The sequence below is a fragment of the Vitis vinifera genome, chromosome 18, assembly GCF_030704535.1.
Source record: "Vitis vinifera cultivar Pinot Noir 40024 chromosome 18, ASM3070453v1".
Classification (NCBI taxonomy): domain Eukaryota; kingdom Viridiplantae; phylum Streptophyta; class Magnoliopsida; order Vitales; family Vitaceae; genus Vitis; species Vitis vinifera.
Window position 1 is genome coordinate 31,327,742 of NC_081822.1, and position 63,366 is coordinate 31,391,107.

The 63,366-nt window shown below is 33.0% G+C and overlaps 2 protein-coding genes and 2 long non-coding RNA genes across 10 annotated transcripts; all 4 read right to left on the reverse strand.

The window, feature by feature from the left end:
* Positions 1 to 17,079: 17,079 nt before the first annotated feature.
* LOC132253190 (uncharacterized) lies at positions 17,080 to 17,590 on the reverse strand. Its single transcript, XR_009464963.1, has 2 exons — positions 17,450 to 17,590; positions 17,080 to 17,334 (listed from the first exon to the last, which is right to left on the reverse strand). It is a non-coding gene; the product is annotated as an uncharacterized LOC132253190 (long non-coding RNA).
* A 1,597-nt stretch (positions 17,591 to 19,187) lies between these two features.
* On the reverse strand, positions 19,188 to 24,249 carry LOC104882750 (disease resistance protein RUN1). Of its 5 annotated transcripts, none has more exons than XR_002028914.2 (6): positions 23,940 to 24,249; positions 22,946 to 23,489; positions 21,567 to 22,641; positions 21,078 to 21,410; positions 20,226 to 20,987; positions 19,188 to 19,901 (listed from the first exon to the last, which is right to left on the reverse strand). It is a non-coding gene; the product is annotated as a disease resistance protein RUN1 (long non-coding RNA). The 5 variants fall into 5 exon arrangements; XR_002028912.2 differs by having other exon boundaries at positions 22,946 to 23,799; XR_002028913.2 differs by having other exon boundaries at positions 22,946 to 23,799; positions 23,877 to 24,249.
* A 10,356-nt stretch (positions 24,250 to 34,605) lies between these two features.
* LOC109121637 (uncharacterized) lies at positions 34,606 to 35,277 on the reverse strand. Its single transcript, XM_019216373.1, has one exon. It carries the CDS (start codon positions 35,275 to 35,277, stop codon positions 34,606 to 34,608), a length of 672 nt encoding a protein of 223 aa, XP_019071918.1.
* A 19,414-nt stretch (positions 35,278 to 54,691) lies between these two features.
* LOC100255177 (disease resistance protein RPV1) lies at positions 54,692 to 60,024 on the reverse strand. Of its 3 annotated transcripts, none has more exons than XR_002028915.2 (6): positions 58,782 to 60,024; positions 57,400 to 58,477; positions 56,913 to 57,245; positions 56,043 to 56,822; positions 54,926 to 55,722; positions 54,692 to 54,808 (listed from the first exon to the last, which is right to left on the reverse strand). XR_002028915.2 is itself a non-coding variant. In XM_059734682.1 (6 exons), exons 2-6 carry the CDS (start codon positions 59,264 to 59,266, stop codon positions 54,988 to 54,990), a joined length of 3,411 nt encoding a protein of 1,136 aa, XP_059590665.1. In that variant the 5' UTR covers positions 59,267 to 59,322; positions 59,587 to 60,024; the 3' UTR covers positions 54,706 to 54,987. The 3 variants fall into 3 exon arrangements, 2 of the variants coding, with proteins under 2 accessions (XP_059590665.1, XP_019072108.2); XM_059734682.1 differs by having other exon boundaries at positions 54,706 to 55,722; positions 58,782 to 59,322; positions 59,587 to 60,024; XM_019216563.2 differs by having other exon boundaries at positions 54,706 to 55,722.
* Positions 60,025 to 63,366: the final 3,342 nt, after the last annotated feature.

The window sequence follows — 63,366 nt, forward strand, 5'->3', positions numbered from 1 at the left end:
TTTTACAACTTGCTTTTTAATTTTTCCACATAGTTGCTGCCACATCATCACTTTTTCATAATAGAATTATAACCATAACTCACAATCCTCCACCTTGGTTTTGAATCTAGTTGTACTAAGATTGCTACACTCTATCTCCTTAAAGGGACCTCACAAGTTTTTTACTTGGACCAAATCCAAGCAATGCTTGAACTTGGCCACTATAACTGATTTAGTGAGCATATCAACTAGGTTATCTTCAATGTGAATTTTTACCACTTGAATCTCACCCTTTGTAAGAATGTTTTTCACAAAATTCATTCTCACATCAATGTGTTTAGTTTTTTCATGAAACATTTGATTTTTGGTCAAATGTATAGCACTTTTGTTGTCACAATGAACCGTTAGAACTTCTTGTCTCATCCCTAACTTATTTAGCATGCCTTCAATCCATAAAGTTTCCTTAACTACTTCAATCATAGCTATATACTCTACTTCCATTGAAGACGATGCAACTACATGTTGAAGATTGACTTTCCAACTCACTGCACTTCAAATAATTCAAATACATAACCAATCAAGGACTTAATACTATCTAAATATCTTGCATAATTAGATCTACATATCCAATGCTGATTCCACACTTTTTTTTTACTCTTTCCAAATAACAAATCAACTCTAGTAGGCCTCTTCAAGTACCTAATAACCCATTTGATAGCTTCTCAATGCCCTTTTCTTGGTTTAGACATAAACATGCTAATTACTCTAGCAACATATGCCAAATTTGGTATGTTGCAAACTATAGCATACATAATGCTATCCACTTCATTTGAACAAGGAACAAAATTCATTTTTTCAGTTTTTTCTTCTTTTTCTTCAGGCCTTATTATTATGAGCTTGAAGTGTTGATCTATAGGAGTAATTATAGGTTTTGCATTTGTTATTCCAAACCTATCAAGTTCCATTTTGATATATCCTTCTTGAGATAAAAATAAAGTTCCATCTTGTTTATTCTTGGATATTTCCATTTCGAGGATTTTCTTTGCAGGAACTAAATCTTCCATTTCAAACATGTTGTTGAACTAACTTTCACGTCTTTCAATTCCAACTTCATCCCTATTGACTAGTAACACATCATCCACATATAATAACAAGTAAATTTCCATCATTTTAGACTTCTTCTTCACATAAATATAACTGTCAAACTTGCTTTTGTCAAATCCATTTTGAGGTATGAAGTCATCAAAATGTTTATAACATTGTTTAGGAGATTGTTTCAAGCCATACAATGCCTTCTTCGAAAGACATACTTGATCTCTCTCCTACTATCCTCAAAGCCTTTAGGTTGCTTCATGTAGATGGTTTCTTCAATGGTTCCATGCAAGAAAACTATTTTTAAATCCATTTGATCCATTTCCATGTCAAATTCTACAACCATAACAAGTTGAATTATTATAGAAATGTGGTTCACTATGAGTGAGAAGATTTCATTATAATCTTCACTCACTTTCTGTGTGAAACTTTTTGTAATCAATTTGACTTTCTACCTTGCTTTCTTTATCCTTTGGAATTTTTTTTTTATGCTTATAGATCCATTTGCAATCAACAAGTATCTTACCTTTCGGTTCATCAACAATAACCTGATTATTATTCTTGTGCAATGAATCAATCTTCTCTTTCATAGAAACCTTCCATTTATCACTCTCATCACACATCACAACTTGAGAGTAAGCTTTAGGTTCATGATACATTGTATGACTAGTTGTTGCCAAGCCCAATGTTGTAATATTAGCATATTCATACTAGTTTGGTGGTCTTATAATTCTTTTAACTTGGTTTCTTGCCAATTGATAGTTACCATTGCTTCTTTGTTGATTTCCAGAATTAATGTCTTCCAAAGTTTGTTCAATTTGATTTCCAATAGTTTTCTTAGTCCCTAATTCAATTTCAATCATTTTTAGCTCATAAGGACTCCACCTCAAATTTCAAAATTGTCATTCCTTCTTGAATCGATTATCTTAGGTGCATTTTTACAAAACACCATATCCTTAGTAATTAAACAGTTTTTCTAACTAGGTTTTATGCACTGTAATTTGAACCCTTTCACCCTTTTTGGGTATCCAAGAAACAAGCATTTCCTTACTCAAGGCTCAAGCTTGTGTTGCCTTGCATGAGCTCATGTTGTACGACCAAATACCCTCAAATTAAAGTAATCAGACAATTCATTATACCATTTCTTGAGGAGTTTTTAGTCTAATTGCTATAGAAAGACACTTGTTTATGAAATAGCTAGTTGTCATAACAACTTTTGCCTAAAATTGTCTTAGTAGCCTAGCTATTACTAACATATACCTCACTCTTTTAAGAATGGTTCTACTCACTTGTTCTGCAAGACTATTCTATTATGGAGTGTGTTGGAATTGAGCCTTAAAAAACATGACATGATGTAATAGATAAAAATTCATTTATAAATTTATTTATTTATGTTTATTGGTTTTCCTATTTTATTCCATTTTGCATTAATTAGTTAGTTGAACATAAACGTCGCACATCACTTGCATTGTACATGATTTGGATGCATTAAGAGTTGTACAAAAGATCTAAGTTATGGATTCTTTGTAGAGTGATGAGTAGTTCATAGTCGATTCATGGATTTTGACAATCTGTCTGAGACTATAGTGCACTACCTCCTAATTGGGGGGATGTCTTGACTTGGCTATTGGGATGGTTTTCCTATGATGAGTGCATTAGTGCATGTGATGCAAACTAGATAGGACATAAGGTGAATCATGACGTAAGACAATCATTTGTTATGATCCACCAAGTTACTGTACTGCATGGACTCTCAACTTTAAAAGGATATTGAACTTGTGCCAAAGTTAATAAGAGACTTTGACCTATGGGTGAGACCATATATGGTCATATATCCTTATAGATTAGGTCATTATTGATGGAGACTAGTGACAATAAGGATTCTCAATAGAGACACAATAATATCTCATGGATTGAGACAGTGTGTCCCATTGGGTGATCCAAAAAATATGTGATAACAAAAATTATAGATATAATATTTCCTTTAGTGGAAATTTAACATATGTTCCTTAAAGTTAAAGTATGTTAAATAGTTATATAATAAGTAAGATATGTAATTCAATGATTGGAGAGGTAATTTTGATAAATGATAACATTATCTTGTTAGAGTACGAATACTAGTTCATGGAGAATTTACATGTAGTAGATTATAGGTTACAAACTCGAGCTTCGTCTCATTGTTATTTACATAGAATGCAATTAACTATCTTCAGTGGAATATTGAATCAACTTCATAACTGGATTTTGAGGGAGTCAATACTTCTATGGGTTCTAATGGTCCTTGCTCTGAACTTGTATTCCATGATGACAAGGTTTTTTTAAGGTTGAATTGGCTCTAGGTTCACTCTTATGTAAAGGTGTTTTGGAAATTATGTAAAGTTGCATAGGAAATAGTTAATAAAGTTTCTAGATTGAACTAATTGATTAATTAAATGACCATGTGTGGTTAATTAATCAATTAGGACCCATTTTAGGTTAAATTAAGTGACCTAAGCCTTGATGGACTTAAGTCACTTAAACCCAATAAAGGAACCCTATAAATACCTCCTTAGGGGTAAGGCGTTTCCAAGGCTTTTGGTAGTTGTCTTCCACCTTCAAAGAATTAGAGAGAGAGAGAGAGAGAGAGAGAGAGCTTAGGAATCCTCCTTTCTAAAGCCCACATATTGGAGTGCTAAGATCGTGGTTCAAGTGATTGAGTGGAAGATTTTGGATGTACAAGACCTTTAGACTCTTTAAGCTTCTTTTTCACCACAAAAAAACTGATATAGGAACATTTAGATCCGACTATTAATGTTTCTTCTCATGTTTTATTAATTTAAATGGTTTTTCAAAAACCATGTTTCTACTTAGATTAGTTTCTAGAGAAGCTTATGGTAGATTTGTATCTACCTATTTGATCTAGGGTATGAGAATAAAGCGATCCAAGGTTCCTAATGGAGTGTTCACATTAGTTTTGCGCCTTGCTAATCCTTCATTTCCACAACATTTCCCAAACATGTCAGAATAAAATTCAAGTCCATTATTAGTTCTAAACTTCTTAACCTTTTTGTTTCTTTGTTTGTTTTTCCACCATGGCTTTCTATAATTTGAATTAGTCAAAAACTTCATCTTTGATCTTTAATATGTATATCTAGAGTTTCCTAAAGAAATCATCCACTATAGACAAAAAAATACCTTTCCCTACCATGTGATGGAACTTTTGATGGCCCCATAGACTAACATGCACATAATCAAGGATTTCTTTAGTTGTATGAACTAATCTATTGAACTTAACCCTACAACTTTCCCCACACACGCATGATTGAAAAAGTATAGGTCACTGATCTTGTTCTTTACAAATAGTCCTTATTTATACAACACATTTAAACCCCCTTCACTAATATAACCTAGTCTCCTATGCCATAATTTTGTCTTATTACTTCTCTTTTCTGATACAACAACTATAAAATTCAATAATAGTTTCACCAATAACCGAATATAGTTTATTTGATCCCTTCATAATAATCGTTGCACCTTTAACTACTTTCAAAAAACCATTTTCAATCTTAACGATTAGTATATTGAATCTAGTCTTCCAAGTGAGATTAACTATCTTCTTAATAATGTACCTCACTTATTTCGGAAACCAATCACAACCATCAAACATTTTGATATTCATTGAGCCAATGCCCATAATCTTATAAGCCTTAATATTTCTAAGCAATACTATCCCTTCATCGATTTATTCAAATGTATGAAACCAATCTTAATTAGGACTCATATGAAAGGAGCAACCTGAGTCTAAAATCCATTCTTTTTTAGTTTCTATAATTGAATGCACCAAAACTTCAATTGATTCATACTAATAAGATGTAACAAAAACATCTCCATTTTTAGTCCTTTTTTTTCATTATGCTACTTCATTCTTTCAAGACATTCTTATCTAAAATACCCAAATTTCTTGCAATAATGACATCTCAACTTTGACTTATCAACTTTCTTTGACTTTGATTATGGTTTTCCTCTATTCTTATAGCTTTTTCCTTTTTTAGATTTGCCTTCAACATTTAGACCTTCATTACTACTTCTAGCAGTACTATTCTTCTTTTCAGCCCGTAGTTCCAAACTTTTGATCTAATCACCGGTTCCAATTTTTCCATGGTAAGTGAATCTTTACTACATTTGATAGTGTCTTTTATTTGACTATAGAATAACTACTTGGTTCACATCATCCACTTTTTTTTCCTATATTTTTCAAATCAATCACTATCTTATTGAACTCATCAAGATTCTTATCAAGACTCATTTCATCTTGCATCTTGAACCCAAAGAGTTTAATCTTATGAAAGATTCTATTCATTAAAGACTTTTTCATATAGAGACTTTCTTATCTTAACCAAATTCCAATTATTGTTGTTGCGTTATCTACTTGCCTCACTGCATTGTCGCTCAAGTATGAAATGATTGTACTATACGTCGTTTCTAGTAACTCTTTTTTCTCAACATCAAACATTATTATTAGGAGATTTTTCTTACTTTCAAGAGCCACTACCACCTTTTGTTGCACAAGGATAGCTTTCATTATCTTATGCCATATGCTAAAGTCACCTTTCTTGATGAACATCTTCATCTTAAACTTGGATACACTCATCTTGAAGACAATAACTCGGCTTTGATACTAATTATGAACAAAGAACAAAGATGAACAATTTTCATTGTATCATTAATACATTCATAGGCAAAATTTAACGTGGCTTGAGATCAATGATCCTACATCCATGGGAGTTCCACTAGCAATCTTGTTCCACTACCAAAAGGATTACAAGAATGAACACAACAATTTTTCCAAGAAATTTTTCCTAAACAAGTTAGATTTTCCCCAACTAGCACACTCAAATTTTCTCTCTTCAAATACTCAAAAAATTCTCTCGAGGTTTTTCAATATTCTATATCACTCTATAAAAAACCATCCAAAATGAGCTTATATGTTGCTCAATTACAAGTCTCTCAGATAAACCCCCAATAAACAAAAAATAATGAACTCTATTATAATAGAGTTCTACAACTTGCTTTCTAACTTCTCCACATAGCTACTGCCACATTATCAATTTTCCATAAAATAATTATAACCATAGCTCACACAAAGTTTGTCTATTCGCATATGAGTTAGAATAAAAAATATGAATCTTTTTTTGTCCACTTACTATGCTTACTAAATCACCTTAAGGTTATTTTAGTCAAGTCAAGTAGCTCGTCAAATATATAAACAATCATTCACTACTAAAAACGAGCATAGAAAATGTTCTTAGAGTATGCATAAGTTTTTATTTAGACAACATAGCTTGTCATGGTCAAAATGTTTGAGGTGGTAGAAATGTTCAATTTGAGAGGAAGAAGCTTCACCCTTCTTACATGTTATCATTCTCAACAAAAATAAAAAATAAAAAATGAAGAATTTGATATTTATATCAGGCCTTTTGCCAAAGGATGTCTTCACCATATTTTGAAACAAGTTGGACATCCATTTTCATTCATACTCCCATTTGAGGGGGCATATTAAAGGAAAGAATAAAAGAGGACACGGGACACATAAAATGGTAGGACATAGAATGATAGGATATAGATTAATGGTAGGACACATAATGGAAGGAGATACATTGAATCAAGCACACAATGATAAGAATCTACTCTAATCAATATTTCCATAAATCAAGAGTAATCAAATATTAATAATATATTATTATCTTAATTTAGGAAATAATATTTATTTTCATAATTTTAGGATATTTATTACTTCTTTCTTTGTATAATTCATGATACATTCTTATATAAATTTTCAAAAAGAAATAATCAAACATACCACTATAGAATTGAAATAAAGTATATCAAGTCTCCAACCATCAATTGAGCTGCAAGCCAAGAGTTAGTATTTTTTTGAAAGTTGTGAAAGTGTTCAAAAAGTAGCTTAATGTGTCTTCACAAGATAATTACATTGATTTATGATTCATTGATAGAATATTTTAATGATATTTGAAAGTTGTAGACATTACGTATGGAATACTTGGAGGGGATGCGTGAATAGATATTTAGTCCTTTTAACTCCAAATTTGTAATTTGTAATTTTTCTTTTAACAATTATAGAAGAAGAATATAAATCAATTGCACATGATATAATGATTTTACAGGGAAAGTCACCCACAAAGTCTTCCAAAGGTTTTGTGGATGTAAACAAATCACAAGATCAAATACTATAAAGCACAAATCTACTATCAAAAGAAAAGCATCCATATTACTTGGTAGATGTTATCTCTAAGTCTTACTCCCCAATACCTTACTAGTCTTCATGTTTACGATGTAGAACCGCGCGTGCATTTAGTGGTATTTAGTTCTTTTAACTCCAAATTTGTAATTTGTATTTTTTTTTACAATTATAGAAGAAGAAAAAAGAAATCAATCGTACATGACATAACAATTTTACATTGAAAGTCACTCACAAAGTCTTCTAAAGACTTTATAGATGTAAAAAATCATAGGGTCAGAGACCATAGAACACAAATCCACTATCGAGAAAAAAGTATACATATTACTTGATAGATGCTACCACTAAGTCTTACTCTCCAATACTAAAACTAGTTTTCATGTTTGTGGCATAACACCTTATGTGCCCCTGGTGGGTACCTTAACATTTAAGGAAATACAGTCCTCTCTCACAAACTTAAGAATGAGAATCCTAAAAAAATTGAGAGCTTTTGGGACGAGGGAAAGACTGATAAATCTTTTCATAAAATTTATGTTAAGATCATAGATTTTTAGGCATAGTATTTATAAGGATGAAAATCTAATGGACATATACTAAAGTTTCCAAAAACTATTTAAAAAAGAAATTGGAAAGAATTAAAACAAATATTTAGGATATAAAATTTAGAAAAAATTTCTTCAAATGCTTAAGCACTTAAAAAAAAAACCTTGAGCACAATGCTTGAGTGCTCTCAAGAAGCACTTCAATGCTTCTAATGCTCGAGTGCCAAGTTTCAGCATTTGAGCACTTGTCTAGTTTTTAATTTAACTAATTAAAAAATTACCTTCATTAAAAACTTAAAATCGACTTTATGCCATGGTTTAATGAAATTAGCTTTCCTCGAATTTTTCTATACTTGTGTCATCTTGGGTTGATCATGTAACAACTTTGAGCCTTCAAAGGAGAGTAAGAAATAGTTAACTATAAAATTCCTAAGGGTATCATGTTGCTTAGAAATGTCTTAACCATCTAAACTCTCAAGGGCATTAACCTAAGGGTACCATGTTGAGTATCTCCCTAGGGTAACTCCTGAATAGTCAACATCGACCTAAACCCTTAAGGGCATTTGCTTAAAAGTGAAATACCACCTAGGTTGATCCTTTCCCTAGATGGTCTCTAGTGAGTTGAACCTTCAAAGACATCACTTGAGGACACCATGATGAATAACCTCCATAGCAACTTACATTAATAAAGTCAAATGATTGATTATCTTTAAATAAAGGGGAAAAAAAAGTCTACAATAAAGTGAGCAAAAAAATAAAAATCTTTCAAAAGAATGGAGATAATATCACTCATCATCCAAATGACCAAATTATTGGTACTCCAACAAGAGGGGTAAGAGTTTTTTGCTTGAACTTGGAAATATTTATCACAACTTTGTCTTTTTATTGTAAATTGAATAAAAAAATTTCATGAGGCCAAAAGTGACAAATTTTGGATTATGATTATACAAAGAAAAAGATGTTAAATCATTTGAAGAAAACAATATAATGGAATTAGTGCATTAATTACATAATGGTTGGCCATTAGTAATGGATAGCAATCTAGGAGACATGATTTCACTAACGAAGAGCTACAAATCAAAAGCAATCCTCTTCTGTAGGCATGTAAACACCATCATCGATCTAAATATTTTAAATCTTCCGATCTTCCATTATTAACTTAATCATTAGAAAGGGGATGGTCTAACCAGTTCCCTTCATCCTAACATTTTGTGTTTGTAAAAACAAATAGAGGAAACTCTGAAGGATACTATGAAGGGTCATTAGAAGGTGAAACAAGAATATATCAAAGAATTTTTTTTTTCTTACCTTTGGAATGGTGGAAAAGAGAACGAAAACGACAAGTACATTTCAATTTTTGTTCATATATTATATTAGAAATGAGAATAAAAATATTGATTTTCATAAACTAAAAAAAAAAAATACACGTTTCTAAGGATTTTTATTTTTCTATTATATAATTTCCATTTTTATTCCGTTGATCCTGTTCCACACTTCTACATACCAAACTGATAACGGTCCAAGCCTGTCATTTCATTGTCAACCTCAATTATACGTTGTGGTCCAAAGTATCTTGAAGGTTATATTTACTATGCAAATTCACTAGACTCAAGGATCGGTGTAATCTCCATAGTTGAGTGAGTAGACTAGAATTTTCCTGACATGAAAGGTAGCCCTATAAGGAGACCATACACTCATAAGCAAATCATAAGTTTCTCCTCTTATGTACTTAACATGATTTTGATGGCTATAAGAAAAAAATTTCTCAATTCCAATAAAGGGCAACATAGCTTATCCTACAGGCTATATATGGGCCGAATTTCTTCAATGAAATGAAGAGAAATTATATATATATATATATATTGTCAACAATTCTAGTCAAAAGTTGTAGCGTTTAAGTCTTTTAATATCTTTGAAAAGTCAGCATTTTGAAACTTTATGTATACTTAAGCAATGCCGTTGTAAAATTGAAAAGTCAGAGCCACCATTGAATAAAACATATGAAACATTGACTGTGTCAAGAAACTAGGAAGGGGAAAAGGTCACCATTTAGAAAATTTACATGTAAATGTTTGAAAAAAAAAACCTAACGTGGCCTGTTAATGTCATCTTCAATCATGGTCCAAGCCAGTCATTTTCTCACCTAGATCATGCATTATACGCCATACCCTAAAATAGTTTGAAGATGATGAAGACCTTGACTCAAGAACCTTGACAATTACATGAAGATAATTAAGGTCTTAAGCATCCCTTAATCCCTCTAGACTGTCTAATTGACCAGCCCGCCTTAATGGTCAATAATCTCCATAAGCATCCATCTAGAACCTTAACCAATTGAGTTTCCTAACATCAATGAATAACAATATTATGTGGTGATAATAGCTAGGTTGATCAAAATTCTAATTGCAAGTGGGCTTTCAATGATTCTCCAATATGAAAATGAAGATCAAAGAGCTCCAAGGTAAGCCATAGGCCAAATAAGAAGCAATTAAAAAAAACTAAAACATAAAATAATAATAAAGTTCTAATATTTTGATAAGATAAATAATAAATTATATGTTAATACCGATAATCCTTGCATATTGATTTTTTTTCTCCTTAACCATATCTATGTTAATTATATTTTTACTTATTTTATCATTTTTTTTTGGAGTTTTTCTAAATATTTTCATGAATTTTAAATAATTTTACTTTCATTGATATTTTTGTCAAAATATCTATCGATATTTCCGATATATCTGTAAAATCCAAGTATCGATATATCCGTGTTTACTAATATTTCAAACCATGATTGTACCACCTTTTACATGGTCGAATGATTTGGGATTGTAAAGGATGAGTTTGGATTATCAGCGAGAAGTTGGGATTGTAAGAGGAAAAAAAGAAACTAAAGAAAGAATAATTGGACCAATTGCCCAAATCAATTGATTTCTGCTCCTTCACTAGAGCAGCCACCTCCACTAGAATAGTCATCCTCATCAATCCATCAAACCAGTTAGTTTCATCGCTGAATTAACAGACCTTGCAGGAATCCCGCAACAAGTTAGTATAAGTCAATTTTAAGGCATTGGCATATCTACTGAAGATGATCAACCCAGACACAGACCTTTCAAATGGACATAAAAATGATAATAGCGTATCTTTTTCTTCGACAGTTGTTGGAAGATACCAGTAAATCTAGTATTCTAGAATGATTAAACGGTTCTAAATGATCTTAAGACATTTACATAAGCTAGGCAACTCAATCAAATTAAGTGAAACTAGAAAAGAAAAAGAAGAAAAACACACAACCCACCAAGAGATGGTATGGGAAGATTTGGATGCATATCAAGCCTTTCTTCAGGTTCCTCCTCATCAAGGATTGTCCTGATGATGCCTGCATTCCAAGTGTTACTCTGGCCACATCTCAACATTGGGGCAGCTAGTTGCACTGGATTCTCCCTCATAAGGAGTGTAGTAATCAGGATTTTCTCATTCCAAGCCATCAATATTAGAGCTCCCACTCTCACTGGGTTTCTTCTGTAAGAACATAGTCACATGCTTGTGATTCTTCCACACCCCTTGATTGCCTTTCCTAAAACAACCATAGCTGGATATTCCAAATGAAGTGGGGAAGTTACAGATAAAACAGCCACATATGATCTGACTCCATCCTTACATTAAGAATATTCGAATAAGGGTGGTCCTTTGATGAGATACCAAAACTACCGACGCTGCAATAATAATTTCTAACAAACCAGAATCAGTCCAGAAAATTTTCCAGTTCCAGCATACCAGAATCAGCATTACCAGAATATTTTCCAGCAAAACAGAATCAGCACTACCAGAATATCTTCCGGTTCCAGCAAACCACAATAATTTGTTTCCAGCACCTGTATATATTACCATAGCAGAAAATATATCGAATCCTTCTCAGTTATTTTAATCGTTCTTCTAATAGTTTCAGCAAAATTCTTCATCCTTGAATAATGAACAACTCGCCAAGAGATGTTAGGGGAAGATTTGGGTGCATATCATGCATTTTCCTGGCCGGTTCCTCCTCGTCAAGGGATGTCCTGAAAATGGTTGCATTTCAAGCTTTTCTGTGGCTGTATCTCTGATTCAGACGGATCCTTAGAGCAAGCAGTTTCAGCTGGTTCCCCCTCGTCAGCAGTATAGTACCCAGAATTATCCAATTCCGAGCCATCAACACTTCCACTGGGTTCCTCCTCATGGATTTCTGTAAGGACAACAGTTGCCTTATTAGGAGGAGAGGAAGGAGAGGAGATAGAGCCGAATTGGATCATTGGGGGTTTGTTGTGATTCGCATCTTCATTACTGTACACCATACCAATTCCATACCGCTTAGCTTTAGCAAAGCTCCCAGAAATTACACCGAACGATGCCCTGATACGAGTCACTTGATGCCAATTGATGTGATCCCATAGACACGGATTGCTGAAGGAAGAAAGTGGTACAAAAAGCAGGGATATGTGATCCAACTTTATCATGGAAATATCCTTCCACGCACGAGGCATGACTAGGAAGTCATGAGTAAAGTGACTGGATCCTGAATAGGACAACAAACACTGTACGTTGTATGTAGGAATAAGGGAAAAATAAGAACTAATCTCGGGAACAACGACGAAAGAAAACCCAAAACCCAGGAAGTTGGAATTAAACCAATTTGGAGGTCGCTCTGCTATTACTTCCTTCCCTGAGTTCTGATACCTTATCCAATCTGGTAGTCTACTCCCAGGAATCCTCACTTGAAATGCCTCAACGGTGCGTTCCTGTAGAATGAAAATGATCAGGGCGTTGAGAGATAGAAATTGCTCCTTCATTAAACATTTATTTTGCCTCTATCACAAATTAAGTTAAATGAAGTATCATTTGAATACACTTTCTTTTCTCAACCTAAATCTTAACTTCCTTCTACAAGACAGGCATATTTTCTAAACTGATAACAAAAAGTAAAAAAAAAAAATGACATGAATTATAAAAATAAACCATAAAACTTATTACAAAACCCTTTTTTAAAGATGAGTACAGTTACTATATACAAAATAAACTTTTTTATAATTAAAATTGTGATATATGGGTTATAAAGGAAAGTTACCTTTGATTTAGGATACCCCAACCTGATCTTTGGAAACAATGACTTGAGTATTTGATGCAAGATATTTTTCAATGATAGAGTAACATAGGATTGAAGATTTAGGGGGTTTTGGGTTTGAAAATCAAATTTCCAAATAAAATTTTAATCTTTATATTAGTATTTTATATTGGTAATTTTTTTTTATCAAAAATTGAAAATTTATAAATGTAGTTTGATTTATTAATAGAAAATGGGAAGTTTGAAATATTTAAATGAGTAAATCTAAACAATGAAATAAAAAAAAAATCATAAATCTTAGATGAAATAAAATTAAAAAGAATAAAGAAAAAAGAAAAGAAAAGAAAGTGTTGCGTTTATGGAAAAATGATAAAAAATAAATAAATAAATAAAATAAAAATAGCTTGTTAGCAAATGTCTTTAACAATGGAAAAATAAATAAACAAATAATAAAAGATGCATTTGCAGTGAAAAGAGGGTCGATGTTTACAGCGTTATGTGTAAAGATTGAATAGATAAATAGTTGGTGGAAAATGAAAGATGAAAAATAAAATAAAATAAAATAAAACAAAATAAAAAAATTGGTGCATTTGTACCGTGGAGAGGAGTATGTGATGTGTGTAATGTTATGTGTGAAGATTGGCGAGAGAGTTGTATGTGAAATCTGGATGATGAGAAAACAAAAGAAAGTGGGGAAAAAACAACCAAAAGAATGTGTTGAAAAAGGAAAAAGAAAAGAAATTATTTTACAAAATAAACACTTACGGTATGTTGATTTTTTGAAAGTAACAAGAATGAAAATACTTTTTAAGTTTTTAACCCAAGAACCATGTAATTGAAATTATATGTATTACATAAATTTGTCTAAGGTATGTTTACTTCTTAGAAAGTAATAATTAAGGAAAAAAATGAAATTTCTAAAGGAGAATAATTTCTATGTTTTTTATGTCCGGATATTGTAGACAATGATAAGGAAAAATACTAAGGAAAAATTGCAGAAAATGATAAAAAGATTTTTCTTTAAAGAAAAGATGGAGAAAGTCCCAAAAAAAATACATTCTTTAATAATTTTTTCCCTATAACTTTTGAACTTTTCTTTAGACAACTAAATAAGAGAATAAATTTATATTTTTTTTTCCTTCTATTTTCTTTCTTTCAAATGGTTATGTTATACTTGGTCCTAGAAAAGAAAAGAAGACAAAAGTTAAATTTTTTTTCCTTTTATATTTAGCATATCTAAAAAGTGCAAAAGAGATAAAACATAATTAAAATTAAGTGCACATGCCCAGGGTTGAGATGAATCACTTCCAACCCGACCCGACACCACTGTCATCCCTACTTGATCTCAACCCTCTAGCTTAACCTCACTTCTATTTTGTTAAAATTTTAGCATGATATTTGTGGTTTGACTTTGCAATGAAAAAGCAAAGATGGAGCAAAACTTGTTAACAAGTACGAATTTTTAGGATTTGGATATTTCAAAATGTTATGATATTATTTCTTGTGGTCATATGAATTATTGGTTAATTTCATTGCAAAAGTTTTTTCGTTGTTGAATTGACTGAATTAACTCTCGTTTAGCTCTTTCACTAGAGCTTCTACCTCCACTCGAATAATCCCCCTCTCATCAATCCATCACCCAGTTAATTTCATTGCTGAATTAACTAACCTCACTGGAATCCCCCAACAAACTAGTATGAGTCCATTTGAAAGCATCCCTGTCAAATAATGGACATGAAAATGATAAGTGTATCTTTTTCTTTGACAGTTGTTGGAAGCTACGAGTAAATCTAGTATTCTAGAATGATTAAACAATTCTAAATGATCTTAAGACATACACACAAGCTAAGCCACTCAATCAAATTAAGAAATAAAACTAGAAAAGAAAAGAAGAAAAACACCCAACCCACTAAGAGATGGTATGGGAGGATTTTGATGCATATCAAGCATTTCTTCAGGTTCCTCCTCATAAAGGATTTTCCTAATAATGCCTGTATACTTTGGCCACATCTCATCATTGGGGCAGCTAGTTGCAGTGGGTTCTCCCTCATAAGAAGTATAGTAATCGACATTTCCTTATTCCAAGCCATCAATATTAGAGCACTCACTCTCACTGGGTTTCTTCAAGGACAAGATTTGAATAGTGAGGAGAACATTGTCACATGCTTGTGATTCAGTACCTCTTCATTCCTCCACACCCCTTGGATGAAAATTTCAAAAAATTTCGGCGAAATTTCGTGTATCGACGACCGGCGGCAACACCAAACAAGCAGGCGAAAATTCGGTGAACTTGCCTTGGATGACCACTAGGCTGATTACCCATTTGGTAAATGCAATGCACCAGACAAATATATAGTAAAACTATAAAAAATTATTTTCATAAACAAATTAATTCTAATTATTTTATTTTAAAATTTTATTTAATTAATCACTAAAAATATAAAACCTATCATTATAATTTTCTTAACCATTTTTTATATTATTTATATATTAATTAAATATAAAAATATAAATATTAAAAAAAATTATACATATATCATCATTTATTTTAGATCATTTAATACAATTGAAATTAAATGAATTATACTTTTAAAGTGAAATATATTATAATCAAATATTATAATATTATTGTCAAATATGATTAATTATATATATATATATATATATATATATATATATATATATATATATATATATATATATATATATATATATATTAGAAAACAACTTTAAAATGTCTATTATTGTTTATTATATCATTTTTAGAGTTTTTCTCAATATTTTCATAAGTTTTAATCAACTTTAAACTACCTAAATTTTTTTCCAAAATATCCGTCGATATATCCGTAAAATTGAAATACCTCAGTGATTATCGATATTTTCATCAATGCCCTTGATTGCCTTTTAAAAAACAACCATAGTAGGATATTCTAAATGAAATGGGGAAGTGATGAATAAAATAGCCACACATGATCTAACTGCATCCTTATATTAAGAATATTCAAAAAGGGCGGACATCCTTGGCAACGTCCTTTAATAAGATGCCAAAACTACCGAATTTTGGGGCAAAATAGTCATTTCCTATAAAAGAATATAAGTTTTAGCCTCATTACAATACTTATGTTCAAAGTAGTCTTTTTATTACCATCGTGGCATAATTATTTTTTTTTAAAAGAAAAAATTAAGTTGAAGCCTCAATTAACAATTAAAGCTTCATTTTTTAATTGAAGCCTCCATTGGCAATTAAGTCTTCATTTTTTAATTAAAGTCTCAATTGGCAATTGAGGTTTTAATTTTTAATTGAAACCCCAATTGTCAATTGAGGTTTCAGGGTTTTTTTTATTTATTTATTTTTTAACTTTAAAATTTAATTAAAAATATAAAATTATAAATTATTATTGAAATTAAAAATATAAACTTGAATAATAATAAAAAATTATATTTAAACTCAATAATCAAATATTATTTCAATAAAGATAAATTGATAAATATAATAATAAATAAATATTTTATTTATCAATAAATTAATAATCTTAAAATAATAAAATTATATGATATGTAAATAAGATATAAAATTATATAATTTATTAATTGAAGATATTTAGTTTGTTGTATTTTTAAGATATTAATTTATTTGTATTTTAAATAAATTATATTTATTGAAATAATAGTATTATCTTAAACTTCCATATATAAAATTTTCACTATTTTAAAACATATGTTTATAATTTTATGTAAAAAGAAATGCTTTGAAAATAAATTTAAAAATTAGTTAATAAAATTAATTAGATAAAGTCTACTAAAAAATATAACTTTTAATAGTTCCATCAAAGTAAAAAAAAAGAAACCTATTGAACATTTATATAGTAAAAGAAAATCGCATCTCCCTAATTAGAACATAGGTACTACATGTGATATAACTTAAATTAATAAATTATGTAATTTTATATTTTTAAAATACAATAAATTATCTTTATTGAAATAATATCAGATTTTTTAAGTTTAAATAAATAAATTTTTTATTGTTAAAGCATATATTTTTAATTAAATTTTAAAGTAAAATATATATATATTAAATGAAGCCTCAATTGTCAATTGAGGCTTCAACTTAAATTTTGTGTCAATAAAAGGACTACTTTGAACATAAACTTCGCAATGGGGCCAAAACTTATGTACTTTTACAAGAAAGGGCTATTTTGCCCCAAAACTCTGCTATAATAAATTCCAGAAAATCAGAATCAGTGCACTGCCATAATAATTTCCAGTTCCAGCAAACCAGAATCAGCACTATCAGAATATTTTCTAGCAAAATAGAATCAGCACTACAGAATATTTACCGGTTCCAGCAAACCAGAATCAGCACTGCCAAAGTAATTTGTTCCCAGCACCTGTATATATTACCATAGCAGAAAATAAATCAAAAAGTGTGAATCCTTCTCAGTTGTTTTAATCGTTCTAATATTTTCAGCAAAATTCTTCATCCTTGAATAATGAACAACTCACCAAGAGATGTTATGGGAAGATTTGGGTGCATATCACGCATTTTCCTCGCCGGTTCCTCCTCGTCAAGGGATGTCCTGAAAATGGCTGCATTTCAAGCGTTTCTGTGGCTGCATCTCTGATTCAGACGGATCCTTAGAGCAAGCTGAAAGGTTATAAAATAAATTTATAACACATACAGCGGAAAATTGATCTATTTTGCATTCAAAATATATACTACAGCTATCAAAAATTTAAAATAATAACCTGGATGTCAGTTCTTCAAGCATAAAATTTTCTCCAATTGTATGAAGACTCTACGTGTATCCACACCGAAATTAATCTTTGCTATCAACCCTTTGATACGCGGAACTTTAAAAAAATAGAACAACACTTTGTATTTCTTTGGCGTAAAAACAAGGAGGATAAAGATAGATCGATCCTTATTCAGATTGTGTATATATGCTATATAGCATATCCGATACAACTTCTGTTTTAAGTGATAAGATAACTCAACTAATTTGATTTTTTGATTTTATCACTTAATCTATCTCTATCGTGTCCTCCTTCTTTTTTGGGCTACTAAGAGATTCTATTGGCCCATTTGTTTTTCTTTTGCTATTTTCAATAGCATTTGAAAAACACTTTGACCAAGTCTTGTAAGTTAAAAACAAAACCCACATCCCTCCTGTAAGTTGCTGCATGTACCCATATGTTTGCAAATGTTTAGCAAACATTCTCGTGGACTAACTTCCACGTCCAAAGAAAAATATTTTTTTTTTATCTATATATTAATTATATTCTTGGTGCTAGCAAAGAATATAATAATATTCCACATAGAACATATTTATTTATTTGATTAAAATTAAATTCTCTAATTTAATTATCAAATAATAATAAATAGCTCTTTGCAAAGATTAAAACACTCGTTTGTGTGTGACCCCGTAGGTTCATTACTAAGCTGGTAGTAAATTAATCAAATCAATTTACTAATTAAGGTAGGCATCTAGCAACACTCCTTAACGTCCAGATAGTATGAAGTAATATCTTTTACTTTCAAGAACCAGTAGAAGAATAATGTAATATTTCCTTCCATCATTTACAGCTCTGGGCTAACTCTAGAGTATGGTATTACTGTCAAACTCTAATAAGTCAACACATTATTTATTTAGTGAATGACTTAAGAAACTCATTTCTTCATTCATTCAATTGCCCTTGGCCAAGGTCTTATTTTTATCATAGAGCTCAAACTCATTACCAGGAGTTGATGGATTCCTTCTTGATTAATCATTAATTCTACAAGTATTTAATTATATCCAATATCCATTCAACTAGTGCCCTAAGGCATTAGGTGTCCGGGATTAAAATATAATAAATAACTTGTTAATTACTTTGATAATCTCAGGTCAAAGAAAACTATTATATTTCTTCTTGAGAAATTCCTATTGACAATTTAAGGTAAAGATAACCATTAGAAATTCTCAGTTGAGTCAGTTCAATGATCACATCTACATGTGCATCATCTATATATGTAATTTAACAAATGAGATATATCAATATTTATCCAATAAAGACCATCACATATATATTGATCTATCTGGATTATTGATGTCCTGTTGACAATAATCCTATGATCAAGAACAATTTAGATTAAAATTATTAAAAGAATTGCTTCTCATTATCATAATCTCTATCATGATAACAATTTTCAAATTTTAATCAAGGACCTTATCATATAAACTATTTTAAACAGATATGATAATGAAATAAAGAATTAATACCTTATTAAAACTAAAGTTGATTACATGATAGATTGGATCTTGGGCATACATTTATCCCCAACACAAGCAGTATCAGCTGGTTCCCCCTCGTCAGCAGTACAGTACCCAGAATTATCCAATTCCGAGCCATCAACACTTCCACTGGGTTCCTCATCATGGATTTCTGTAAGGACAACTGTTGACTTATTAGGAGCAGAGGAAGCAGAGGAAATAGAGCCGAATTGGATCATTGGGGGGTTGTTGTGATTCACATCTTCATTACTGTACGCCAGACCAATTCCATTCCACTTAGGTTCACTAAATTGGACAGAATGTGGGTAGAACAATGCCTTGATGTGAGTCACTTGATGCCAATTGATGTGTCCACACCAATCGCTGAGGAAAGAAAGTGAAAAATAAAACAGTGCTACGTGATCCAACATTAGCATCTGACAAGACGAATGAGGACAGAATGTGAAGTAGTGAGTAAAGCCACTGGATCTTGAAAGGGACAAGGAACAGGATACAGCGTGAAAACGATCTAGACCACTAAACTTGGGAACGACAATTGCAAACCAAAAACCCAGGAAGTTGGAATTAAACCAATTTGGAGGTAGCTCTGCTATTACTTCCATCCCTGAGCTCTTATACCTTATCCAATCTGGTAGTCTACTCCCAGGAGTCAACGTGTATAATCCCAAAACCAAGTTTAGAACCTGTAGAATGAAAATGATCAGGGGTTGAGAGATAGAAATTGCTCATTTCCCATCTTCCTTCATTAAACATTTATTTTGCCTCTATCACAAATTAAGTTAAATGAGGTATCATTTGAATACACTTTCTTTTCTCAACCTAAATCTTAACTTCCTTCTACAAAACAGGCATATTTTCTAAACTGATAACAAAAAGTAAAAAAATTGAGGAAACATGAGAAATTGCGTCCATGCATTTCATACTTTAAGATGAGTACAGTTATGATATACAAAATAAACATTTTCTATAATTAAAATTGTGATATATGGGATATAGAGGAAATTTACCCTGATTACGCGATTCTTTAGGTGTGACTGGACATTTTTCAATGATGTGCAATTTCTTGCATCCAACAGACCAATGCTTGATGGGAGATCTGGCAGTTCTTGAAGTCTTGTGCAATTTTCCAACTGAACATCTTCCAAGCGTGAAAGTCGACTGAGGTTTGGCAACGTAACAAAGTTGTTCCCACATAAATGTAAATATTCCAATGAAGATAACAAAACAAGACTACTAAGGTTTGTTTCATCTGACAAATTGCAGTAACTTAGGTTTAGCGTACTTAAAGAGCATAAGCCTGACAAATTATGCAATCTGAAACCAGTGGAATTGGAACTTCTTCTAGGAAACCACCACGAGGCAGATGGTGGTCCCTTACATCCCTCCAAAGATAATATCACAAGGTTTCTCGACAAAGACAAAGAGGAGGGTAGTTCTCTTAGTGCAGTTCCATCTGCATAAAGTTCCTTTAACATTTCTAAGTTCCCAAAGTTCTCCAGAAATTGTTCAAATTTTGAGCAGCCCGAAAGAATCAATATTTCAAGGGATTTCAAGTCATAAGGGCCGCTTGGAAGACTCTTGAGCATTTTGCAGTTTTTCAAACTCAAAAATTTGAGATTCTTCAAATCTCTAAGTGATGGGTGAACCTTACATAGAGACACACAATCTTCTAAAACTAACCGTTCCAAGTTGGTGACTCTTGAGAGATTTGGGGTTTCTATTAAGTACTTAGAGTGACTAAGATCCATGCGTTTCAACTTTTCAAGAACCTGCCATAAAAGAGATTCGATTTAAAATTAGCTTTCATACACATTATACACTCTTTAAAGAAAAATGACATGAGTAGATCACAATCATACCTTGATTCCTTTCCAAAGTTGTTCAATGCGGCTACAAGGCATGCTGAGGTGAACAAGATTCTTTGCATTGAAATCATTAGGCAATGATTTCAAGGAGTATCCATACAAATCTAAGTACCTCAATTCATCGTAACAAAATTTAAAATTCGAAGAGAAACGAACTTTAAAATTCTCCTTCATAAAGGTATCTTCAGAGTTTCTTGAAATTTTGTCAGATTGATAGACTTTGAGCAATCTAAGTTTACTCATCCCTGCAAAGGCTTGTGTGGTAAAGTCTATTGTCTCTTGTAAATGAAACAAGTTGAGGAATATGCCTTCAATTTTTTCACTTCCCTACAAATCAAGAAAGAGATTAAGTTAAAAGCATGCAAAGTGCATAAAAATTTCTATAATTTTATCCACATATGACCAGTTAAGCCAAAATAATCATTAATTTATAATCTTAAACTTTGGTAAATAAAATAAATTTCATATTCTTTTTTCTCTTACCGTATTTTTTTTCAATACATCATAGATATCTTCATGGAATAACAATCTGCTACGTTTGCCGAGCTCTTGAAGAGATTGTTGGCGAACAATTTCCAAACCCATTTCTTGTATTAAGTCATGCATCTGAAACTTATTTCCATAAATACTTATCAAAGATTTATCAATGAGAGACCTTATTCCACATAATGGGAAAAAGCCACAACCGTCCAATATTTCAATTACATAATCTTTATCTTCTCCTTTAAAGAAACATGCAATATCCAAAAATATATTCTTCTCTTTATCATCTAACCCATCGTAACTGATTCTAAGTACTTCCTCAATTTTCTTATTAAGAGTACTTTTCAGTTTGTCTAATTGATTTCTTGATTCTTCTTTGCTCATGCTAAATAAAATAGGACGTAAAACTTTCAAAGCCAATGGAAGGCCTTGAGCATAACCTATCATTGATGTTGAAAGCTCCATGAAATCACCTCGAAGAAGTTCATGTTTTAACGAATGACATTTAATGAACTCATAAGCTTCATCCGAATTAAATTTTGGGACCTCATAATAATCAACACCATGTGAAATTAAACATTTATCTCTAGCCGTTATAATAATTCTACTTCCTCGACCAAACCAATCCTGATTTCCAATTAAGCATTCAAATATTGTTGGGTCATTCACATTGTCGAGAACAACAAGGACCTTTTTTGAATGGAGTCTAGCCTTTATAGATGTGAGTCCTTTCATATTTAGATCTTTTTCCTCCAATAGGCTAGAAAGAAATATTTGTTGTAATTTGATTAATCCCTCATTAGCCAAAACCTTTCCAACATCTTCCAAAAAAGAGTGTGCTTCAAATTGTCTTGAGATTTCATTGTAAAGAGCTCTAGCAAGGGTTGTTTTCCCTATTCCGCCCATGCCCCAAATTCCTATCATACCAACATCATCCGATTCCAAACGTAATCGCATTTTTATTTCTTGTATTCGAGCATCTATTCCAACCAGTTTCTCAGTATCACCACTACATATATTTAACAATTTATTCAAAACATGCTTAACGATTTCCTTGATTAGTAGAGGCTCATTCCTGTCATATTTGAAGCATAAACACATAATAAGTCTAAGTGTTCATAAAAAGATGATAAAAATAAAACAAATAGGAGAAGATTTGTCAAGATATAGTTGGTCTTATAACTAAGGTTATAGAAGACTAATAAAAAAGTTACGAATTCTATAAACATGGTCCTTAAATCGGATAATTAATATTAATATGGAATTCTTATACCCTTTGTATTTTAATAAATATTAGATGAATTAATAATAAGAGCATTAAATTGGAAATGCTAAAAATTAAAAATAAAAATAAGAGTGAAAAGGCTTTAGATAATTACTTATTCCTTGATTCCCAACCAGATAAATTTGCAACTTGAGTGAGAGCATCCTTCCAAATCTGCACCCTCTCCATATTCTCCGTCAAATTCTTCTCATGTTCAGCTAAGGCTGCTCCAAATTTTCCCCTATGATTTCTCACATCTGAGGGATCCACATTATAGAAAATTGGGAGAACCCTCTGTCCCCTGGTTTTCATGCACTCTAGTATCTTTGCAAGCTCCTCCAGACACCATTTAGAAGATGCATAATTTTCTGATAAAACAATGATGGAAAACATGGAGTTCTCAATAGCTGTAACAAGGGCAGGAGATATGACCCGGCCTCTCTCAAGCTTGTCATCATCTATGAAAGTGTTGATTCCTTTAGTGCGCAACTCCTGATAGAGATGGGCAGTGAAGTTATTGCGGGTGTCTTCTCCTCTAAAGCTCAAGAACACATCATAGCTCCCTTGAGAAGAAGAAGCAGAACAAGAAGAAGCAAAAGCCATTGCAGCAGTACTAGAGACCCAAAGTCTGAGATATGAGTCCTGAATTCTAAATTATCCTGTAGGAAAGAAAAAGTCCCACAATTGATTTATACAATTCCAAAAACTCCATCAACAAAAAGAAAGAAATTCTGAGAGATAATGTTATAAACTACAATAGAATAATAAAGCTAAATTTGCTTAATTGCAAATCTGAAATGAAACCATAGCTATAAGTGAAGAATACAGCTGTGAGAAATCAGAACAAGAGAATAACCAATAATAATAACTATACACAGTGACAAGTGATGGTGATGTTGTTGATGTAATTGGAGCCAAGTCTCACAGCAAAACTTGGGAGTATTTTGGGCAAAGAAGTGCTTCTGCTGCCTGGATTGTGTACGAGGAGTGTTAGCTGTTTGTATCATCAACAGACATGAAAAAATAGCAAAAATTGAAGAATACACCTGTGAGATCCGACCAAGAGACTGAGGGATAATAAATAAATTCAGTCCTCAACCAAAACTTACAGTATTATTCTGGAAAAATAAGTGTTTCCGCTTCTTGTAGTAGGAGAAGCAGAAGGAATGCAGAACAAAGGATAGAAGTAAAGAAGGAAACCGCGTTAGACCAGTAGATCAGTTGGAAGAAATGCTTTGTGGGGTTTGCTTCTCCCAACACCTATTGGCGTGATACGTAATCTCTGGGGGCATGCCGTGTGAAAGTGTAATGGAAGGAAACCACGTTAGACCAGCAGAGAAGGAAACCGCGTTAGAACAGTAGAGATTGAAACCGCGCTAGACCAGTAGGTCAGTTGAAAGTAAATGCTTTATGGGGTTTGCTTCAAACAACTTCGGACATGATGCGTAATTTCTGTGGGCATGCCGTGAAATGTAATAGCAATGTGTGGTGGATGTTGTAAGCCTTCACACAACATGTAGTGGAAAATTAATAAAATTTAATATAAGACTGTTTAAATCATCATGTATTTTTCACATATGTTTTTGCCTTTTGGGGAGTATGTCCAGCTATAATAATTAATACTAATTTATTATACCGAAATAATTAAATTATTTTTGAGATCTCAAATTTTCTTAATCTAAGAAGCAAATTATATTTATCTGTTAAGCTTGAAATAATATTTTTAACATTTAGAATCTTTAGTATCAACATTAAATTAAGTACTTGGTTCTAAAATATGTCAAGCATCATTTTTGGCATTATTTGTCAAGAAAAAAACGAGTAGGAAAACAAGTGAATAGAATCGAGAGACGTAAGAAGAGTTAACATTACCCACCACTTAATTAATAAAGGAGATGTGTGAAGGCTTACAACATCCACCACACATTGCTATTACATTTAGTCAACACACAACACCCGGGTTCACACTCATGGGTAGCGTGTGGCCCAACTCAACTTGGAGAGGAAGAAGCCTTTACATGGACCATTCAAGTGGAATTTAAACTTTACATATATATCATTAATAAAAAATCATTATGCATTCAAGTGAAATTGTGATGTTTCCTCTAGGCATTTTGGGAATAGTTTAAAATTTTTTTCGATAGTCGGCACCAGAAAAATGCACGACAAAGGTAAACTCTTCAACCTCATGTTTGACCTACAAGGTGGGCTTAAGCCAAACCTACACGGCAAGGCATGGAAGCCTTACATGCTACCATAGTTGCTACAGATACCCTAGTGGACTACGAGGTGGGCACTTCTTCCTCTATTAGTGTCGTCCGATATTTTCACGTGCATTCATTCCCACTCTAACAAATTTTATAAATATTAGAATGTCATTTTTTTTTTTTTTTTTTAAAATACAAACAAAATAAGAAAAATAAACCTTAAATGTAACTCTTAAAAAAAATGACAAATCCATGAAAACTAAGTTGAATCCAAGGGTTTGAAAAGTACAATGAAGAACCATAGCACTCGTCTAAACTAAAAGTTAGATCTCTACAAAATAAATTGAAATAATTATAAAAATTAATAAATAAATCAATGGATACCTTGAATTAAAATATATATATCAAAACATGACATTCAATAAGCAATAATCACAAAAAAATTGGAGAACATACCTTTATAATTTATTAATTTATTAAACGCTTCCATAAAACAAAAAAATTAGTACACAACCAATAATGTCATTACATATACAACATGCATTCCACACAAGATTATTAAGGAGGGCCATTAACACATAATATTTTAAGCATGTGACCATTTTTACATCATGAACAACTACATAAATATATGATTAAAATACAAGCACTAATATTCATGGATGTTTAAAAATTTAGGCACAATATCATTCATTCGTGGATGGCAACTTTACTCACATTAAAATTATTTTATTCCATTTAAAACACCATTACTTAGCATTAAAAGCAACTAAAAAACACTACTACTATAACCAATTGTGTATTATTCACCACGACTGCCATTATTTCATAATAGTAATCTAGGTATTTTCGAAATTAACAAGAATTTAAAGAAAATCACGAACCTAATATATAATTTAATTAAGCTACTATAGATGATCAAAAAGTTTCTAAATCCTAGATTCTAAAATACCTAAATCAGCTCTGATAAGCCAAAGATAGAGGAAGTGGTTATAGATCCCACGTGATAGTCTTTACTTGCTTTCTGTTTCCTTTATTTGTGTTGTTCTGTTGTAACAACTTCTTTCTAGAAGCTCTTGTTAGCTGTACTTTCTATATGACAGCTATCTCTACAACTGTCTTTACTTCTTGTAATAGAGTTTCTTGAACAATATATAAACTCTCTTTCACTCTCGTTTCTCCTACGAAGAGAACAGAGTTTTGCCTTCTCAAATTCTAACTTGGTATCAGAGCCTCTCGATCAAAGGTGTGAGTATTCTCCTTTTTTTTTTCTCCTCTTTTTTCTCAGTTTTCCATCTCTTTCCTTAAGATCCAATCATGGCTTCCGCTTCCACTCAATCCTTTTCATCCTCTGGCTCGATTGGATCTGGACAAAGCACTACAATGGCGTCCCATCCTTCTTATCAGATGCTCAATCATACTCTACCTGTGAAACTTGATCGGACTAATTACATTATGTGGAAATCTCAGATTGATAATGTTGATTTTGCCAATGGATTTGAAGATTTCATAGACGAATCTTCCATATGTCCAGATAAAGAACTCAATTCAGGATTGATCAATCCTGCCTTTGTTGCTTGGAGAAGACAAGATCGAACGATCCTCAGTTGGCTCTACTCGTCTCTCACACCAGCGATCATGGCACAAATCATTGGTCACAACTCTTCTCACTCTGCTTGGAATGCATTGGAGAAAACCTTCTCATCTTCCTCCAGAGCCAGAATTATGCAGCTAAGGCTCGAGTTACAGTCAACCAAGAAAGGTTCTCTGTCTATGATCGATTATATCATGAAGGTTAAAGGAGCTGCAGATAGTCTAGCAGCAATTGGAGAACCTGTCTCAGAACAAGACCAGGTTATGAATCTCCTCGGTGGACTTGGATCCAACTATAATGCAGTTGTAACTGCTATTAATATTAGAGATGACAAGATCTCTATTGAAGCTGTTCACAGTATGCGTCTTGCGTTTGAACATCGCCTTGAGCAACAAAGCTCGATTGAACAATTCTCTCTTATATCAGCCAATTATGCCTCTTCATCTAATAGCAGAGGTGGTGGAAGGAGGTATAATGGCGGTCGAGGACAGAATCATACCCCAAACATCAGCAACTATACCTACAGAGGTCGTGGTCGAGGGGGTCGATATGGCCAAAATGGGAGGCACAATTCCAACAGTTCTGAGAAGCCACAATGCCAGTTGTGTGGCAAGTTTGGTCATACCGTTCAGATCTGTTATCACAGATTTGATATCTCCTATCAAAGCTCTTAGAGCAGTAATACTTCTCCCTCAAATGCTGGTAATCCAAACTCTATACCTGCTATGGTTGCCTCTTCTAATAATCTTGCAGATGACACTTGGTATCTTGACTCTGGAGCCAGTCATCATCTGACTCAGAGTGTGGCCAATCTGACCAGTTCTTCACCATACACGGGCACAGATAAGGTGACAATTGGTAATGGTAAGCACCTATCCATTTCCAACACTGGTTCTCATCGTTTACTTTCTGATTCACGTTCTTTTCATCTCAAAAAGGTGTTTCATGTCCCCTTTATATCAGCAAACTTGATAAGTGTTGCTAAATTCTGCTCAGACAATAATGCCTTAATTGAGTTTTGGTCTAATAGTTTCTTTGTGAAGGATCTACATACGAAGAAGGTGCTTGCTCAAGGCAAGCTTGAGAATGGACTTTACCGATTCCCAGTTTTGAACAGCAAGAAAGTAGCCTTTGTTGGTGCTACTAATTCTTCTACTTTTTAGTCTCATAATTCCAGTATCTTTGATAATAAAGTGAAGTTATGGCATCATGGACTAGGCCATGCTTCTGCTGACACTGTAACCCAAATTATGCAGAGTTGTAATGTCTCTTTTGAAAAGAATCAAAATACTGTTTGTTCTACTGTTTGCTCTTCTTGTCAGCTTGCTAAAAGTCACAGATTACCTACTCATCTTTCACTTTCTTGTGCTTCCAAACCTTTGGAACTTGTTCACACTGACCTTTGGGGACCTGCCTCAGTCAAGTCTACCTCTGGTGCTAGATATTTCATCTTGTTTCTAAATGACTACTCACAGTACACCTGGTTCTATCCTCTTCAAACAAAAGACCAAGCCCTTCCTGCTTTTAAGAAGTTCAAACTCCAAGTAGAAAATCAATTTGATGCTAAAATCAAATGCCTACAGTCTGATAATGGTGGCGAGTTCAGATCCTTCAAGACGTTTCTTCAGCAAACAGGCATTTTTCATCGGTTTTCTTGCCCGTATAACTCAGCTCAAAATGGGAGAGTTGAACGAAAGCATAGGCATGTTGTTGAAACCGGGTTGGCCTTGTTGGCTCATGCCTCCTTACCAATGGAATTCTGGCAATATGCCTTCCAGACAGCTACATTTCTCATCAATAGAATGCCAAGTAAGGTACTCCAGAATAACTCCCCTTATTTCACACTTTTTCAAAAGGTTCCGAATTACAAGTCCCTTAGAGTCTTTGGCTGTTTGTGTTACCCATTCATCCGTCCTTGCAACAGTCACAAACTTCAATATCGTTCTGTTCAAAGTCTATTTCTTGGTTATAGTCTTCATAACAAAGGATTTTTGTGTCTTGACTTTCTGACTGGACGAGTTTACATCACTCCTCATGTTGTTTTTGATGAGGGACAATTTCCTCTAGCTAAAACTCACCCTCTCTCCCCAACCAAAGACACTTCAACAGATACTTTAACTCCAGCCATTATAACTTCCTTTCCTTTTCTAACCTTCTGTTCTAATGCAGCCACACATCTTCACTTTCTTCCTCTCCTTCCACGAGTGAAGCTTCTGATTCTGTGAGTAGTCCTACTGTTACTCCTGCCTCTAGTACCTTACCCGAAGCTATATATGAGGATCAACCTCCTTCTCCTTCCCCTGCTCCACGCATGACAACAAGGCTAATGCGAGGTATAACCAAGAAGAAGACCATTCTTAATCTCTCTGTTGTAAAGATCTCAGAACCGTATACACTCAAACAAGCTCTCAAGGATCCAAATTGGATTCAAGCTATGGATTTAGAAATTGCTGCTCTTCATCGGAATCAAACTTGGGATCTTGTTGAACAGCCTTCTGAAGTTAATCTAATAGGCTGTAAGTGGGTATACAAGTTGAAACACAAGCCAGATGGGAGCATAGAGAGATATAAAGCCCAACTTGTGGCTAAGGGGTATAACCAAACTCATGGTCTTGATTATTTTGAGACCTTTAGTCCGGTGGTTAAGGCTGCAACCATTCGAATCATACTAACTATGGCTCTCAGTTTTCAATGGGAAATTAGGCAGCTTGATGTTCACAATGCTTTTCTCAATGGTGAGTTAGAAGAGCAAGTCTACATGTCTCAACCTCCTGGCTACTTGGATACTACATTCCCAACCAAAGTGTGTCGATTGAAGAAGGCTTTATATGGTTTGAAACAAGCACCACGAGCCTGGTTTCAACGACTCAGTTCTGCCCTTATACAATGGGGATTCAGCAACTCTAGAACTGATAGTTCTATGTTTCTACACTTTGGTGAGTCTACTACTTTGATTGTTCTTGTCTATGTTGATGATATAATCATCACTGGCTGCTCCTCAACACAGATTTCCTCACTCATTGCTAAGCTTGATTCTATTTTTACTTTGAGAGATTTGGGACAGCTATCATACTTCCTCGGTATAGAAGTCTCTTACCATGAAGGCTCTATGAATTTAAGCCAAACCAAATACGTTTCTGATATGCTTCATCGAACTGAAATGTTTGATACCAAACCAGCAAAAACACCCGGAGCTGTTGGGAAGAATTTGTCCAAGTTTGATGGTGATCCTATGGACGAAGTCACTCAATATCGAAGTGTGGTAGGGGCACTTCAGTATCTAACAATAACAAGGCTTGATATAGCTTTTGCAGTTAATAAGGCATGTCAATTCATGCAACAGCCTACCTCAGCTCATTGGCTTTCAGTCAAAAGAATCCTTCGTTATCTTCAAGGAACAATGCAAGATGGGTTATTACTGAGTCCTTCAACCAATTTGACAATCAAAGGCTTCTCAGATGCAAATTGGGGTGCTCAACTTGATGATAGGCGAAGTTCCAATGGCTATTTGGTGTATCTGGGAGGTAACTTAGTCTCTTGGTCCTCTACCAAACAAAAGGTGGTGTCTCACAGCAGTGCCGAGTCTGAATATTGTGGCCTTGCCTTAGCTACTGCAGAAATTATATGGATGCAAGCCTTGTTGCAAGAGTTATGTGTTCCTATACCTGCGATTCCCCTGCTCTGGTATGATAATATTAGTGCTTATCATATGGCAAAGAACCCTGTGTTTCATGCTAGAACGAAGCACATTGAAATAGATCTTCACTTCATCCGAGATCAAGTCATACGAGGCAAGATACAATTGCATTTTGTTCCTACTGAAGATCAGCCAGCTGATCTTTTGACTAAGCATCTTACAAGTTCTCGGTTCTTGTCTCTCAAGTCATAGCTTTGCATAGCTCCAAGACCCTTTCACTTGAGGGGGGATGATAAGCCAAAGATAGAGGAAGTGGTTACAGATCCCACGTGATAGTCTTTACTTGCTTTCTGTTTCCTTTATTTGTGTTGTTCTGTTGTAACAACTTCTTTCTAGAAGCTCTTGTGAGCTGTACTTTCTAATATGACAGTTATCTCTACAGTTGTCTTTACTTCTTGTAATAGAGTTTCTTGAACAATATATAAACTCTCTTTCACTCTTGTTTCTCCTACGAAGAGAACAGAGTTTTGCCTTCTCAAATTCTAACTAGCTCTCAACGAACTGAAACTCAAAAGAAACAATTTGGAATCATGTGACTATTACATCAAGATAGATCAATGAAAACTTTGTCAAAAATAATGTTTCAAGGTTCCAAAAGAGTGATAAGAATGTGCAAAAAAAAAAAAAGAATCCACAAATAATTAATCCTAATGTTTCAAGATTATCAGAGCAATACAGATCATAATAAACGAACAAATGCAATCAATAAAACCTCAAAATAGGCTGATCTAGTTATTAGAAAAAGAATCACCAGAAAAGAAATGATCAAGTTCATCATAGAAAAACACAGACCGCAAAAAATCATCTGTATTCCAAGGCAACGATCATAAAATAAACGAACAAAATACAATCACCTGCTTTCCAGTAATCTGATCCAAATCGACATATAAGGATTACTAGAAATAACAGCTTAGAATCCTACAGAAATGACCAGAATCAAGGTAGAAAATACAGAGACCACACAAAAATTCATTCCAAAATTCCAAAAAAAAAAAAAAAAACAAGAACCATAAAAACAGAGAATCATATGCTTGATTTTCGTGAATTCATGAAGAAATTTAAAGAGATTAGAACCTGAAAAGAAAATGCAGTATGCAAAATCCTATAGCCTTAAGCCCCATGGCATGACAATTTCTGCTGGAGCTCTCAATCTCCACTTCCTTCTTCCGAAACTCTAAGCTTTCCTTCTCTCTCCCTTTTCTCTCAAGTTCTTTCTCAAAAGAAATGAAGAATCTCACAGTCAAAAAGAATCGCTACTCTTAACAGAGGCGGTTTCTCCTGTTTTTATACCGCCTCTGGAAACCTCTCGAAAACAGGTCGGTGATCCCCTCACCTCACGTGACCTCACTACTTCAACTCAATGCAAACATCATGATTCTCAAAAACCGGCACCACCTATTTTCCGGCCAAACAGGCCTTAACTTCAACCAATTCTCCCGCCCCTCAGCTACTTCTATGAGACTTAGAATGCATAATACCCCCAAAACTTAGAGATGTCAAGAAAGAAAAGGACCTCAAACTTAATAAAATAATAAAGAATAATTAACACACACCTCTTGAAAATGGTTGTAACTTAGGAATGCCAATCAAAATATAAACTACAATGCAATAAAAAGAGGTGACAATATGCGCGGCCCCTGCACCTCAGAAATGAGAACGCTCGACGCTAAGAGCCACTACGTCGTTTCATGGCCAGGCCGCAAGCTAGTGGTTGTACAGATCTTCGTCGACAGCTGGACAGAACCAGAACGGAGACGTGGTATTATTGGTGAACACATTGGAAATGGGTTTCGGTGGAGCTGCTAATGGTGCGCGGTTGAAGAGGACAACGTGTTAGTTATCGTCGGCAGTGTGGAGAGGCGTTCGGGACTGAGGTAGGAGCTCTGAACCTGAAGACAGCTCCGGAAAGGCACGTGAGGAGGAAAACTGAACCTGAAGACAACTCCAGCTAGGTGCATGAGGAGGAGAAGAAGATGGGTATGGGGTGTTTGATGGCTTGCATGCAGGAGGTAAGGCAGCTGGTAGACCGGTTGGTGTAACTTTGGCAGCCCAAAAGAGAGTATGGCTATAGCAGGGAAGGGCGATTGATGGGAGCTGCGTCAAGGTGGTCTTAGGATGGAGTTTGGGCAGAAGAAAAGCAATGAAGGACAGCTGGAGGATGGCTAACGCAGTGTCGCTAGAATGCTAGGATAGTGGGTTTGATATGAAAGGTTGCTAGGGCGGCTGATGGTATGCGTGTAGAGGTGGTCTTGGGCAGCAAAACTGGGCTGTAGCATGGCTGGCTGTAGGGGTCTCCAAAAAGTCCGCGGCCCGCGGCCCGCTTTAGGCCCGGCCCGTAGGCCCGCCTTTAATTTTTTTTAAAAAAATAATATACTATATTTTTATATATATATATATAACTAAATCATTTAATAAGCACAAAAGAAATGTAGCTCAGTTGGTTAGAGCCTTGAAATTTAAGCTTGAGGGGAGGGGTTCAAATCCCCCCCTCTTCCTTCCTTTATTTAAAAGCCATTTTGGCTTATTTAAAAAAGCCCGCGGGCTCATAGGCCGGGCTGCGGGCCTAGCATTTTAGCTCGGCCCGGCCCGGCCCGAGCTGGGCCGCGGGCCTCCTATTTACGGCCTGGCCCGCTCGTTGGAGACCCTTGGCTGGCTGCAAGGTTGTATTTTACAGCTATATGTATCTAGGGTAATAGGGTTATGGGCTGGTACGAGTGTGTAATTTGGTTGATCAGTTCTGAGACAGTCCAAGTAGCGAGCTTTGACTCAAAACAATACGTTTTAAAAAAAAAAAAATTCATAAAGTATCCATATTTTAAAAATAATGTTCATGTGCCACGTAGATTATCACGTCATAAAAGATTTTACTTTTTAAAAATTTAAATCTACATCACGTAGATTACCATGTCATAAAACTGTAGTTGATAATCAATCACGGTTTTACTTTTTAAAAATTTAAAACCGTAGTTGGTGACTAAGGCTTTAACTATTTTTAAAAACAATCAAAATCGTAGTCACCAACTACGTCTTTAACTTTAATTTTATATATAAATATATATTTATATATATATTTAACTTTAATTTTTTTAAATAAAATATTATATTATTTTGATTTTATATTGATTAAAAATATGTAAGTGGTGTAATAAAAATATTTAATTTTAATTGATCTCATTATTTAAAAAATAGTAATATATGAAATTAAATAATTGAGGTCTTCAATTTGATATAAAAATATATTTTGATAATTTTATTAAAATATTTGGCACTACACTCAATATAAATATAATTAGTTATAAATATACTATTTTATACCCTCATAATGAAGAACATTATATTATTTTGCAAATTTGTGTAAAAATTAAAGTCAATTTATGCACTTGTACAAAATATAATATAACTTCAAGTAGGTAAATAATTGGAAAATTACTTAAATACAACAATTTTTTTTTTTTTTTTCCATTTTTCTCCTTTCAAAATGGGATCAAAATGGAATGGAAAGGCTTAAAATGTTAAACTTAAAATGCCAACCTAAAAGAATTTGTTTTTCCACTTCTTAAAATATAGAATTGTAGAAAAAAATACCTTTGTTTTTCCAATCAATTCACTATTTAGTTTAATTGTTTTGGTAAATAGATGAAAATGCTTTTGGAATATTTTTGTAAATTCATTGATAATAAGAAAAATGTTTCTTATTGGGTACTAATGGGAGTTTTGGGCAAAAATGATTTATTTAAAACAGAAAATTAATAAAATAATTTTATTCTCAAAATAATTTTCAATGTGATGTGTGTCGTATTCATGTAGGTATTCACATCACAAAATTGTAATTGGTAATCATGATTTTTGATTTTTTTTTTTTTTTAAAATAGTCAAAATGGTAGTTGGTGATCATAACTTTAAATATAAACCTAAAACCAATTTTTTAAGTTCAAATTTTAAATCATGTGAATGTTCAATTTTTTAAAAATTATTTTGATTAGAAGTTTAGATTGTAAATTTTTTTTAATACATTATTTTTTCTATATCAATATAGTGTTGTTGTAACTAATTAGTTATAAATATAATTAGTTTAAATTTAAACCTAAAACCAATATTTTAGATTGTCAGATTGCTATATGTAAGTGGTATATATATATATATATATATATATAAGTTCAATTTAAGTTTAAAATTTATCATATTTTCATTTGAATATATAATAATTTGTTCATAATAAAAAAAAAGTTAACAATATAATGCAAATGAAAATAAACACAAAAACTAAAAAACAATCCTCAATGAGTGCCACATGATGGGGTCTTCCTCTTTTTCTGCGGACGCCTATGATAAAGAGACATCTCTGTGGAATCTATCTGTGCAATCTGCCATGTCTCAGTATGTATAGGTTGAGATGGAGTTGATGGAGGCAAGACTTGACGTCTACGTGGACCACGACGTCTCCTAGGTGGACATACATCTAGCTGTGTAACATGTGTAAGGGTATAATGCATGGTGGTCTCTATGGGAAGACGTGTAGGTGATGGTAAAGTGGTAGATGGTGGGGTGATCTCAGGTACAATGATATCTGATATGGTAGCATCTAGAAGAGATGATATAGGAGATGGAAGAATGACATCTGCTGTAATGGTAGCTGGTGCAATAACATCTGGTATAGTGGACTCGAGTAGAGAAGATATAAGTGATGATGGTGAGGTGACATGTGGTGTAGTGGTCTCCTCGAGAGAAGGTAGAGGTGATGGTAGACTAGTAGATAGTGGGGTAGTCTCTGGTATAGTGACATCAGGTATAGTGGCCTCTGTGGTAGGAAATATAGGTGATGGTAGAGTGGTATCTGATACGACATTCCCTAAGAGAGAAGGTCTAGGTGAAGGTGATGGTAGGGGTGAAGGGGAAAGTGTGGAAGCCTCAGGTGCAAATGGGGTAGATGATGTGGATGGTGCTAACATGGTCTCAGGTGGATGCATAGATCGTCGAGGCTGTCAACCAACTCGCCCATCATCTCGTCTATTACCTCTCCCTCGACCTCGAATAGGCTGCATCCTAACTGTAATGGCTGACACAGGTGGGCTCATGGATGGGTATGATGATGTAGGCAACTGACGGAGTGAATGTATGCAATGCTCCTCTCCAATAACATGCAAAATATCAATAGCAATCCGATGAATGTCGCATAATGCACCTGAAGTAGGCCTAACAGATCGACTAGCAATCTCAACCATACTAGTGATCTAAAATAAATAAATAAATAAACGTTAAACAAACAAAAAATGATTTTTAATTAATTATAATTTAATAAACCATTTATAAATTAAAAAATCTTACCAATAACTGACTAGCTACTGCTGTACTATGATACCTCATCTGATCTCTATGGAGAGGGAGTGTGATCAAATGTCGTGTAATACATCGGTACCACTCCATATATGGATCATGAAACTGCATAACACCCACCATAGGTGGTGCAGTCGCAATACGCTCCTCACGACTACCCTATAAGGTAATATACTGTGCATGGAATGCTCCCCAATCATACTTATGTCGTCCTCGCTTATCCACAGAATGGAGGTCTAACTTTATGGAACAAGATGGAGGTATCCCTTGTTGAAGGCCAAACTGTCGCAGCACTCTCTCCGGTCGATGCCACTCGACAATGTCAAAGCAACTAAGAGGTGACATCGTCCGCCAAATCTCCTAGTCTGCTAGAGATATCGCCGAAAGATGGGCAACTAAGTCTCCCATGTAAGACTCCCATAAAACCTGTTAAAATCAACATTTGACATTAATACTGAGTACAGGTTTATATGGTTAACAATAGCACATTACATCTTATGTGTACCTGGTCATGGGTCTGTGCATCTAACTGGTCTCGATAAAATGTCAACACACATGATGGGTTTTGAACCCATGATAAAGGTACTCTCCACCTACATCCTAACGGATCAGCTGGTAAACCCTCGTGTAACAATGCCTCATCCCATAATCCGTGGTCTAACTGCTTAGCTGGTAAATCATCGGTTGCATCATGCTCTAAATGCTGGGCTGCTGGAGGGGCTGGTGGTCGACCAAAATCTGGGCGACCCACGTGGAGTCTCTCCCAAGACCACAATTGGAAAAAAATGTAACATTAAAATTTTACTTAAATTATAAACTTGAAGCAACTAGAAATTTTAATCTAATGTGAATAATTAATTATACCTATAATAGTGTGACACATCCAGCAATATCGGTGGCACCGTCCAAACTCGCTCAACACAACTCCCTATATAGGTGTGTTAATACTGCACTACCCCAACTATACATAGATGTTTGAGTCAAGTCTCTAAGTAGTGGGAGATAACACATATGGATGTGGGTACCCTTCTTGTCTGTAAATAGCGCTAAACCTATGAGTCCTAATATGAAAGCTCGTGCATACCGCTCTAATGTGGCATCATCTAAATCAACTGGTGGCTGAGAGAACTGGTGACATAGCCATCGTGTCGATATCGCTGATTCTTTAATCTCAGATATAAGGGGAGTCACTCCTAAAAGTTCATAACATAGCAGTGACCAATCTATGTCACATGTGCCAGTGATGGGAAGCCCATGAATACGAAGTCCTAATATGACAACAACATCCTGTAAAGTAATGGTCATCTCCCCAACAGGTAAGTGACATGTGTGTGTCTTAGGACGTCATCTCTCAACTAGACTAGTGATCAATCCCTAATCTAGTGTAATGTATCCAATAAGGTATACACCATAAAATCCAGATCGAATAATATAAGGTCGAAGACGAGAATCCATCTCCCACTCCCGCATAAACCTAGATATATGTTGTCGACAAGTCAAGACTGAAGCAAGCTGTAAAAATAGAAATATATCAATTAGATAATAAACTGCAAAATTTTCCATTATTTAATGAGATATTATGTGTTTGCATATACATACCTGGCCAGAGTCAACTAAATGAGACATGTGTCTATCTTGTAGAACCAAAACAGACGTATCTAATGGATATGGATCAGAACTATGTCCTCTATACTCTATATCTGTAACAAAATTGTGAAGATAAATAAACAATACTTATTCTTTAAAAAAAAAATTATTTCTAATGGAATTTTTTAAAAAATTTATGGAGTTTTCCCTATATTAAGTATATATCAATTTTATAAATTTAAGTACATCAATTTATTTATGACCAATAAACAAGTCATATTAGTCTAAATTAAAAATAGAGATACAAATACAATTGGGCATTTTGTTAACATTTTTAATAGAAAATTTCAAAATTTTGACAAAGTATCCCCTATAATATGGACATTATTCCAAATACAAATGACCTGATTATGCAAATAACATCAATATTTATAATCAAACCAAAGCCAATAATTGCATAAAGGTAGTATCAAAGTAGCTTACATCACAATATCCAAGAAAATTACATGCATAAATCACATAGTCTAATCAATTCTATTACTGTTTTGACAAGAACGACGATTGTGGCCACTTTGTTTGCATAACTCACATGTAATAGAAGTCTTGCCCTCTCTAACATCCATTTCATTATGCAAACGACTCGATTTAGGTCGTCCACTTTATGCACGTTTTATCGACTCAGAAGGCACGATAATCGGACCATCATAAGGAGGCCACTCATATACATTAAAAATAGGATGGAACAAGGGTGCCCAAGAATTATAGTACGATTGTGTACTGTAGTAGTGTTGAATAAGTGGTCTAAAATCAACTGAACGAAAATGACATGCTGCTAGAATATGGCTACATGGGAATCCATAGATGAGTGTTTTACCACATGTGCATGCATACTCCTGTAAGTTGATGCGATATGTTCGACCACGAGTTGAGCTACTCTTAGTACCCTTATTAGTCTTCACATGAAAGTGTCCTCGAATGTGATCATATAAAACAATCTCATGAGATCCCGCCTTAACCACATTTGCCTTAATCTTAGCATCAACATATAGAGTGTATTCCTCATTTGAAGCAAGTCGATTAGCACCTTGTTCCCTTCTCACAACAAAGTAACTATTTAGCCGAAAAAATGTCAATTGAACCAAAGCAGTTATGGGTAAGCTACGAGCCCCTTTAAGCACACTATTGAACACCTCCGACATGTTTGTAGTCATGATGTCATACCTTCGACCTCCGTCATGAGAGAGCGCCCATTTCTAAAAAAGGATTGCTTCCAACCATTGTTGTGCGACTGCATTAATCCTCCCAATTGTGTTCATATGTTTATTGAATTTTTCAATCTTGGTTGCTAAGGCTGCTCTGCACATCAGATTTTTCAATATTTTATCCTTGAATCGAGTCATAAAATTACTGGCAAGATGACACATACAAACCCTATGATATGCGTATGGCTCAGACCAACCAAGATGAACATCGCTCATTGCAGCCATAATGCCTGGATGTCGATCTGATATAACACAAAGTCCCCTCCTATGGGTTACTCTGGTTCTAATACATGTCAAAAACCAGCCTCAACTATCAATATTCTCACCCTCTGTTAGGGCAAAAGCCAATGGGAATAACCGATTATTTCCATCACAGCCTATAGCAATCATTAAAGTGCCTTTATACTTGCCATACAAATGTGTACCATCAATACTGAGTACAGGCCGACAATGCTTGAATCCTTCAATAGATGGATGAAATGTCTAAAAAACTTGCTGAAATATCTCTGTATTCTCCATAATACCAGGAAATGTTTTTGAAATAACAACACATCCTAGATTTGCCTGCTTTAAGGCAATGAAAAAATGTGGCAGCTCTACATATCACTTATAAAAATCACCAAATAAGTTTGTAAGAGCTTTAAGCTTCGCTTTAGATGTCTTTTTGTATGATATTTGGTATCCGAATTTCTCAACAATACTTGCTTGAATAGTAGCCACTAACAATGTGAATTGTGCCTTAATCATTCCTTGGATATGAGCAGCAATCAAGTTGGAATCTAATTGTTGATGGTCCCGATTTAAGCAAGGATTTATACATTTGTGCGGACCATTGTATTTATTGATTGCAAATGAAGTTGTACATTTTACAAGCATAGCACGGAGTTTCCATGGACATTGAGATTGCTTAGCCTTCTTGCATCTTAAGACTAACAACTTTGTAGTTGACTCAACAACAACGTACTCTTGATGTGCAGTAATAGAGTACAACTTTGCAGCATGTTGTAAATTTGCTTTTGAATTAAAAACTTGGCCAACCATGAACTCTCCACCCGAGTTTCCAATATTAGTGTTCCCCTATGGCGTCCAATCACTTGAAACGGCATTACCAATGTTTTCTACATTTTCAAACTACAATGATGGTGCCGAGTGATACTGAACAGTCGAAAACTCTATTGGGTCCTCAGGATCTGGGTTATTTGACATATCACAACATTTCCCATCCACAGAGACATATCTCCCTTGTTCATCTTCCATTGCTTTGTGAAGAGCTAAGAAAGATGAAACAACATTAACATTATTGTTTTCCTCATCAATAACATCGAACACCCCATCGCCATCATGTTGAATATCTTCTGCTCTCTCACTTTGATCATCACCTTCTTGGGATTCACATTCTTCTTCATCTTCATCTGCTCTACACTCATAAGTCATTGCAACAGGGGCACTACTAGGTCCACAACCATACTCAAATTCCTCAACATTATCATTTTGTCCGAGTAATAATTGTGTGAAGTTACCCAATAATTGCCCTCTCACCTGTGGTTGTACTGGCACTTGCTCAATATACAATTCAATTTCGTCCATTCCAAATGTGTTTACCAATTTCAACATTTGAGATAAACTATTATCATCCCATATTGGACAAGGTTGGAACCTATTTTCCCTTTTTAAAGGATACTGACATTTGATGACTAATTGAAATTGTTTTTTGTCAATGCCAGTTCTCGAGTATATCATAGATAACAAGTGTTCGTAGGTTGAACTAACAGGCACATCCAAAGGCACAATTACAGCTTCATCCCCAATATACTTTACATCTGTTTCTGTCCTCAACATTTTTCCTTTATAAAAGCAAATCACAGGAACAATAGATTCAGACATGATTTACCTACAAAAAATACAATATTAAATGGTTTAATAATTAATGAAAATAATAGCAAGAGAAATTGCATATAATCTTTTAACATGCGAATACACAAGTATATAATAAAACACCTTCTTACGCATTAGGGGGAAAAATATAAATCACTTAATAATAATAATTTTTTTATTTAAATAGCTATCTATGATACAAATATAATCATAGATAAATGTTTTATAGAAGTTTAATTTAAAACTTAGATAGTGGGTTATAAATCAATAAATTTTGAGTTAAACAATTACAATAATCTTAAAATTAAATAAAAAATAATCCATCGAATTTTTTTTAATAAAATATCATATATTAAAATAAAATTGAACATTATCAAGTATTAAATAATATATAATTTAAATAATTATGTTATTATCTATGAATCACTTGATATTTGATTAAAAATAAAAGTAAAAAAAAAATTAAAAACTCAAAATCAAATAAAAGTAACCCACCACAGAAAAATATATTAATAAAATATCAAATATACAATTATAAAAAAAAAATCATTTATATATATATATATATATATATATATATATATATATATATATGAACATTATTTGAATATTAAAAATGCAAACAAATAAACATTTTATAAATTTATTTAATATTAATTTTAAATATAGGGAAAAAAATCATTTATAAATTAATATTAAATTTAATTTTAATTTATATCTATTGAATATTAATTTTAATTTTAATAAAATTGATGCCAACATAAAAGTCGATATTTGATTAATGAAAAAATGAAATTAATTAAAAATAGAACAAAATATATTAATGAAAAAAAATACTCGAATTTTGAATTCACTAGAAATCAATTTCGACATTAAAAAATCAATAAGATCTATAATTTCAAGTTAGGTTGAAGACCTTAAAATTTCATCTAAACTGATATTTAATTTTACTTTAAATTTAAATCCATTAAAATCTCAAATTATGAATCTTAATTCCTTTGATCAATTATTCACAATTAAACTTAATTTATCTTTAACTATCTTCTAATAGATCTTATAATGAAAATACACAAATTTTTGTTTGATCTTTTATACCGACAAATTTTAAGATATAGGGCTTTGACTAAAAAATCTCAACAATGGGTATGAACATTTGGATACAACAAAATAGAAGGAAAAACTATAGAATATTTAATTAAACATCATTAAAAAAAAACAAAAATATTTTTAATGAGAACTCTGTTTTTATTTTTATTTTTTTGCTATTATCTTTATCTTTTGTTTCTTATTCCCAAATATTTTTATAAAAATACACTACCAACAAAATCAAAATTTTAATATAATTATCTTTTAAGGTTAATTTCACTCACATCCCCCCAGGATTTGGCTAAATACACTTTATCCCCATTGATTTGAAATTTCATTAAATAGGAGGAGAGGTGACTAAAAATAATACTTATTATTAATAAGAGATAAGGTGACTGAAAATAACAAATGAGAAAAATAAGGGAGATATTTGATCAAATTTTAAACCAATAAGGATTAAGTGCACTTAACCAAAACTTCTAAGAAAATGAATGAAATTAACCCTTATCTTTTAAGAAAGTTGAAAATATAAATAAATTAATTAAAATCAAATGACTTGCTTTAAAGCAAAATAGGAGTATCATATAAGGATTTCATACCAACACTCATATCATGTCATGTCCATACAGAAATCCTTTTCATCACTAGATTCATGAAGATGCCCCATTGTGAGGAATAAGAAACAATGGGAACCTAACATCCATATCATACCCCTAAAGTCATGGAAGCCTCAAGTCTGAGGAATTCATTGATTAATTAAGTACTATTAATAAGCATACACAAATTTTTGTTTGATCTTTTATACCGACAAATTTTAAGATATGGGGCTTTGACTAAAAAATCTCAACAATGGGTATGAACATTTGGATACAACAAAATAGAAGGAAAAACTATAGAATATTTAATTAAACATCATTAAAAAAAACAAAAATATTTTTAATGAGAACTCTGTTTTTATTTTTATTTTTTTGTTGTTATCTTTATCCTTTGTTTCTTATTCCCAAATATTTTTATAAAAATACACTACCAACAAAATCAAAATTTTAATATAATTATATTTTAAGGTTAATTTCACTCACATCTCCCCAGGATTTGGCTAAATACACTTTATCTCATTTGATTTGAAATTTCATTAAATAGGAGGAGAGGTGACTAAAAATAATACTTATTTTTTAATAAGAGATAAGGTGACTGAAAATAACAAATGAGAAAAATAAGGGAGATATTTGATCAAATTTTAAACCAATAAGGATAAAGTGCACTTAACCAAAACTTATAAGAAAATGAATGAAATTAACCCTTATCTTTTAAGAAAGTTGAAAATATAAATAAATTAATTAAAATCAAGTGACTTGCTTTAAAGCAAAATAGGAGTATCATATAAGAATTTCATACCAACACTCATATCATGTCATGTCCATTCAAAAATCCTTTTCATCGCTTGCAGCCCTTTCACACTACAACTCACTGTTGACCCACAAAAACAGACCAAGTTCATTGCATTCATACAGATGGGTTTTTGGAAATTTCCCAAAAGTCCCCCATCATGGAAATAATTCAACACATGTAGTCAAACTTATCAAAGCTTAGTCGTTGAAAAGGCATTACTTAAGTACACATTTGGACATATTTCCTTCTTTTTGTTTTTAAAATAGAAAATCATAATAAATATTATTTTAAGAAAAAAATTAAGATATAAAAAAAATACTCTCTTAAATTTAAAAAAAATTTAAAATAAGTTTTAAAAAATATAAGATAAATCTATATTTCTCTACAAAATATATATATAAAAAAAATAAGATTTTTGGATTACTTTCTTAAATATCAAAGAAATCTCAAATAATTGTTTTATAAATCAATTTTTTTTATCTTAAATCATTAATGATATTATAAATACGAGAACCATTTTTTTATTATATCATAAGAGTTTTTTTCAAAAAAATTATATATATATTTTTTCTTATTTCTCACATTTATTGGTCGGTCAAGTCACTTGGCACCCAAACCCAATCCAACACAAACATGCAATATATTATTAATTTTTGGGCTTAAGAGCACAAACAAAAAGACATTGCTGGGTTCTTATTTAATCATTTCATAGTTGGAAAACAGGTAAGACTCTTCCTTTAATGAATAAAAAAAGAAGTAACAATTAATTAACTTAATGGAAGGAGAGGTTGGAGAGATTGTGACCCCCAAGCTTAATCAAAGGGACAAGAGTAAGACAGAAGCAGTTGGCAGTTCATAAAATTCTTAAGAAAGGACTTGAGAGAAAAGCATAGGTTGGTTATAGATTTGTAGGCCGCTCATTGTCTAAACTATTTAATGGTAAGAAGGGTTATTTAAGTACCATATTTTAAATGTTGAAGTTCCATAAAATCCTGTTGAATGTAAACCTAAAAAATTCTCCCAGTCTAATAAGAGCTCATAAGTAAATGGGAAAAAGGTTATTTACACCCCTATTATTTATACTTGCATGTACTATCACTACTATGTTTAACTAACATTACAATACATCTATGCACAAAATTAAATGTATAATAAATAAATAAATAAGTCTTAATTTTGGGAATATCCACTACTGTTGTTAATTAACATAAGCATGGTTAGGACATGTTTAAGAACAAAATTATTATAAATTAGTGAATAAAATTGTGGAAATAGGAATTGGTTTTCATTAAAAAAGAAAAAAAAATAGAAGCTTTGTTTAGGAAGTGTTTTAATTGGAAAATATATTATATATAATTTGAGTATTTAATGCAGCCATGGCACACGAAAATGAATTTTTTAGGGTGTTGAACCACCTGGAAAGGTCTAGCTCTCTATTAAGGAAGGTTGAATTCAACCCAAATATTCATCAGTAGATCCCAACTTAGAGAAAATACAGATCAATTCTTAATTTTATTTTTGGTTATTTAGGATAAATATTCTCCTTTTTTATTTTCAAGTGGTCCGAAATTTACAGTAAGATTAAATCTCCTATAGGGTGTCAGGTTTTGAGGACCTGGTGCAAGAAGAAGAGTCTTCCAAAATTCAAGCCTTCACAAAAATCCTTTTCATCACTAGGTTCACGAAGATGCCCAATTGTGAGGAATAAGAAATCTCTTAGCTTAAGATAAATCTAACCCTTGAAAAGTGGAGTACTCCTATTTTTTCTATTCCTATAACAAAAACCACCGCTCCTCTCGTTCATTTTTGGAACTTTTTACAGTGGTCCCCTCCATTTTTGGTATCTTTAACAAAAAAAAAAATCCATGTTGGCCCCCATTCCATATCCGTTTTCTTACCAAAAAACCCTTTTTTCTTTCTGATAAGCTCACAATAAAAAATATATATATATATCAAACACATCTTCACCAAATAGAACCCAAACACATCTATAACAACAACAACAACGTGAAAACCAAACGGATTTACAAAAAAAATTAAAATTTACGATAAACTGAAAAACTCATAAATCTTACTTGACCAATGACTTCCAAACTTTGAATTTGAGCCAAGGATGCAAAGGAAGGATGAAACCCTAAAGAGACGAAACCCTAAAGGGAAGAAAGGTAACTGGGAAGGAAGAAAGGTAATTGGGAAAATGAAATTGGGAAAATGAATAAACCTAATCGAGAAAGGGGAAAAAGGTGAAGGAAAATTAAAGACGTAGTTGGTGACTACGACTTTGACTGTTTTTAAAAATAATCAAAGTCGTAGTCACCAACTACAGTTTTAAACTTAAAGTTAAAACTGTGGTTGGTGACTACGGTTTTGAATGTTTTTAAAAAATAAAACTGTAGTTACCAACTACGGTTTTATGACGTGGCAATCTACGTGGCGCAGACACATTAGATTGGACATTATTTTATAAATGAAGGTACTTTATGGATTTTTTTTTTTAAATGTAATCTTTTGGGTCAAAGCTCCCAGGTAGCTCAAAATATAGAGTTGTAGCATGAAGTGTCACAAAATGCTTCAAATAACCCACACATGTGGGTTTATACAGGAAGTACGAAGCTTCTAGAGATAGAGATCCCATAAAACATTTGTACTTAACTGCAAGGTGAAAGAGTGTGGGAGCTTTTAGAAAAGGTTGGAGAGATGCAAACATCTCTACACATTACATCTTCGTTAAGAGACCACTCGAAAAAATATAAGGTGTTTTAGAAAAGTCATCTTATACGTACCTTTCAATATAGACTTATAAGAACTTCTAGATTATTTTTAATTTGTAAAAAATTCTTCAAGGTTATAGAAACTTCTTAAGGTGCCTATAAATAGGTTAAGGTCTCATTTGGTCAATATACCACTCAATAACCTAATCAATCAAAGATCTTTCAAGTACTTATAAAGCTTCCTTGTAATAATAAAAACTTTCTATTCTTTTAAATGTTGTTTATAGTTCTCTTAAATTCCAAATCGTCTACATCAAAGAAGAAGGAAGAGAAAAAAACTAAAAAATAAAAAGGAAATGAGAAGAGAAGACAGGGGGGTATGGGTTTCACGTGGGGTACGGATGAGAGAGAGAGAGAGAGAGAGAGAGAGAGAGAGAGTGGGTAGGGTTGTTGGGTAGGTATGGGAAAGAGAAGAGAGAAAAAAGAAAGAAAAAAAAAGAAAAAAAAATAATAAAATAAAATAATATACAAAATAATAAAAACTAATAATTAAATGATGAGTGGGTCAAAAATATTAATAAAAGTAATCAGAATTTAATTTTAAGAGTGAAATTAGGCTAAAATTAATATAAAAATAAAATTATGACAAATTTTGGGTATACACCAATTTGATTTAATTATGAAAATATTGGTAAAAAAAGTCTTTTTGTATTTAAAATATTTAGATATAAATTATATATTTTTTATTTTCTCTCTACGAAAACCTTTTTTACATAAAAGTCAAATAATTAAAGAACATGGAGTAATATAGGATTGAAGATTTAGGGGTTTAGGGTTTGAAAATCAAATTTCCAAATAAAATTTTAATATTTATATTAGTATTTCATATTCGCAATTTTTTATTATAAAAAATTGTAATTTTATAAATGTAATTTGATTTATTAATAGAAAATGGGGAGTTTGAAATATTTAAATGAGTAAATCTAAACAATGAAATAAATAAAAAAATCATAAATCTTAGATGAAATAAAATTAAAAGAAAAAGAAAGTGTTGCATTTATGGAAATATGATGAAAAATAAATAAATACATAAATAAAATAAAAATAGCTTGTTAGCAAATGTCTTTAACAATGGAAAAATAAATAAACAAATAATAAAAGATGCATTTGCAATGGAAAGAGGGTCAATGTCTGCAGTGTTGTGTGTAAATATTGAATAGATAAATAGTTGATGGAAAATGAAAGATGAAAAATAAAATAAAACAAAACAAAATAAAAAATTAGTGCATTTGTACTGTGGAGAGGAGTGTGTGATGTGTGTAATGTTATGTGTGAAGATCAGAGAGAGAGTTGTATGTGAAATCCGGAGGATAAGAAAACAAAAGAAAGTGAGGAAAAAACAACCAAGAGAATGTGTTGAAAAATGAAAGTGGGGGTAACGTGTTGAAAAAGGAAAAAAAAAACAAATTATTTTACAAAATAAACACTCACGGTATGTTTGATTTTTGAAAGTAACAAGGATGAAAATACTTTTTAAGTTTTTAATCCAAAAACCATGTAATTGAAATTATATGTATTATATAATTAAGGAAAAATACTTCTTAGAAAGTAATAATTAAGGAAAAGAAATGAAAAATTCTAAGGAGAATAATTTCTATGTTTTTGATGTCCTGATATTGTAGACAATGATAAGGACAAATACTAAGGAAAAATTGCAGAAAATGATAAAAGATTTTCCTTTTAAAAAAAGATGGAGAAAGTCCAAAAAAAAATACATTCTTTAATAAATTTTTCCTTATAACTTTTGAACTTTTCTTTAGACAACTAAATTAGAGAATAAATTTATATATTTTTTTTCCTTCTATTTTCTTTCTTTCAAATGGCTATGTTATACTTGGTCCTAGAAAAGAAAAGAAGACAAAGGTTAAGAATTTTTATTTTTATTTTCATATTTAGCGTATCTAAAAAGTGCAAAAGAGATAAAACATAATTAAAATTAAGTGCACATGCCCCCCTTGCTCATATAATTTTTCATCTATTTTGTTCTATTTTTTGGTTGTGATAAAAATAGTTATGAATAAATAGGATAGGGTTGTGATGAATCACTTCCAACCCGATACCATTGTCATCCCTGCTTGATCTCAACCCTCTAGCTTAACCTCACTTCTATTTGGTTAAAATTTTAGCATGATATTTGTGGTTTGACTTTTACAATGAAAAAGCAAAGATGGAGCAAAACTTGTTAACAAGTATGAATTTTTAGGATTTGTATATCTCAAAATGTTACGATATTATGTCTTATGGTCATATGAATTATTGGTTAATTTCATTGCAAAAATTTTTTCGTTGTTGAATTGACTGAATTAACTCTCTTTTAGCTCCTTCACTAGAGCTACTACCTCCACTCGAATAATTCCCTCTCATCAATCCATCCCTCCAGTTAATATCATTGCTGAATTAACTGACCTCACAGGAATCCCCTAACAAACTAGTATGAGTCCATTTGAAGGCATCCCTATCAAATAATGGACATGAAAATGGTAAGTGTATCTTTTTCTTTGACAGTTGTTGGAAGCTACAAGTAAATCTAGTATTCTAGAATGATTAAACAATTCTAAATGATCTTAAGACATACACACAAGCTAAGCCACTCAATCAAATTAAGAAATAAAACTAGAAAAGAAAAGAAGAAAAACACCCAACCCACTAAGAGGTGGTGTGGGAAGATTTCGATGCATATTAAACATTTCTTTAGGTTCTATTGAGATATTAAGAATGTTTAGATATTAGGAAAGTTGAGATATTAGGAATGTTGAGATATTAGGATATTAGTTGTTCTTTCCTTATATCATTCCTTCATTGTATCATTCTTTCCTATTCTTAGAATGGTGATTACCCATTATATATACTCTGTACATGAACGAATGAAATAATAAATGAAAAACTACCATTCATCAATTTGAACATGGTATTAGAGCCATGGAACTGAAATCCTCGATATTTTGTTAGTAAGGCCAGCTATCGCCCCTTCTTCGCGATAAAAAAAAAAATGAGTGAAAAAAATACTATTGTTTTTCAATCCGAAGGTACTTTTAATCTAGGAATTATCTTGACTGAATCAAACTATGACATTTGGTCACAACTCATGGAGATGCATATTGCCGAACGGGAAAAACTTTCCTACATTCGAGGTAAGACAAATCCACCAAAAAAGTCAGAACATGGATATGAAAAATGGTATGCTAAGAATCAAAAGGTGAAGAGATGGTTGTTAATGTCCATGAGTCCAGAAATTATGAAGTGTTACTTACACTTACCCACCGCTCAAGAAATTTGGAGTGCATTATCAAAGGCTTTCTATGATGGAAGTGATGAATTACAAGTTTTCACTTTGAATAAAAAAGCCTTCACTGCCAAACAAAGCGACATGTCTCTTTCTGAATATTATGGAGAGTTAACTGAATTTTTTTGTGAATTGGATCATCGAGATAAGGTAGTCATGAAAGACTCTGAGGACATTGCAGCATACCGGAAATCCATTGAACTACAATGGGTGCACATCTTTCTTACTGGATTGGATGGTGACTTTGAGCAAGTTCGAGGAGAGATTCTACGCAAAGATCCTCTTCCTGATTTGGAAGAATGCTATGCACTGATTCGACGAGAGGCATTGCGTCATGCTAGTATGAAAGCAGAATCTGACAATCCTAACACCTCAACTATGGTAGTCCGATAGCGATCAACCCAGAATTGGCAGGACCAATCCAAGACCAACCATCTTAAGACATACCCTAATATTAATAAGTCAACCTTCAAATGCACTCACTGCAATAAGACTGGTCATACCAAGAGTCGTTGCTTTGAAATTGTGGGATATCCAGACTGGTGGGATCATAATCGTGATCAACGGAAGAAGGATTCCAAGAAAACCTCAACTGCAGCTGTTGCCAAAATAAAAACAGAGGCTAATGTTGCTAAGAAAGCCTCTGCATTGGTAGTCGCTACAGATTATGGTGGTAAGTTTTTAAATACTTCTACACCTGTTATTAATAGTGCATGGATAATTGATTCTAGTGCTACAGATCATATGACTTTTAATTCTAGACAGGTCTTACCCCTTAGACCTTCCTCACAAAAAATTGTTTTCATAGCCAATGGTAACACAACCCCAATAATTGGGAAATGACCCATAACTCTTATTGATACTTTGAATTTGGATTCTGTTTTACTTGTTCCATCTTTAGATTACAATCTTTTGTCCGTTTCTCAAATCACTGCAGTCTTATCTTGTATTGTAATTTTTTGGCCTGAATTTTGTGTTTTTAAGGACATCCAAACAAGACAAATGATTGGTTGTGGTATTAAGCGGGGAAAAATCTATTACTTGGACTTGGAGTCAAAGGATTCAAATAAGTTGTGACAAGCCTTGATGGTAGATGAATCTGAGGGGGAGAAGAAAAAGTCTGAAATTTGGTTGTGGCATCGACGTCTGGGACATGCTTCCTTTGGTTATTTAAAAAAATTGTTTCCTAGTTTGTTTGCAAATAGTGATATTTTTGGTTTCCGTTGTGATATTTGTGAATTGGCTAAAAGCCATCGTGCTTCGTTTCCGTTAATTTTGAAAAAGTCCATTTCCTTTTATGGTTATACATTCTAATGTTTGGGGCCCATCCAAAGTCCCAACTTTGAGTGGTTCGTGTTGGTTTGTTACTTTTATTGACGATTGTACTAGAATGACATGGTTATGCTTGATGAAGACCAAAGATGAAGTGAACTTGTTGTTTCAAAAATTTCATAAAATGATTGAAACTCAGTACAATGCAAAGGTTCGGGTTCTGCGTAGCGATAATGGTGGAGAATATCAGAGTTCTGATCTTCAAAAGTATTTGAAAGGACATGACATTATTCATCAGACTACTTGTTCCAATACACCCCAACAAAATGGAGTCGTTGAACGAAAAAATCGGCACTTGTTAGAGGTTGTTCGTGCTTCCTTGATAGCAGCAAAAATACCGATATCTTATTGGGGAAAAGCAATCACATCTGTCGCATACTTGATCAATCGGGTACCTTCCAGCTCAATTAACTTCCAAACACCTCTCCAAGCTCTTACTAATGTCGTAGTTGCCCCAACCATCCTAAATCTACCTCCTCGTGTTTTTGGTTGCATGACATTTGTGCATCTACACAAACACCAACGCACCAAGTTAACTTCTCGTGCATTGCAATGTGTGTTTGTTGGATATGCATTGCACAAAAAGGGATATCAATGTTACCATCCTCCAACTCGACGAATGTTATTATAATGGAAGTGCTGTTTCATAAAGATTCGATGTATTTTTCATTTGAGTCTGAACTTCAGGGGGAGTACTAGAAGGAAATTCAGACTCTCGATTATGATTATCATATTTCTAAGGATGATGAATCTGGACAATCTGAACTAGTGAACTAGGAAGCGAGTGAGTTGGATATGAGTGGTACAACTTTGGAATCAAGTAGTAATGACCACCCAGAAATTGAAAAAGTGATAGAAGAAGGAAGAAACAGTACAATTAAACCATCACCACCATCTGAACAATTTGGGTCCGAAGATGTCTTCATTGAAATACCAAACCAATTGTCGTTTGTTGAAGGTGTTCTTAATTTGGAACCTGATCCATTCATGAAACGGTTACCACACCGTCATAATAGAGGTATTCCTAAAGCCACATATGAACTTGAATTGTCTACCAAAGTCAAATATCCCATGAGAAACTATGTGTCTAACCATCGTTTTTCTGAATCAAATAAGTCATTTGTAAATCAATTATCTATTGTAGCTATTCCTAACAGTGTGCAGGAAGCCTTAGCTGATCGAAGGTGGAAAGCAGCCGTGAATGAAGAGATGAAATCATTGCAGAAGAATGAAACATGGGAACTCGTAGAATGTCCACCAGGAAAAAAGCCAGTTGGGTATCGTTGGATCTATATTGTGAAGTACAAGGTAGATGATAGTATTGAACGATTTAAAGTAAGACTGGTAGCAAAAGGGTACACTCAAACTTATGGAATTGACTACGCAGAAACATTTACACCTGTAGCTAAGATCAACACAGTTCGAGTATTACTGTCTTTAGCTACAAACCTGGATTGGCCATTACAACAGTTCGATGTGAAAAATGCCTTTTTGCATGGCGAGTTATCTGAAGAAGTATATATGGATCTTCCTCCAAGATGCATGGTGTTAGAAAAGCAATGTTAGAAGGTGTGCAAATTGAAGAAGTCATTGTATGGGTTGAAGCAATCCCTGAGAGCATGGTTTGGAAGGTTCACAAAGTCAATGAGAGCTTTTGACTATCATCAAAGTAATTCAGATCACACTTTGTTCCTGAAAAAACAACATGGCAAGATTACGATAGTCATCGTATATGTGGATGACATGGTAGTTACAGGAAATGATCCTGAAGAAAGAAAAGCTCTGCAAAATTATCTATCTAGAGAATTCAAAATGAAAGATCTAGGTCATCTGAAATACTTTCTTGGGATTGAAGTTTCTTGATCAAGTGAAGATATTTTTTTGTCTCAAAAAAAGTATGCCTTAGATCTTTTATAGGAGATTGGAATGTAGGGATGTCAACCTGTTGATACACCAATAGAAGAAGGTTTGAAATTGTGTATTAAGCCTAATCAAGTATCAACGGATAAGGGAAGATACCAGAGACTTATGGGGAGATTAATGTACTTAGCTCATACAAGACCAGATCTTGCTTATGCATTGAGTGTAGTAAGTCAATACATGCATAATCCTAGAAAGCAACATATGAATGCAGTCATGCGTATTTTGAGGTATTTGAAGAATGCTCCTGGGAAGGGAATTTTGTTCACTAAAAATGTTGATCATTAGAGTATAGAAGTATATATTGATGCTGATTGGGCTGGTGCAGTGAATGATAGGCGATCCACATCTGGTTACTTTACCTTTGTGGGTGGTAATCTTGTGACAAGGAAAAGTAAGAAGCAGAATGTCGTCGCTCGTTCAAGTGCAGAGGAGGAATTTAGGGGTATGGCTCTAGGACTTTGTGAGGTATTATGGTTAAGACTCCTCTTACAGGATTTAGGTTACCTATCTAGGCAACCAATCCGATTACTTTGTGACAATAAAGTCGCATGTGATATTGCTCATAATCCAGTACAACATGATCGTACAAAGCATGTTGAGGTGGACAGATTTTTCATTAAGGAGAAGTTGAATGATAAGATTGTGGAATTGCCTAAGATTCGATTAGAAGATCAATTGGCCGATATCCTCACCAAAGCTGCAGTCTTAAGTCGAGTGTTCTCAAAAATTTTAGACAAGTTGGACATGTGTGACATCTATGCACCAACTTGAGGGGGAGTGTTGAGATATTAGGAATGTTTAGATATTAGGAATATTGAGATATTAAAATATTAGTTGTTCTTTCCTTATATCATTCCTTCCTTGTATCATTCTTTCCCATTCTTAGAATGGTGATTACCCTCTATATATACTCTATATATGAACGAATGAAATAATCAATGAAAAACTACTATTCATCAATTTGAACAGGTTCCTTCTTATCAAGGATTTTCCTAATAATGCTTGTATACTTTGGCCACATCTCATCATTGGGGCAGCTAGTTGCAGTGGGTTCTCCCTCATAAGAAGTATAGTAATCGTCATTTCCTCATTCCAAGCCATCAATATTAGAGCACCCACTCTCATCGGGTTTCTTCAAGGACAAGAGTTGAATAGTGAGAAGGAGGAGAGATAAGAGTTGAATTAGAACATTGTCACATGCTTGTGATTTAGTACCTCTTCATTCCTCCACACCCCTTGATTGCCTTTCCAAAAACAACCATGGCAGGATATTCCAAATGAAGTGAGGAAGTGATAAATAAAATAGCCACACATGATCTGACTCCATCCTTACATTAAGAATATTCAAATAAGGGCAGGCATCCTTGGCAGCGTCCTTTTGATAAGATACCAAAACCATCGAGTTTTGGGGCAAAATAGTCATTTCTTGTAAAATAAAAATAAAAATTATAAGTTTTAACCTCATTACAAAACTTATGTTCAAAGTAGCCTTTTTGTTTACCACTAAGACATAAATTTTTTTTTTGCAAGATTTAAGCTCAATTGGTATTGAGACTTCATTTTTGAACTAAAACCTCAATTGTCAATTGAAACTTCATTTTTTAATTAAAGTCTCAATTAGTAATTAAGGTTTCATTTTTTAACTGAAATCCCAATTGCCAATTGGGATTTAATTTTTTTTTTTTAACTTTAACATTTAATTAAAAATATAAAATTATAAATTATTGTTGAAATTAAAAATATATACCTTAATAATAAAATTTTTATATATTTAAACTTAATGATTTAATATTATTTCAAAAAAGATAAATTAATAAGTATAATAATAAATAAATATTTTATTTATTAATAAATTAATGAACGTAAAATCATAAAGTTATATGATATATAAATAAAATATAAAATTATATAATTTATTAATTTAAGATATTTAATTTGTTGTATTTTAAAGATATTAGTTTATTTGTATTCTATTGAAATAATAGTATTATCTTAAATTTTCATATATAGATTTTTCATTATTTTAAAACATATGTTTATAATTTTATGTAAAAAAAAAAAGGCCTTGAAAATACATTTCAAAATTAGTTAATAAAATTAATTAAAAAAAGTCTACTATAAAATGTAACTTTTAATAGTTTCATCAAAGTCACAATAAAAAGCCTAATAAACATTTATATAGTAAAAAAAAAAAAAAAAAAAAGTCTTTCTCTAATTGTAATAGGTACTACATGTGATATAACTTAAATTAATAGATTATATAATTTTATATTTTAAAAATATTTTAAATTATCTTTATTGAAATAATATTAGATCTTATAATTTTTTTTATTATTAAAATATATATTTTTAATTAAATTTTAAAGAAAAAATAAATAAATAAAGCCTCAATTCCCAATTGGGGCTTCAATTTAAATTTAGAAGAAAAAAAAAAATTATGCCATGGTGTTAATAAAAGGACTACTTTGAAAATAAATTTTGCATGGGGACAAATTATATTCTTTTAGAAGAAAAGACAATTTTGTCCCAAAACTCTGCCATAATAATTTCCAGCAAATCAGAATCAGTGCACTGCAAGAATAATTTCCAGTTCCAGCAAACCAGAATCGGCACTGCCAAAGTAATTTGTTCCCAGCACCTGTATATATTACTATTGCAGAAAATAAATCAAAAGTGTGAATCCTTCTCAGTTATTTTATTCGTTCGTCTAATATTTTCAGCAAAATTCTTCATCCTTGAATAACGAACAACTCACCAAGAGATGTTATGGGAAGATTTGGGTGCATATCACGCATTTTCCTGGCCGGTTCCTCCTCGTCAAGGGATGTCCTGAAAATGGCTGCATTTCAAGCGTTTCTGTGGCTGCATCTCTGATTCAGACGGATCCTTAGAGCAAGCAGTTTCAGCTGGTTCCCCCTCGTCAGCAGTATAGTACCCAGAATTATCCAATTCCGAGCCATCAACACTTCCACTGGGTTCCTCATCATGGATTTCTGTAAGGACAACTGTTGACTTATTAGGAGGAGGAGAGGAAGCAGAGGAAATAGAGCCGAATTGGATCATTGGGGGGTTGTTGTGATTCACATCTTCATTACTGTACGCCAGACCAATTCCATACCGCTTAACTTCACCAAATTGGTCAGAACGTGGCTGGAACGATGCCTTGATATGAGTCACTTGATGCCAATTGATGATGTGACCCCATGGACACCAATCGCTGAAGGAAGAAAGTGGTACATAAAGCAGGTATACGTGATCCAAAGTTAGCATCTGACGATTTAAACACAAAAAATGCGGATAAGGAACGACTCGGAAGCCGTGAGTAAAGTCACTGGATCTTGAAAGGGACAAGTAACAGTATACAAAGCGTGACAAACCAAGGTTACTAAACTTGGGAACGACGTTTGCAAACCCAAAACCCAGGAAGTTGGAATTAAACCAATTTGGAGATAGCTCTGCTATTACTTCCTTCCCTGAGCTCTGATACCTTATCCAATCTGGTAGTCTACTCCCAGGAGTCAATATTTCTAATGCCAAAACGAAGTTTAGATCCTGTAGAATGAAAATGATCAGGGGTTGAGAGATAGAAATTGCTCATTTCCTATCTTCCTTCATTAAACATTTATTTTGCCTCTATCACAAATTAAGTTAAATGAGGTATCATTTGAATACACTTTCTTTTCTCAACCTAAATCCTAACTTCTACAAAACAGGCATATTTTCTAAACTGATAACAAAAAGTAAAAAAATTGAGGAAACATGAGAAATTGCGTCCATGCATTTCATACTTTAAGATGAGTACAGTTATGATATACAAAATAAACATTTTCTATAATTAAAATTGTGATATATGGGATATAGAGGAAATTTACCCAGATTACGCGATTCTTTAGAAGGAATGACTGGACATTTCGAAGCGAGACATTTTTCAATGACGTGCAATTTCTTGCATCCACTTGAACAATGCTTGATGGGAGATCTGGCAGTTCTTGAAGTCTTGTGCAATTTGCCAACCGAAAACGTTCCAAGCGTGAAAGTCGACTGAGGTTTGGCAACGTAACAAAGTTGTTCTCACATAAATATAAATCTTTCAACGAAGATAAGTAAACAAGACAACTAAGGTTTGTTTCATCTGACAAATTGCAGTCACTTAGGTCTAGCTTTCTTAAAGAGCATAAGCCTGACAAATTATGCAATATGAAACCAGTGGAATTGGAACTTCTTCTTGGAAACAACCATGAGGCAGATGGTGGTCCCTTACATCCCACAAAAGATAATATCTCAAGGTTTCTCAACGAAGACAAAGAGGAGGGTAGTTCTCTTAGTGCAGTTCCATCTGCATAAAGTTTCTTTAACATTTCTAAGTACCCAAAGTTCTCCGGAAATTGTTCAAATTTTGAGCAGCCAGAAAGAATCAATGTGGCAAGGGATTTCAAGTCATAAGGGCCGCTTGGAAGACTCTTGAGCATTTTGCAGTTTTTAAAACTCAAAAAATTGAGATTCTTCAAATCTCTAAGTGATGGGTGAACCTTACATAGAGACACACAATCTTCTAAAACTAACCGTTCCAGGTTGGTGACTCTTGAGAGATTTGGGGTTTCTATTAAGTACTTAGAGTGACTAAGATCCATGCATTTCAACTTTTCAAGAACCTGCCATAAAAGAGATTTGACTTAAAATTAGCTTTCATACACATTACATACTCTTTAAAGAAAATAACATGAGTAGATCATAATCTTTACCTTGATTCCTTTCCAAAGTTGTTTAATGTGGCTACAAGGCATGCTAAGATGAACAAGATTCTTTGCATTGAAATCATTAGGCAATGATTTCAAGGAGTATCCATACAAATCAAAGTACCTCAATTCATCAAAACAAAATTTAAAATTCGAAGAGAAACGAACTTTACAATTCTCCTTCTTAAAGGTATCTTCAAAGTTTCTGAAAATTTTGTCAGATTGATAGACTTTGAGCAATCTAAGTTTACTCATCCTTGCAAAGGTTTGTGTGGTAAAGTCTATTGTCTCTTGTAAATGAAACGAACTGAGGAATAAGCCTTCAATTTTTTCACTTCCCTACAAATCAAGAAAGAGATTAAGTTAAAAGCATGCAAAGTGCATAAAAATTTCTATAATTTTATCCACATACGATCACTTAAGCCAAAATAATCATTAATTTATAATCTTAAACTTTCTAAATAAAATAAATTTCATTTCCTTTTTCTCTTACCGTATTTTTTTTTAGTACATCAATGATATCTTCATGGAACCATAATCTGCTACGTTTGCCGAGCTCTTGAACAAATTGTTGGCGAACAATTTCTATACCCATTTCTTGTATTAAGTCATGCATCTCAAGCTTATTCCCATAAATACTTATCAAAGATTTATTAACGAGAGTTCTTATTCCACATGATGAGAAAAAGCCGCAACCATCCAATATTTCAATTACATAATCTTTGTCTTCTCCTTTAAAGAAACATGCAATATCCAAAAATATATTCTTCTCTTTATCATCTAACCCATCATAACTGATTCTAAGTACTTCCTCAATTTTCTTATGAAGAGTACTTTTCAATTTGTCCAACTGATTTCTCCGTTCTTTTTTGCTCATGCCAAATAAAGAAGAACATAAAACTTTAAGAGCCAGCGGAAGGCCTTTAGCATAATCTATCATTTCTTTAGAAAGCTCCAAGAAATCACCAATAAGAAGCTCATGTTTTAACGAATGACGTTTAATGAACCCATAAGCTTCATCATAATTAAATGTTGGAACCTGATAACAAAGGACACCATGTGCAATTAACAAATGTTTATCTCTAGCCGTTATAATAATTCTACTTCCTCGACCAAACCAATCCCAATTTCCAACTAAGCATTCCAATATTTTTGGATCATTCACATTGTCGAGAACAACAAGGGCCTTTTTTGAATGGAGTCTAGCCTTTATAAATGTGAATCCCTTTGTATTTAGATCTTTTTCCTCCAATAGATCATAAAGAAATATTTGTTGTAATTTGATTAAACCCTTATTAACCAAAACCTTTCCAACATCTTCCAAAAAAGAGTGTGCTTCAAATTGTCTTGAGATTTCGTTGTAAAGAGCTCTAGCAAGGGTTGTTTTCCCTATTCCGCCCATGCCCCAAATTCCTATCATACCAACATCATCCGATTCCAAACGTAATCGCATTTTTATTTCTTGTATGCGAGCATCTATTCCAACCAGTTTCTCAGTATCACCACTACATATATTTATCAATTTATTGAAAACATGCTTAACGATTTCCTTGATTAGTAGAAGCTCATTCCTGCCATATTTGAAGCATAAACAAATAATAAGTCTAAGTGCCCATAAAAAGATAATAAAAATAAAACAAATAGGAGAAGATTTGTCCGGATATAGTTGATCTTATCACTAAGGTTACAAAAGACTAATAAAAAAGTTATGAATTCTATAAACATGGTCCTTAAATCGGATAATTAATATTAATATGGAATTCTTATGCCCTTTGTATTTTAATAAATATTAGATGAATTATTAATAAGAGCATTAAATTGGAAATGCTAAAAATAAAAAATAAAAATAAATGTGAAAAGGCTTTAGATAATTACTTATTCCTTGATTCCCAACCAGATAAATTTGCAACTTGAGTGAGAGCATCCTTCCAAATCTGCACCCTCTCCATATTCTCCGTCAAATTCTTCTCATGTTCAGCTAAGGCTGCTCCAAATTTTCCCCTCTGTTTTTTCACATCTGAGGGATCCACATTATAGAAAATTGGGAGAACCCTCTGTCCCCTGGTTTTCATGCACTCTAGTATCTTTGCAAGCTCCTCCAGACACCATTTAGAAGATGCATAATTTTCTGATAAAACAATGATGGAAAACATGGAGTTCTCAATAGCTGTAACAAGGGCAGGAGATATGAGCCGGCCTCTCTCAAGCTTGTCATCATCTATGAAAGTGTTGATTCCTTTAGTGCGCAACTCCTGATAGAGATGGGCAGTGAAGTTATTGCGGGTGTCTTCTCCTCTAAAGCTCAAGAACACATCATAACTCCCTTGAGAAGAAGAAGAAGAAGAAGAAGGAAAAGCCATTGCAGCAGTACTAGAGACCCAAAGTCTGAGATATGAGTCCTGAATTCTAAATTATCCTGTAGGAAAGAAAAAGTTCCATAATTGATTTATACAATTCCAAAAACTCCATCAACAAAACGAAAGAAATTCTGAGAGATAGTGTTATAAACTACAACTGAATAATAAAGCTAAATTTGCTTAATTGCAAATCTGAAGTGAAACCATAGCTATAATTGAAGAATACAGCTGTGAGAAATCTGAACAAGAGAATGACCAAGAGAACAAGTGATGGTGGTATTGCTGATGTAATTGGAGCCAAGTCTAGCCACAACAAAACTTACAACACAATATTTAGGGCAAATAAGTGCTTCTGCTTCTTGGAGTGAGTAGGAGGAATGTTGGCTCCTCGAACTGAAGAATAAACCTGCGAGATCTGAACAAGAGACTGAGGAATAACAAGTAAACACAATGACAAGTGATGGTAATGCTGCTTATGTAATTGAACCCAAGTCTCACAACAAAACTCACAACACCTATTTTGGGCAAATAAGTGCTTCTGCTGCCTGGAGCGAGTAGGAGGAAAGTTTGCTCTTCGTGTTGAAGAGTACACCTGTGATCTGAACAAGAGACTTAGGAATAATAACTAAACACAGTGACAAGTGATGGTGAAACTCTCACAACAAAACTTACAGTACTGTTTTGGGCAAATAAGTGCTTCTGCTACTTGGAGTAGGATGAACGCAGGATGAAGGATAGAAGAAAAGATGGAAACCGCGTTGGACGAGTAGAGTAGAAAGGAAATGCTTTGTGGGGTTTGCTTGTCCCACAACACCTACTGGCATGATGTGTAATTTCCTTTGGCTTGCCATGTGAAAGGATAATGAGAAGTAAAAAAATTGGAAAAGTGGTGAAATTTAATATAGACTATTTAAATCTCTACATATTTTTCAATTGTGTTCGGGGGAGTAATCCAGTTATAACAAGTAATACTAAATTATTAAACCCAAATAGCCAAATTAATTTGAGACTCAGATTTACTTAATCTAACAATCCAATCATATTTCACATTTAAATCTGAAATAATATTTTATTTTAACAATTAGAATTTTTACTATTTAAAATTCAACACTAAAATTAAGTACTTGACTTTAAAATTTGTCAATCTTTTTTTTTTTGGTATTATTTTTTTGTAAAGAGTGATTTCATTTCTTATAAATGAATTTTTCAAATTAGTTAAATATTATAAAGACATTGGCTTGTAAATAGTCAATAGTCATGCCACTAAATCTTGCATATCTTGCATATAATTTTTATTAGGTAAAGAAGACTTCAAGGTGGGGGATTGATGCCCCCCACCCTCAATTTAGAAAGGAAAAGAGAACAAAAATAGGACAAGAAAAAAAAAATATATATATATATATATATATTTGGTAATGAAGACTTCCAAGTAAGTTCACCAGGGAGGGTTGATGCCCACTCTCAATTTAAAAAGAAAAAGAGAACAATAGTAGGAAAAGAAAAAATATATTTAAACTTTTTGGTAAAGAAGATATTTAAGTAAGTTCATTTAAGGTATGGGATTGATGTCACTCTCAATTTAAAGAGGAAAAGAGAACAAAAGTTGGAAAAGGGAAGAAAAAAAAAACGTGTTTGACAAAGAAGAACAAAAGTTGGAAAAGGGAAGAAAAAAAAAACGTATTTGACAAAGAAGAATTCCAAGTAAGTTTATCCAAGGTGGGGATTAATGTCACTCCCAATTTAACAAAGAAAAGAGAACAAAAGTAGGAAAACAAAGAAAAAAAAAAACTATTTTGCAAAAAAGACTTCCGAGTAAGTCGCATCCATAGGCTAGATTTCATCTTGTCCGCATACAATGACCATATATTTCATGATATCGGTATTATATATACTATAACGTGTATTCAATTACTGAAACTCAATCAAATAAAATTTTTTATCCTAACGTTAATAATTGTATCATACATTCCATTATCAATCAATGTCACTTGTTGGAAGCCACGAGTAAATCTAGTATTCTAGAATGATTAAACTGTTCTAAATGATCCTATAACATCTACACAAGCTAAACAACTCCAAAGTAGAAAAGTAAAGAAAAAACACACAACCCACTAAGAGATGGTATGGAAAAATTTCGATGCATATCAAGCATTTCTCCAGGTTCCTCCTCAGCAAAGATTGTCCTAATAATGCCTGCATTCCAAGCATTGCTCCGGCCACATTTCAACATTGGGGAAGCTAGTCGCAGTGAGTTCTCCCTCATCAAAAGTGTAGTATTCAGCATTCTCTTGTTCCGAGCCATCAGTATTAGAGCACGCACTTTCACTGGGTTGCTCCTCATGAATTTCTTCAAGGGCAAGAGTTGAATATGAACATTGTCATATGGTTATGATTCAGTACCCCTTCATTCTTATACATTAGACCAACCCCACACCCCTTAAGTGCTTTTTTATAACGGCTCTGGTAGGATATTCCCAATGAAACCTTGATGTGAGTCACTTGATGTCAACTGATGGTGAAGTGGGGAAGTGATAATTAAAACAGCCACGCATGATCTGATTCCATCTGTACATGAGGAACATTCGATTAAGGGTGAACATCAATGAAGAAATGTGACTAGATATGGAATAAAAAGAAGACCAAATTGCCAAAAGACAGATCCTTGGGGAGCAACGACAACATCCTTGAATAATAAACAATTCTTCTTCTATGGACAAGTATTCGTTGAACCTGGTACAGCCGGAACTGAAGAGTTACCACCAATAGGTTATTGTGAGGTAAGGAAATGTGGGTCAAGTCTTCATTAGAGAATCCAACAGTTGTGGTGAGCTTAACCTAGATGGGTTGGCTCAACCCAACTCGATCCCAATCTGATGTTTGAGCAAGATTGGGCAAAGATTTTTATTACTCGGGTTCAGCTTTGATTAAGTTTTCTCAACCAGAATTCAATTGGGGTTGGGCTCAAGTCGAGGTTCGGGGCAACCCGAGTCTAACTCAAATCCGATTTAATATTTTTATAATTTCTATTATTTTATATGATAATATTCATTTTATTTTTAGATTTTAAAGAAAAAATATCAAATTATAATTATATCATATATTTTTTCATTTTTAAAAAATGATATATAAGTTTATTTTTACTTTTTTTATTGTTATCTTAGATATTTTGTTTTATTTATTATTTAAATTTTGGTGTAAATATATAGAAAAAAAAAGTTTTGTAAAAACAATTATCGATAAATTTTGAATCTTGCAACTCAAAAAACCCAAACAATTTAAGTCTAATCTGATCAATCCGAGTTTAACCTGATGAACTTGAATTGAACTCAATCAACCCTAATTCAATCCAGATTTAGAAAAATAAGTTTGGGTTGGATTTGGGTTGAATACCTCAAGTAAAAGATCAAATTGAGTTGAGTTTGAGTTGATTGTTTTCAGGTTGGGCTTGGGTTAACTATTAACTCAACCAACCCATCAAAGTAGAGCTTGATTTTATTTTATTTTTCTTCTATTTTTTTCTTTTTATTTTATTTCCTTTATATTTTCCTACAAACTTTCCAAAAATCAAACATGACCAAAATGTTGGATAAGATGTTTTATCACTTAAACTTTTGACCTTTTGACCTTGCAATTCAAATGGGCATCCTTGCCTTTACAACTAGAGCCTTACTCTCTAGAGGTGTTGTCCTTGCCTTATAGTGTCTCTATCTATTGGCTGTTAGGTTCATTTGACTTTTCAAAGAGATTTTGTTGACGGTTAAAGGTATACGATGTAGTCTTAACTCTAAATGGGTAAGTTTGAACCCCTAGAAAGCATTCTCTCTATCTATTCATTATTCAGTTTTTGTGGCTGAAGAACTCTAGTGAGTGTTAATAACTATAATCATGGCGATTCATTTAAGTTTTTGCTACATCTTTCAACCAATTGTTCTAATCAATTGTTTTGCAATTCAATATGTTCACCTCTCATATGCCTAAGCCAACTGATTACCTGATTATTTCCTTCCCCTTTGAGGAATAGCTCATTTCCTTGATTGCATTTGATTGATGTCTTGATTGTAATTTGCTCAATATGACATGGTTTGTCAGAGTTTCTGAGGTGA

Coding starts and splice junctions, on each gene's coding strand:
- LOC109121637 (XM_019216373.1), bottom strand. CDS start 35,277: ATGTTAGCACCATCCACATCATCTACCCCATTTGCACCTGAGGCTTCC.
- LOC100255177 (XM_059734682.1), bottom strand. CDS start 59,266: ATGGCTTTTCCTTCTTCTTCTTCTTCTTCTTCTCAAGGGAGTTATGAT. Junction 57,246..57,399: donor ATGTACTAAAAAAAAATACG/GTAAGAGAAAAA, acceptor CTTGATTTGTAG/GGAAGTGAAAAAATTGAAGG. Junction 56,823..56,912: donor AACTTTGGAAAGGAATCAAG/GTAAAGATTATG, acceptor CTTTTATGGCAG/GTTCTTGAAAAGTTGAAATG.